Source organism: Sphaeramia orbicularis, chromosome 6, assembly GCF_902148855.1.
Source record: "Sphaeramia orbicularis chromosome 6, fSphaOr1.1, whole genome shotgun sequence".
In the NCBI taxonomy this organism is placed as follows: Eukaryota; Metazoa; Chordata; class Actinopteri; order Kurtiformes; family Apogonidae; genus Sphaeramia; species Sphaeramia orbicularis.
The window spans coordinates 44,485,211-44,557,299 of NC_043962.1; the positions used below are offsets into that span (position 1 = coordinate 44,485,211).

The 72,089-nt window shown below is 35.6% G+C and overlaps 1 protein-coding gene across 1 annotated transcript; it reads left to right on the forward strand.

Moving 5' to 3' along the window:
- Positions 1–6,675: 6,675 nt before the first annotated feature.
- Positions 6,676–35,118, forward strand: LOC115421349 (uncharacterized oxidoreductase YjmC-like). Its single transcript, XM_030137200.1, has 11 exons — positions 6,676–6,797; positions 20,465–20,613; positions 21,563–21,751; positions 23,996–24,057; positions 24,176–24,229; positions 24,311–24,409; positions 25,384–25,519; positions 27,573–27,691; positions 30,912–31,007; positions 31,149–31,259; positions 34,552–35,118. Exons 1-11 carry the CDS (start codon positions 6,790–6,792, stop codon positions 34,615–34,617), a joined length of 1,089 nt encoding a protein of 362 aa, XP_029993060.1. The 5' UTR covers positions 6,676–6,789; the 3' UTR covers positions 34,618–35,118.
- Positions 35,119–72,089: the final 36,971 nt, after the last annotated feature.

A 72,089-nucleotide genomic window follows, 5' to 3' on the forward strand; every position in this document is an offset into this window, starting at 1 on the left:
CTTAAATTGACTGCTAATACAACAATTACATCGTAAATAAGTAAAGGTTAGTTCAAAGGCTGGCATATTATATCTAAACACAACCAATGAATTTACATAAACTTAGCATGAGCCTGCATAAAGAATTAGCAACCCATCTCTGACTGCTAGCATAAACGAATTAGCTTAAACATGTTAATAACACATTGTAATAAACACATCCAAAATAATGTCATAAACATGTTTCTAACGGCACGTTTGCATGTGAAATTATTTAGTAAACAACAGAATGATTGATACATACAGGTATTGCTTCTGCAGGAGTTAAACAAAGTTTGATTCAGCATTACTTGGAAAGTTCACTGGCTTTTCTCCTCTCAGCCAGCACGTGCACACAGCACGCGCTTGGTGCGTGTGGAGCGCCAAAATAAAAGCATGAGTTTCAAAATAAGAGTTCATATGTATAAATGAACTAAGACTTGCTTGACAGGCAGAATGGCATTAACGGGAGATTTTTAAAAAATTCGGCGTTATTTGATGAATGCGTTAATGCGGTAATAATGCATTAACTTGCCCAGCCCTAATAAAAATAATGTTTGGTGAGGCAAATAGTGTTTGTATGTGTAAGTGTCCACAGGCTCACATAATAATAATAATAATAATAATAATAATAATAATAATAATAATAATAATAATAATAATGATAATGATAATAATAAAAATTCATTGATTCATTTTCTGAACCTGCTTTATCCTCACTAGGGTCACGGGGGTCGCTTTGAGTCTATCCTAGCTGCTTATGGACGAAAGTGGGGTTCACCCTGGACATGTCACCAGTTCATCGCAGGACTGACATATAGAGACAAACAATTATTCTCACATTCACACCTAAGGGTGATTTAGATTAACCAATGAACCTATCAGTGCATGTCTTTGGATGGCGGGAGGAAGCCAGAGTACCCAGAAAGAACCCACGCAGACACGGGGAAAACGTGCAAACCCCACACAGAAAGGTCCCACCCCCATTGACTGGTGCTGGAATCGAACCCAGGACCTTCTTGCTGTGTGGCACGAGTGCTAACCACCTCAACTAATTTCATTTTGTCCCACTTTATCTATGAAATGTAAATATGTATGTCCTTGAACATTTTAGGAGCAGAATGATAAGCCTATGTCAATGTTCAGAAGCTAAAATAGTCAAAAAGAGTGCACTGCTTAGTACTTTCAGTTACGATGACAATTAACAACTGACATATGAAAATAAAATAAAAGATTGCTTTAATTTGCTGATAGAACATGTCAGTGTAACACAGAAAGAAAAAAACTGTTTATTCTACAGCAGTGTTTTGCACAAAGGAAAAATACTAAATTACAAATGCAAACATTGGTGACAGGCCTTAGGCAGAACAGAACATATGGGGATTAACAGTGAAGTCTGTGTACACATCCTGATATTCCAGTCTGTCTGGCCTCAGATTCACATCCACATCACAATACACACCTTTGCTCTGCAATGCAGCACAGAATTCTGCACAAAGAACTGTGGAATGGACGTCTTTGGGAAAATATACAGCACACTTTTATCAGCGTGGCATATGTAACAAAAACAGTCGATATTTTATATGTAATTATTTGTATGAATGAGCCAAAGAATTTTAGGTTGTCCAAACAAATAAAAATGTTTAGACACTTTTTTATGATATGCATTAAACATTCAATAAGCAGTAACACACATTATCACATTATCTAAAGCTGAATGGCTCTTTCTTATACAACAGGTGTGATAGACATTGGATTTTATTTGTTTTTAAAGCCCTCATTGGTCTTTTACCATCTTTTATTCATTTTTTGTATCTTTTAATGCAAGTCAATATCACACTTGCTCAAAGGACTGGCTCACACTTCAGGTTCCTTCAGTTTGTACTGAATTTGGAAAGTCCAGTTTTTCATACTGTGCACCTGAAACCTGGAACACTGTCCAGAACTGTCTGAAATTTACCACACTTTTATCATTAGGACAATTTAAATCCTTAATCACTTCCTATTTTATCTCCAGCTGCTCCTGTTTTTAAGTAGATGTTTGTTTTCAGTTAATCTTTGTCACTTTTACTTTTTGGTATTTCTGATATGTCAAATGTTTTGTTTTGTCTCAACTATATTGTAAATGAGGTTGTGGCCTTCAATATATCTCTGAGTTTAAATAAAGGTTATTATTATTATTATTATTATTATTATTATTATTATTATTAACAGTTACTGCTAATTAAAAAAAAAAAATTATGTGCATTTTGTTGTAAAACTCAATCACCTTTTGACTCACATCTCCTTACTGTAGTTTATGAGACAGTTTAGCGTCTCCTACAGGCTACAGAGTTCATTGCATCCAAATAAACATTTTGCTTAGACGTTTAGTGCCATTTTCATTTGGTAGTTTTCTTATGAAGCTGAAATTCTGGTGCAAGGTGAAATGCCAGAAGTGAATAAGTTCATCTTTAGGAAAGCATAAATGTGTGGAGTAAATATGACAATCTCCTGTAGAATATTTTAACACCTTTCCATAATGTCATACTTTTAATATTTGTTATCCATTTATTCTACTGTTCTACTGTTTTTCACTTGCCTTGTGGGATTCTCTCTTTTATTATTTTATTCCTTTATTATGTCTCTTATTTTAATTGAGTTATTTCCTTCATTTTTATTTTCTTCCTTTGCTTTTATTTGCTTTTAGTTTGTTCTGTAGTGTTGTCTTTTAATTGCTTTTACCATCCTCGTTCTTTTATTGTATTTTTTTTTGTGTATTTTTGATCTCGTATCATAGCGTTGTTGTTTATGTCACATGCTATGCATCTTTCATCAGTTTATCTACTTGTTTTTAACTTTATTGTCTGACTATTGTCTGACCATATGATTGCTATTGCCTTTGTTTGTGGTTAACTGTGTTCTATCAATAAAATTCTTCTTCTTCTCCTATCATTATTATTATTATTATTATTATTATTATTATTATTGTTATTATTATTATTATTATCCTCCTGAGACCCAGAAAAGTGAAAGTTTTGCCTTTTTTACATTGAACAATTGTCTTGATTGCACACTGCATAATGCAACAGTTTTTTCACATATATTTCAAATTTTTTTGTTTATTTATTTTATTAATTTTTTAATGGAATGTCCTTTGCAATGGACAGCATTTTTTAAGTAAAACTGTGAAACTTTTGTGTGCCCTTCAGAGGACAAAAATGCATCGCTGGGTCTCAGGAGGTTATTATCAAAAACAGACTACACTCACACCATTCCACACACGTAAACACAGACATGATTAACTCCATCAAACTCAACTTTAAACCTTTGATGAAACAGTGTAAACCTATTATCCCATATAATGCACGTTCATCCTTGTTTAATTAGATAACACACAAGCCTCTGGGGCAGAAATTGTGACAAATGCCCACATTTTCATGCCTCAACTCGACTCCATGACAAACTGAATAATCACGTCACATCTACAAATGACTATGAAGAAATTGGATCATTTAATCAGCACCAAAAAAGTAAAACAGAAGCCCTGATGGAACTGTTAAAACTGGCTTCCACACCCTGTTTTTTACTCTTTACTTTAAAAATGCAAATATCCGTGTTCTGCATGTCGTATGTTGCAAACTCAGCCTTCTACAAATTAAGATAATGAAAACAGGCCTAAAGCTCATGAGACTCGTGTTGCAACTGCCTCCTTTTCTTGTCTTTGCAGATTGTTAAGTATTTTATAATTTACCTGCTGGGTGTTTGGAGATTAAAGTACAAACCATCTTCAGAGGAGGCATTTTCAAATAATGTGGCTTTTGGGATCCACAATTCCAAACAAACCCCAGCCTTTGGTTCTCATAACAGTTAAACACTGAAATTTCAAAAACATATTCATGTGATTATATAATAAATGATTTTAAAATGTTATTAGACTGATTTATATTAGATTTCTATATATATAGCATTAAATAAACTATCTCTTAATGTTGTTAAAAAATCCAATTTCATCATATCCTCCTGAGACCCAGGAAAGTACAAGTTTTGGCTTTTTTACATTAAAGAACTGCCTCTCTTTGAAACAGCACGATGCAACAGTTTTTTCAGATGCATTTTTAACATTTTTATGGACTGTGCTTTGCCTTGGATAGTGTTTTTTTTTTTTTTTTTTTTTCTTTCAATAAAGCTGTTAAACTCTTGTCCCTACAGAGGACAAAAACGCATTGCTGGGTCTCAGGAGGATATTTACATTAAAAAACTAAAAAAAATATTGCAATTCTAACATCTATTTATCCATAAGAAATGACCCAATTACTCAGGTTTCATCAACAAGTTTCTCTGGAGTCTTGATTGATGAAAATTTGAGCTGGAAGAGCCACATTCACTTTGTAAGAAAATAGCGAAGTCTGTCAGCATCATTGGTAAAATTAGTAGATTCCTTCATCAGAAGTGCTTCCTAACTCTTTATTATAGCTTAATTTATCCATAACTCACATATTGCAAAACAATTTGGGAGCGACTTATCCTACCCACCTTCATCAACTTTATATGCTGCAAAACAAATTCTCCAGGATGGCTATATTTAGTGACTCGGCTGCTCAGTCAGCCCTGTTTTCAAACAGATCAATATCCTCTCAGTTTTTACTTTAAATAAATACCTTACCTGTATATTTCTTTATAAAATCTTGATTCAACTTACTACACAGCAAATCTGCCAATGTTGATTTTACAGTGTTACTTGTATTTAACACCATTCAGAGTTCATATAACGTTTGATCCATAAAAACTAACACTCGCAGAGTCCGCTTGTGTCTTTGATGGTGTCCTTTTTCAGGGTACATTTACCAGGTGTTGAGGAGCATGATTGAACACCATAATGGGTGCTGATTTCTGGACAGAGCAACAGAGAAGACCAGTGTGCTCATGGATGTCATATGAGGCATTGTTTTAAGTACCATTTTACTTCTGAAACAAGGCTATTTATTAGGCTGGAAGTAACTTTTCTGTCAAGCTCTGTCAGTACCATAATGTGTATATTTTTGTTCGGACCAACTTGCTAACCAGCTGCTAAAATTAGCATACATACATACATATGTATATATATATATATATATATATATATATATATATATATATATATATATATATATATATATATATATATATATATATATATGAAAGCATATATAAGCGGCTCCTCTGCTCCGGAGCAGATCTGCGTTAGGAGCCCTGTTAAAGAAAAATAAATATATTTTTTATTGCAGTACGTTTTGGAACTTTTTGGAAACTCTAATTATGTTAATCCCAGTGGACAATGTACACCTTATGAGTAGTATAGTAAACTCTAGTTAAATTTACATTTAACACCACAGAATGTTACTTGAATACTGGTGCAGTGTTGAATAGTTAACTCTGTTGGTGTCACTAATCAATGAACTTTGAATACTAATCTAATGTTATTTTCATCTATTGTGATGTTAATATTTTACACTTAAAGAGTTTGTCTGAACACTGTCATAGTGTTAATCATTTTAACACTTTCAAAAGTGTTGATTTAACATTTAACTGGTGGTTCCCATATAAACCCTGGCTCGGTGTTAATTTCAACTCTGAGGGTGTTAAATTTGCATTTTCAAATTTGCAGTGCACATACTCTTTTTCTTTTATTCTCTGTTCATACTTTTGTTGTACTTTGTATATTATTGTTTTATTCCGACTGTCTTTCTTTAAGATAATGCTGTAATGAGGTGAGATTAATTTTATAAGCCCCATGGGGTTTTCTGATCTCACCTGCACAGTTTGTTTCTTTGTTTGTCCTAATGTGTGATTTGTTGTTGTGCTAAATAAATAAATAAATAAATAAATAAACTGAGTTATTTTATAGATATTTACTTCTAACTGTTTAATAATCACATTTTTCTTGTTTTTTTTTTTTTTTTTTTTTTTTTCTGTTGTTGGCCTATGTGACCTGATATAACCCTCAAGTACCAGCACTGCACACAGAAAAGAATAGCTGAGTAACATGACAAGTAAATAAGGAGACTGTAAGACAAACAGTAAACATATGGATGACATTACATTCTAACTGCCTCCTTTCACATTCATCATCTGACCACTAAGTCCCAGAATGCTTTCAAACAATAACAGACCTCAGCCAGCAGAGGGAGCCACTGGCTGTGACTTCAAGCTTCGTTTTTTTTTTTTTTTTTTTTTCATCCATCCTCTTCTCATCCTTCTTATGCAAGTGACTGCACCTTACTCACACGGTTGTCTAGTTTTCCCATTCACAAATCTGACACCATGCTGTTGCGTTTTCAATATAAAGGCTCGAAGAAGATGCAGTTATTCAATTTGACCTGGATGGATTATTATAAAAATATTTACATGTGTCTCTAAGGAAGGGTGTTCTGGATGAATGTCTTCTCAGGGGACCCATGTGATCCCATGGGACAAGCTGCAGAAGGCGGCTTTAGCGAGTGCAGTACCTCTAACCCCATATGATTTCCCACGCCAGAACAGGCTCGTGTGCGTAATTGCGCACGGAGACTCCCTCCAAAAAAAAAAAAAAAAAAAAAAAAAAAGCCTGTCCTCCACGCCCACGGACGGAGGTAGAAAGGCAAGATACCTGACCTAACGATGGGCGTTTCCAAACACTGTTGAGCTTGAAGAGCGAGTCGGTGAGGTGACAGGTGACAGTGGTGTCATCCAGATCAACAGATCAACAGTCAGATCCAACACTGACCCACCGGGACTGACCCACCTGAAGGAGCACAGAGGAAGTCCACCAACATGAGCAGGTAAGGACCTCTAATGGTCACCTTCAGGAGGACAGGGATGGTCAAGTGGACCAGAAGGGTGAGAAGCAGGAGCAGGTTTATGAAACCAAAACCTGCTGGAGATGGTAGAGATGATAAGACACAAACATGGCCTCATTATGTTTCCTGAATGTTGTCTTTGTTAGTTTGAATGACATAAAGTACAGAATAAATAATCTGGTAAAATACAGTTAGTTTATTGTCTGAAGCCAAAAGTTTTCAAAATAATAGAAATGAAAAGACAACTGGTTTCAGTGTCATATTCTGCTTTTCTTGGTATATATTTGTATGGTATGTGTTTTTCACTTGTATAATAATAATAATAATAATAATAATAATAATAATAATAATAATAATAATAGATTAATTACTTTATTTATTTATTAGGGACAGTGCATATTAATGAACATCTACAACAATTGCAGCTGTAAATATACCAGATTGTAACAGCAGTGCTAATTTCCATCTGTAGTAGGCAGGTGACAAGAAAGACAGTTGACAAGAAGGCAAAACATCATAAAAACACACAGAACAACTCAGTGAGGACAATGTACTGATGGTCACAGGCTTGGTTTTCCTTCATCCAATGCTGAAGTTATGATTTGAAGGAGGCATATGATTGTGAGTCTCTTTTGTTGAATAGTAAACTGTTCCAATATTCAGTTTGACACAAACATGGCCTCATTATGTTTCCTGAATGTTGTCTTTGTTAGTTTGAATGACATAAAGTGCAGAATAAATAATCTGGTAAAATACTGTTAGTTTATTGAATGAAGCTAAAAGTTTTCATAATAATAGAAATGAAAAGACAACTGGTTCCAGTGTCATGTTGTACTTTGCTTGGTATATATTTGTATGGTATGTGTTTTGCACATGTATAATAATAATAAAAATAAAAATAAAAATAATATTTTTTTAATTAAGGACAGTGCATATTAATCAGGGGTTTCAAACATGCGGCCCGGGGGCCAAATGTGGCCCGCCAAAGGTTCCAGTCCGGCCCGTAGGATGAATGTGCAAATTGCAAAAATTCCACAGTCAAGGCTGTCAAACTCATTTTAGTTCAGGTTCCACATACAGACAAATATGATCTCAAGTAAAATAACAGCATAATAACCTACAAAAAAATAATGTCTCCATATTTTCTTCTGGGTTTGATGTGAAAATAATATTACACTATGCCTAGAAATAATGACCGCTTCACATTTTTGTCTTTGTTTTAGTGCAAAAAATAATATTAAATTATGAAAATATTCACATTTACAAACTATCCTGTAACAATAAAATGGGAGTAACCTGAACAAATATGAACAACCTGAAATGTCTAAAGAAAATAAGCACAATTTTAACAATTTTCTGGCTGTTACTGTTGTCTTTGTAGATCCGATCCATAATGCTTGTTACAACTGCACTTAGTTTTCTTAAGAAATTTCTTTTTTTTTCAGGTTATCCACATCTTTTTTGTTTGGATAATTTAGAAAAGTTAGTATTTTCATAATTTAATGTTTTGTTTTGTTTTTTTACACTAAAACACTTTGTAGTTTTCATATTTATAGGTTATTATGCTATTGTTTTACTGGTTCAACCTACTTGAGATCAAATCGGGCTGAATGTGGCCCCTGAAAGAAAATGAGTTTGAGACCCCTGGGTTAAAGGGTTAAGTATAACACCGTTCCTCCAAAGTACTGAAATGAAAGATATGTTTTGGTCATTATAAGGCAAATTACTGGTATAGGCAATATAATGTAAAAAAAAAGAAAAAAGATGTAATTATGTTAAATATCTGACCCCTGTGGGGGTTTTTTGCACTAAATTTAGTGCTTTAAAGCAAAGACAAAAAAATTGGACTTGTCATTATTTATAAGTTATCATGCTATTATTTTACTGGTGAGGTGCATTCATGGCCCCTCGAAAACACGGGTGCAGAAGAGATAAACTATAATAATTGATGTAACCATGGGTTTTACTGATGCAGACATGCTAAGAAAGACACATTGTGCATTTAGCTGGCAGTTGTATCCGATGCACACTGAAGCTACCGGTGCAGTCGCATCGCAAACATCTGTCTCGGACCACTGACTGAAATTGGTGAATCTCTCCATTCCTACTTTAGATGTTTAACACTTATCTGACAACCTTAAAGACCTCATTTCTGACACTGTAACACTCTTTTTGTTGATATCGTCCAATCACTCATCAAATTGGCCTTTGGTTTCTATTTTTGGTGTCTTATAAGCCCATGTAATTCATTCATTCATTCATTCATATCATCTTCTACCCTGCTTCAAACTATTATTATTACCTCAGCCCTCAAAAATCCACTATTGGCCAACCTCTAATATAAGTTACATTATGACCATCTAAGACAGAAAATGTTTTAACCTAATTTTGAAATGCTGTGACATTGTGTTTGGAGCACCGTCAAACATCCAAACCAGGGGTCTGAAACATGTGGCCCGGGGGCCAAATGCAGCCCGCCAAAGGTTCCAGTCCGGCCCATGGGATGAATTTGCAAAATTCAAAAATTTCACAGTTAAGGCTGTGGAACTCATTTTAGTTCAGGTTCCACATACAGACTAATATGATCTACAGTCAAATTATAGCATAATAACCTACAAAAATAATGACTCCATATTTTCTTCTTGCTTTGATGTGAGAAAAATAATATTACATTATGTAATACAAATAATACAAACTTAAATTGTTTGTCTTTGTTTTAGTGCAAAAAATAACATTGAATTATGTAAATATTTACGTTTACAAACTATCCTGTAACAATAAAATGTGAATAGCCTGAGCAAATATGAACAACCTGAAATTTCTAAAGAAAATTAAACACAATTTGAACAATTTTCTGCCTGTTACTAAGTGTTTAGTGTCTTTGTAGATCTGATCCATAACGCACATGTATAAATGATAAGTTGAGGCATAATATTGTCAAAATTGCACTAAATTTTCTTAATTTTTTTAAATTTAAATTTCATTTTTTTCTTCTCTTTTTTTTTTGATAGTTTATAGAAGTAAGTAAAACAAAAACAAAAATTTGGAATTGTCATAATTTATAGGTTATCATATTATTATTTGAGTGGTCCGGCCCACTTGAGATTAAATCGGGCTGAATGTGGCCCCTGAAAGAAAATGAGTTTGAGACCCCTGATCCAAACAAACAACTCAACTGATTTAGGACTCCCTTTAACCCAGTAACCTACTGATAGTGTCCTTCAAAATGTAACTTACTGCTAACCAGCTAGAAAGGCCCACACTTCCATTCCATGTCTTGGGGCTTCTTTCTCTAAAGCAGGAGTCTCAAACTCATTTTCTTTCAGGGGCCACATTCAGCCCAATTTGATCTCAAGTGGGCCGGACCAGTAAAATAATAGCATACTAACCTATAAATAATGACAACTCCAAATTTTTGTCTGTGTTTTAGTGCAAAAAACCCCATTAAATTATGGAAAAACTTCCTTTTATAAACTATCTGAACAAAAAAAGATGCGAATAGCCTGAAATAAGTGAAATTTCTTGAGAAAAATAAGTGCAATTTTAACAATATTATGCCTCATACTTAACATTTATACATGTGCATTATGGATTGCATCTACAAAGACACTAAACACTTAGTAAAAAGCAGAATGTTTTCTTCAGACACTTCAGGTTGTTCATATTTGTTCAGGTTATTCACATTTAATTGTTACAGGATAGTTTGTAAATGTAGATATCTTCATAATTTAATGTTATTTTTTGCACTAAAACAAAGACAAAAATTTGAGGTTGTCATTATTTATAGGCATAGTGTAATATTATTTTTCTCACATCAAACTGAGAAGAAAATATGGAGTCATTATTTTTTTAGGTTATTATGTTATTATTTTACTGTAGGTCATATTGGTCTGTATGTGGAACCTGAACTAAAATGAATTCCACAGCCTTGACTGTGGAATTTTTGTGCTTTGCAAATTCATCCCACGGGCCAGATTGGAACCTTTGGCGGGCTGCATTTGGCCCCCAGGCTAAAGTATAAGGTTTTACACAGCGTCCACTTCATTCTTAGATTTCAAAAACATCCTCCTTGTACTGACACTAAATGGGCTTCACTGTAGATTTGCTCATATTCTCCCTGCTAACGTTGATGCTCTTAACTCTACCTGTACAGGAAAGAGGGACAATATTTGACTTTGTGTATGTCCACATGGACCTGATCTGCAGACGGATAAAGGTCGAGGTCATACGCCCCATTTAATGTGGTTATAGAGTGGAGGGAAACAAACATGACCCTGAAAACAGACAAAACTTTTCACCCACTAAATAACATCACAGACTCTTCAAACATGCACGCTGAGAGATTTAATGACGTGAATAACGATCAATAATAGTTTATCTACTATCAACAGTAACTTAATGAAGTAATCGCATTGTGCCAGTATCAACATTTCCTGAAAATTTCAAGGCTGATCTGCCTTGGCGGAGGTCTACGCTCTCTCAGTGCTTTTCTAGTTTTAGAACATGCTCTAAAACACCTGCTATTCAGCTCAAGGATTCAAATACGCAGCTCTCATTATCTTATAGATTTTCAGTGAGTGTCAGTGAGACAGATCCTCTAGCTATAAATTTGATTTATTAGAAAAATTAATTAAAACAGTAAGTTAAACCATGTATGTTATGAGGGGTTGGCATGGCTTATGCAGAGATGCAAAAGATGTAAAAGATGCAGAAAAGCAGCTTTGTAGAGTTTTTAGTTGAGCTGTTTGTACAGAACACACACAGAGGTAAGTTCATTTGTGAACACAGTATAGGAAACATCCATCCTGCCTGCAGCTCAGATCTGGATACAATTACGCCACATTCCGAAAATTGCATTTGTCCTTCCCTCTAACCATCACTTGCCACAAAGTGTAATGAAGAAAAACAAGCAACAACAAGGAAAGCGTGTCGGAGAACTTATGTACTTATGTTAGACACAAATCACTTACAGAGCTGACGAGACGAGACGTTTCAGTTCTGTCAGAGTTAATAAATAAACAAATTGTTTATCAGACAGGAGGTTAATTTTCCAAACAAGCAACCAGTTTTGGAGTCAGACTTAAGATTATCAGTATCAAAACAACTAAATATTTAGTTAAAATATTTAACTAATATTTAGTTACCATCAACACCTAAATTTTATTTATTTATTTATTTATTTAAAATATTTAGTTAGAATATTTAACTAAATGTTTTAATAAAAACATTAATCCCATTTGTTAATTTCCTTTGTAACTTTTGCCTTTGCTTTAAACAGATCTACTATGATAACTACTGTTCTCAGGCATTGTTGTTTAATATACAAGATTTTGTCCTACATTTTACACATATTTATTTTATACATTTATTCTGCATCAGTGGTGGTGTAATATTTGTTCTGGTAGTGACTGAGAAACTATGGAAGCGTATTGCATTCACACAAAAAATAAAATTCGGCTCTGTTTTTCCAAATTAACGAGATAATTATGTAATTACGAGATAATTATCTCGTAATTACAAGAAAAAATAAGCCAAAAAAAATTTGGCTCTGTTTTTCTGAATTTCTGAATTAACGAGATACTATTTTCTGAAAAAAATTAAATTTGGCTCTGTTTTTCTGAGTTAACGAGATACTGTTTTCTGGGGGGAAAAAAAATAAAAAATTCGGCTTTGTTTTTTCGAGATATTTATCTTGGTAATTCAGAAAAACAAAGCCGAATTTAAATTTTTTCAGAAAACAGTATCTCGTTACTTCAGAAAAACAAAGCCGAATTTTTTTAAACTTATTTTTTCTTGTAATTACGAGGTAATTATCTTGTTATTTCAGAAAAACAGAGCCAAATTTTATTTTTTGTGTGAATGCAATATGCTTCCGTAAAGCCAGAAACCAAATTATTTAATAAGTATCAGTCATATTATAGTATATAGCACAGGTGTCAAACATGTGGCCAGGGGGCCAAATCTGGCCCGCCAAAGGATCCAATCTGGCCCTTGGGATGAATTTGTGAAATGCAAAAATTACACTAAGATATTAACAGTTCTTTCAGTTCAGTTTCCACATTCAGACCAATTCAATCTCAAGTGGGCAGGATTCAGTAAAAGGCTATCATTATAACATATAAATAATGACAACTCCAAATTTTTCTCTTTGTTTTTGTGTAAATACATGAAAATATTTACATTTACAAAGTATAACTTTGCAAAAAATGTGAATAAGCTGAACAAATATGAACAACCTGAAATGTCTTTAGAGAAGTAAGTACAATTTTAACAATATTCTGCTTGCTACTAAATGTTTTGTGTATTTGAAGATCCACTGTGATCTGTAAGTTATAATGTACATGTGTAAATGATAAACTGAGGCAGAATATTGTTGAAATTACATTTATTTTTTCAGTTTGTTCATGTTATTCACATCTTTTAAAAGGATAGTTTGTAGATGTAAACCTTATCATGATGTAAAGTTACTCGTTTCACTTTAAAACATAGGAAAAAGTTTGGAGTTGACATTATTTCTATATTATTATGTTATTATTTTACTGGTTCGGCCCACTTCAGAGCTTATTTAGCTGAATGTGGAACTGAACTAAAATGAGTGTGACACCCCTGGTATATAGTATAGATATGCTTAGACTAGGAAGGTTATTATAGTTATAATTATATAAGGAGAAGGGGTGGGAGTTTATAAGTTATACTTCTTCTCACTTCTTTTCGAATATGTATTATATGTCTTATGTCTTATGTATAAGTGTTTTGTTTATTTATTTTCTTCTGTTTTGACATTCATATTTGAAATAAATACATCCATCAATCAGTAAATCAAATTTGAGAAAAAGATGCTCGAGTAAATCCATAATTTATGGCAGTCATTCTTTTGTGCGAAGGAACACTTTCATCTTTTGCTCAATTTGCCAAAACAGTGATTATTGTACCGTTACCCATCTCACCTTTTTGTTAGTTTTATCTTAACCCTGTCATGCATAGTGGTCACTCCATTGGACAGCTATTCTACAGCTGTTCTCTTATATATTCATGGGTTTTGTTGTTTTAGTTTCATATCAGCCAACACATTGGACACTTATGCATCATCCCATACACTACAACTGATAACATTACTGTAACTTTGCTGCTCTCGATAAACTTGATCTAACATATTTGAGCGTAAAATCAATTCCTTGTTATTGTTATTAGACTGTCATTATCAACAAAAATTTTTTTTTTTTTGCATGTTATCTCAATGAAGTGAGTAATGACTAGTATTAGAGTATGTTAAAATGTGAGAAAACATCAGATTAGCAGCATTAAAATGTTTTTATTTCATAGTTTTCACAGTAAATACGTGTTTTTTTGCTTCAAAAATTAAACGCATGGGGTCCAGCTGAGTGGACATTTTTGCAACTCCATGAAAAATAGCTAAATAAAAAAAAAAAAAAGGTATCGCATTGTTTTTTTTAAATGCCTAAAGAGGAATAAAATCACTCAAGAAAAAAAAAAAAAAATTGATTAAGGTTCTTGTAATTCATGCATGAAAGGATCAAATGCATTGTGTCGTTCACACAGGCTGGCAGTCTGTCTACATTTTTTCAATGTGTTTTCATTCACGTCATTTCCTTCCACCACAGTTTATAGTGTGACACTGGGAAAAACTTTTTTCCCCACAGATCCTCTGGTACTCAGTGTCCTGCCAGCTGTTCATTCACTACATTCACTTGTAGAGTCAACAAAAAGGCTAAGGTTGTATTTGACGAGGGCATCTGGTTCTGTTTATTCTCAACAATTTTGTGTAATACCAGCTTCACCTTTGTGAACTACATCTATATGAGATTTCCCAATATTTGTTGCGAAGGTTTATGGACTTAGGACCTGACCGCAGAAAAGGGACTAAAAAAAGGTTAATCACCAACAGTTGACGTTTTTGCTTTTAACCTTTGCTTTGGCCACCAGTCAAAGTCTGTGTTATGTTGGCATGAGAGACAGAATTACAAGCCAAAGCCTTTGACCTAATTGCTCTTAAAAAAAATCAGAGGAATGGAACAGATTTTATTGGACACTTTTGGCTTGTAAACATAAACAGATGTATGTACCTACAGTGTAACCAACACTGTATGTAAATAGCATTCACAACAACTCAGGGGTTGGAAACTGTCATAAACTATGGCTAACTGTCTAGTACTTTTGGCGACTGTGCACTTTATCTTCTCCTTGTTCTGTGTAAGATGCAACCTATAATTTCCCATCCTGGGATTAATAAAGTGAAAGATTACTGAGACTGATTAGTCTGATGTAAGTGACCGACCATGTTACGGTCTTTGTATTTCTTGTGGTCTAATTGCTCCTTGTACCAAGAAGAAGATGTTCCTGCCTTAACACGTCATCTTTATCAAAATGTCACCCTGTACGTTAGCCCTAAGGCAGGGGTGTCAAACTCATTTTAGTTCAGGGGCCACATTCAGCCCGATATGATCTCAAGTGGGCAGGACCAGTAAAATAATAACAGTGAAAAAAGTAAAATTAAATTCTGATAATGATAACATCTACAAAAATCTGAATAACATGAACAACTGGAAACGTCTTAAGAAAAACAAGTGCAATTTTAACAATATTATGCCACAGATTATCATTTTATCATTTACACATGTGCATTATAACTTACATTACAATTACAAATGCACAAAACATTTAATAACAGGCAGAATATTGGTAAAACTGCATTTGTTTATCTTAAGGCATTTCAGGTTTTTCACATTTTTTGTAAAATAACAGTTTTTTAATATAAACATTTTCATGTAATTTTACTTTTTTTACACTAAAACAAAGAGAAAATTGGCTGTTTTCATTATTTATAGGTTTAATATGATTGTATTTTACTGGTTCTGACCCACTTGAGATCTAATTGGTCTGTATGTGGAACCTGAATTAAAATGATTTTGACATCCTCGATTGTTAATATCTTCAGTGTAATTTTTGGATTTCACAAATCCATCCTACGGGCTAGATTGGATCCTTTGGCGGGCCGGATTTGGCCCCCGGGCCGCATGTTTGACACCTGTGCCCTAAGGGGTCCACGGTCACGGTCCCGTGACTGAATCACATGACATTTTCAACACGTCATAAGTGTCAGAAGTCGGTTACGTAGATCACTGGGGACAGTTGCATTTGAAAACTTTAAACACTCTCCCACTTTTTATTTGATGTTGATAGAGTAAATACAACCAGAGATATGATAGTTTGAAACCAGAGCAAATGAATGTGAATAAAAGTATGAAAAGAAGGTGGGGGGGTGTTATATTTCTGACCATATCTTCGTCAATTTTTGTCCTTTGTCAAAACGGAAAAAACTGGCTGAATCTGCAGATTCTAATCCACAGACTGCATTAGCATTACAGGTATGGGTGCAAAAGACCCCCACCTGAACTGGACATGGAAACCAAGGGGGGGGGGGGGGGGGGTTGGGAAAACTGGAGAAAACGCGTATGTAAAGATCTGCTTTTATGTCAAATATTTGATTATAGTGTTAATTTAATTCAATTTTGATTTTATATACCTAATAATTGGAACCAATATTCCCTTTTAAAGCCTTTGAAAAGGTTTGTTAAGCATCTTTGTGTTATTTATGCCATAAATTATGTACATTTTGCGAATCAGTTTTTATATTTTTTGTGAGTTTTTTGTCCTTATGTGTTGATATAGTAGGTTAAAGTGAAAAAATAACAGACAGATGAGATAGATGAAGTTGTACTGAAAAAAAACATACCAAACATGGGTATAGTAAACATTTCTTTATATAGTATATAAAGGCAAAACCTAAAGTTACGGTTACTATGAACATACTAACGAATTGTTTATGAAATCCCATATTGTGAAATTTAATGATTTGGTTTACTATAAAATAATGCAAATAATGTATAAAGCAAAATTAAAGTTACTCCCCGTCTGTGTACAAAGGTTTTTCTCAACACGAGTCTAAATATGATTTGTGAGATGTTTGTAAATTTGTCGTACAAAAAGCTAGAAAAGAGACTAAAATCTATATCTGTTATTGGAGTTAAACTATGGAATGAGGCCAGCATGGATTTAAGAATGTGTAGGCCATTTTTGATATTTAAAAAAATGGTACCTAGGGCAATTTTTGAAGGATACAATTGTTAAGATCTAACTAATAATAAGTAAATAATTTATTTTCGGCTCTACATTAAATTACCATTAATTTGGTTGGTTAAGTTTTCTATTTTTCTGGTTTAGTTTCACGTTTTTATGTTTTTGCTTGTTTGTTTGGTTGTATATATTGTTTTTTCTTTTTCCTTTATTGGATGCTGGGTAGCTGAATTTGTTATGTAGGACAGGCATTATCATAAGCATTCTGCTTCTACCTGTGCCTTTTCAGTCACTAACCTGTTGGTAATGTTTGTAGTGTTGACACTGGTTGTATTATGTGATGACTGAATAAAGAATTTCATCATCATCATCAAAAATACCCCAAAACGTCCAAAATAGGCTCAGACCCCTAAGGGTTAAATGTAATCCTGTGTGTAAACTGTTATCACTGTCATGTGTCTAATACATGCAGTAAGCACCTGCAATTTTATACCAATTTTTTGGGTTTAAAGGTGTCTTTCTTTCTGTTGGTTGACAGAGATCTCTCCTCACACCCCAACTGTCTTTGGCTGCTGTGTGAGCTCTTACCTATGCAAAAATAAGGCCTTCAAATAATCAGAGCAGTTCTTCTTGTGTGGTAAATTACAGTCTTAACCCATAAAGACCCAGTACTACATTTATGGCAGTTCCCACATGATTTTTCCCTCTATATTTAACATTTCCTAAGTGATTTAACACCATTTATTATAAAATAATCCTCTGCATTTTGCTTTTTTCCAGTGAAAATCACTAATTTCCAGTGTATAATGTACCAATTAGGGATGCACCGATGCCGATACCAGTATCAGGTATTGGTCTGATACTTCTACTTGAACTTGTAAAAGTGCAGCAGGTACGTGGTGGAGGAGTAACGTCAGCAGTGTGAAGATTTTTCAAAATAAATGACAATGACAAAAGTAACGGTAACTGAAAGTTACGTTAAAGACACAGACGGATACGGATGGAGCGTTCTGTCCGTCCTCTGCATACATTATGTACATAATTTTGTCCATTTTCCGGGTGCTCGTGGATATGTACCCAGATGGAGAATTCGGAGCAGTACCACCAGGAACGGATGCAGATCTTTTTACGACTGTGTGAGCTTGTGAAAAACTACTGACATATTTATGACAACTACCCTCATCAATATCAACATTAGTATCCACATTAGTATTACCTCCTCTGTCGTTACCATGTTTGTTATTATTGACTTTCTTCTTCGGCTCAAAAAACGTTACTCTTCTTTGTGATATTTGGCAACTATGTTAATTAAGAGTGGTGCCCTCTGGTGGATTAATTAAAAAATGCTCATTCCAATGCTTTAAATGTCAGTAGCATCACTTTGCTACAGTCGGACTAATGACAACGACAATAAAGCACAATTTCAAGAGTAACTAAAAACTGTAATGGTATTATTAAGTACTCATATTGGTATTCGGTATCAGCAAGTACTCAAATATAAGTACTTGTACATATACTCAGTCTGGAAAAAAGTGGTATTGGTGCATCCCTAGTACCAATCATACAGATGTCCATAAAAACTCAGATTGAAGTTGATGGCGATTATATCAAAAACAGAGAACACTGAAAAAAAGCGACTTTTTCAGTAAAATATACCATTAACTGAACATAAAACAAGGGTCTCCATCCATTGTCATTTATCAAACTCCATGGGTTTTACTGGTGAATCAATATCTTAGAAAATGACAGTGTTTCCATGGTAACAACAGAACCTCTGAATGTCTAAATGGGTCATATATAATGACCACAAAAAGAAGAAAAACTGCATTTAACACCAGCTATTTAGATATATTGATAGGATTAGTGGATCTACAGGTATTAAACATGTTAGATCAGTAGTGCTTTTGGTCAGTGGTAGATGTTTTAGGTCTTTATGGGTTGAAATCCCTCATAAAGTATTCCTGATTCTTTATATTTTTTTTCTGAAAATGCTGTAGAGGATACTTTCTGACCTTGAATAACAACTGTAAAAGATAAAACACAGATACATGAAATAATAAACTTTATTGCAGACACAAGTCCATATAACACAAGCACACAACATACAGAATAAATAGAATAAAAAGGAGATACAGAAATTGTGCACACTGTAAAATATACAAACTATTGCACCAATGCCGTCTCAGTTTAGAAGTGAAATGATAGCAGCTTTTCAGGGGGCTGACTAGGGCTTCTATTATGTGGTTCTCTGATTTATCCAGGTGACACAAAACTGAACATCAACTGTCTTAATAGTGCCTCACTAGTTGGCACTCCTGTGGTCACAAACAGTTGACTGGCACTATGCCACCGAGGGACACGAAGCAACAACCTCACTGCATCGTATTAGGCTACCTTGAACCTCTGCAAACTCATTTTCTTATAGTTTGTCCACAATTGAACAGTATATAACAATGTGATGTAGGTTCTGAATAGAGAACACTTCACCAAATCAGAGCACATAGAAAACTTCCTTATCAGCATGTTAGCTTGAGAATAAATTTTACAGCGCTGTCGATGGATGTCTTTGTCGTCCACCCAGTCACTGGATATGACATGACCGAGGTAATTAATTTCTTCACATACATCAAAAGGAGTGTCAAACAAATGAAAGATAGGAAAAGTTGATTTCCTGTCCTCTGTGTTTCTAACTATCATTATTTGGCTTTTCTTAGCATTATACTTTATGTCATGGTCTATGCCACAGGTGTCAAACATGTGACCCAGGGTCTGCCAAAGGGTCCAGTCCGGGCCCTTTGGATGAATGTGTGAAAGGCAAAAATTACACTAGGATATTAACATTTTATCATTTTATTTCAGTGTCCACATTCAGACCAATATGATCTAAAGTGGGCCGGATTACTAAAATACTACGGTAATAACCTATAAATACTCACAGCTCCAAATTTTTCTCTTTGCAAATGTAAACATCTTCATGTATTTGCACCATCCTGTAACAATAAAATGTGAAAAACCTGAACAAATATGAACCACCTGAAATGTCTTAAGAGAAGTAAGTGCAATTTTAACAATATTACGTCTGTAAATAATAAACTGAAGCATAATATTGTTAAAATGACACTTATTTATTCAGTTTGTTCATGTTATTCACGTGGTTTTGAAGGATAGTTTGTAGATGTAAACATTTTCATAATGTAATCATACTTTTTTCACACTAAAACATAGAGACAAGTTTGGAGTTGACATTATTTATATATTATTATATTGTTATTTTACTGGTTTGGCCCACTGCAGATCAAATTTAGCTGAATGTGGCCCCTGAACTAAAATGAGTTTGACACCCCTGGTCTATGCCATACTGAGAGCACACCTTCAACGTCTGCTGCCGCTCAGCACTATATGGACTGAGCAGGACCAGATCGTCCACATACATCAGATGGTCGACAATTGTGTTTCCCACAAGACATCCAGTGTTTGCCCTGTTTAACTAAAGACTAACAGACAAAAGACGAACTGAATCTTGTTATGTCCTGATTATAAATCTTCCCCTGTAGGTGTCTAATTAGCAGGATGGAGGTGCAGAGCTTCATTGAGAGGTGTATGGTGGCTGTGGGCACCCAGCCGCATCACGCTCACAGTCTGGCCGAGGTGTTGGTAGAGGGAGACCACAGGGGCCACTACAGCCACGGACTCAACAGGATGGGTCAGTAGGTTATGCAAGCTTATGATGTATAATTAGAGTTGTTAATTTAAAGCAGGGGTCTCAAACATGTGGCCAGGGGCCAAATGCGGCCCATGGGATGAATTTGTAAAGTGCAAAAATTCTACAGTCAAGGCTGTGAAACTCATTTTACTTCAGGTTCCACATACAGACCAATATGATATACAATAACAGCAGAATAATCTACAAAAAATAATGACTCCATATTTTCTTCTATGTTTGATGTGAAAAAAATATTACGCTATGCCTATAAATAATGACATCATCAAATTTTTTGTCTGTGTTTTAGTGCAAAAAATAACATTAAATTATGAAAATATTTATATTTACAAACTATCCTGTAACAATTAAATGTGAATAACCTGAACAAATATGAACAACCTGAAATGTCTAAAGAAAATTAAGCACAATTTTAACCATTTTCTGCCTGTTACTAAGTGTTTAGTGTCTTTGTAGATCCGATCCATAATGCACATGTAGAAATGACGAATGATGTTGTGGCATAATATTGTTAAAACTGCACTTAATTTTTTAAAGAAATTTCAGTGCATTCATTCATTCATTCATTTTCTGAACCTGCTTTATCCTCACTAGGGTTATGGTTCAGTTTTTTCAGGTTATTTATATTTTTTTGTTTGGAAAATTTATAAAAGTAAGTAGTTTCATAATTTAATGGGGGTTTTTTGCACTAAAACAAAGACAAAAATTTTGAGTTGTCATTATTTATAGGTTATTATGTTATTATTTTACTGGTCTGGCCCACTGCAGATCAACTTGGGCTGAATGTGGCCCCTGAAAGAAAATGAGTTTGAGACCCCTGATCTAAAGCAAATATAAAGCAGACCAATTCAGTTTTCTTCTTAAATTCCCTGATTGGGATGTTTTAAATATAACATAAAATTGTCCATTCTGTGTTGAACCTTCCCAACAGACATGTACGTAAAAGATGTCCAAACAGGAATCTGTGCCAAAGACGGTGAACCTGTGGTGGAGAAGGACAGTCCTGCCACGGCCCTGGTGGATGGGAAGAACCTCCTTGGACCTGTAGTGGGGAACTTCTGCATGAACCTAGCCATAAAGAAGGCTAAGGAAGTGGGTGTCGGCTGGGTGGTCGCTCATGGTAGGTGCAGAATTACCTAAAAACTCCAGACACTCCAGAACAGGTCTACGGTGTCACTGTGAATGTGGTTTGATACTTTGATGCATATTTCATTCATGCACAGTTTTGACAGTGGACTTTTTAGTCTTAAAATTTTTGGTTGTACCTGTAATTTGATGAGGATCAGTTTGTGGAAATATATGTAAAAGATGAAAAGCTTTGAAAATACTTTGAAAATAAATGAAAATATTAACAGCAAACAAACATAACAGGGTTTAACTAAAAACTGTGACATCAAAATTAGATACTTACTTCAGCAATCTAATGGGAGATTCCAGAAAGTGTGGAGTCCCTTCCTAAAAACATTCCAGACCCTGTAAATGCTTGATGTTTAGGTGCAGTTTAACAATGCTGCTTACTCTGTACTTAGTCCTAGTGCAGGTTTCTGTCGTGATAGTGATCCTTTATTATGTCTAGTGTACTGGCAATGACTGAGGAGGGATTATTTTATGTACAGTTTGTTGTTTGCTCTGTTTTGCTTTTTTTTTCTCTCTCTCTCTCTCTATGGTGCTAGCTGCGATTGATTTATACCCATGCTGAAGATTTCTGCATGGACCATTCAGCACTGCACTTGTATTATATTGAGAAAACTTCAATAAAAAGATCTTGATAAAAAAAACAAAACAAAACAAAAAAAAAACCCCTGTGACATCACAGATGCCATTGCAATAAATATATGCAGTATATAACTGGAAAGGCTACAATGTAAAGGTTCAGACTCAGGAGGATTTAGGATGATCAAACTGGAGAAAATGGGAAAAAATTAACACAAATTCCATTGTGTGATGATATTTTGGTTTTGGTTACACTGAGGTTTTTTTTTTTTTTAGGTTTTTTTTTTTTTATTTGATATGTAAAAAATACACATTTCAGAATGAATGATCCATGCATTTTCCTTATTCCATATTAAAATCAAAATTTTGCTCATGATGGCATCCTAAATCAAATCATCCTAAATCCTACAAACACTTGTGTAAAGTTTTAATGTGTGTAGGACACTTACAGATTTACCCGCAGACTTGAACATGTTGAATAAATCCTTTAGTGGTCTGAGTCTATTTTGGCTGTCTTTGAATACTTCGGAGTTTACCTTTACAATATATACCACATAAAAAATGTTAACCATACCCTTGTTTTGGTATCCTTTTTTACAGCACAAATTCACCTATATGATCTGATAATTATTTTTACACTTCACCCTACTTTATTAACATATTGGGCCCAAAAATACACACACACACCATTAAATCTACTGGACTGTTCTGAACTTGAAAAAGTAAACATAGGTTGCAAATAGGAACATATCAAGGTTGAATTAAATAGTTTTACATCATCGTCATATATCATATTTCTGCTTTTATACAGTCTATGAATGTCAGCATCTATACTTCTGAGTGAGGTTGCAGTAGTGCTTCTGTGTGTGATCATCACTGACAAACATTTCTCCGAGTACACAATAATTGTTTGTCAGCAGCAGTGGTTGTAGTCCATACTGAAAATATGTCCAAACTTCGAGCCGATTACCGAAAATGTTCAGTTGTTGGTTGAACGGGACAGAGCAGCACAGCCAACAACCAGGAGGGGGTGGGGCATGAAGTGGCTCATTTGCATTTAAAGGGCCAGCGCTCAAAACAACCTTTCTGGTGTCATTACTCAGAAATAGGGTTAAAGACAGACCTGTGGGGTTGAATTAATGAAGAATTCAGACCCAAGTATAGCATTTACAGTTTATGCAGACCACCGGGACATGTTTTAAAACTATCAAAATATCACTCCTTAATATATATGCAGTTATCTGTAAATCCATCCATTTTCTGAACCATTAATTTCTTGTTAGGCTCACAGGCTGTCGCCCATAATATTGGAATACAACATTTTTACCTTTTCTCATGAAGTGATTGTGACAGTGTTTTATTCTTGACAGATGAAGTTTAACTGATCTAAGGTGACTACTGATTTCATAAATAGGAACAAAAAGAGGAATGTCTCTGAAAACTAAATTATTCCAACTTTATGGGCAACAGTGTACTTTGGAAAGGTAATAGGAATGAAGGTATTTCAGTGCATTTCCTACTGAATCTATCAAATGGTAACTTTACTCAGTCATCTGTAACATATTTTGTAACAATAGATTTTGACAAACCAGTGAAATAATTTATCCCACATTTTATTAAACAATTCACCTTTAATGGTCCTTTCTTCTAGGATCCAATCATTACGGTATTGCTGGATATTATGCAATGCAAGCTCTCAAGGAAAACATGATTGTGAGTGATTTTTAAAAAAATGTTTTCTGGTGATTTCACTAATTCTATAATTTAGTTATTTCATAAAATACATTTCTAGTGGGTATAGATGTATATCTAATAATGATCTGCTCTCCAGGGAATGTCTTTTACCAACACGTCTCCACTGGTCGTCCCTACTCGTGGTAAAGAGGTATACATTTTCTATTTATATAAAATACACAGCATGCACTGTACGGTTTCCCTTTTAATAGTCTGATTCCTTTGTTTTTAGTGCACCTTGGGCACCAACCCCCTTAGCGTGGCCGCTCCTGCAAACAATGGAGACAGCTTCATCCTGGACATGGCCACATCAGCTGTAGCACTGGGAAAGGTATGATCAGGTTTATAGTGGAAAGTCATAATGAAAACATGGTCAAGGATAAGGCCATTCTGATTTAAAAGATAAGATAAGATAAGATAAATCTGTATTGTCACTGCACAGGCGTACTAAGTACACGTTACAATGAAATTGAATCACTTCTCCCCATGGTGCAAAAAAAGGCACGCAACAATAAAAACAGAACAAGATATGTACACAGGTTAAAAAAACACTATGTGTGCTAAAGTATGCATATGCACATGTACTAAAATACTTAAAAACAAGAGGTGCCAGGCACAACAAACCCCGCCCCTTGCACGTATTGTAGCTTATTTTGCAATCGATCCAGCTGATGTCATCATGTCTGTGCATAATGGATGTTTTTATAGACATTTGAAATTTTGCCATTATACTGTATGTATATTGGAGAAAAAAAGGTCTAAAAAAAAAAAAAAATTCACTTTGACCTACTTTTCCCAAAATGTAGTCAGATCTATTCTGGGTCACTGGCAATCTGTAAACCCAGTTTGGTATAAATTAAACCAAATAGTTTTACTGCTGGAGTGTTAACAAACAAAGAAAGAAACAAAGAAACTGAACCAAAAACAATACTCCTTGCCTCTCCTTTGGCAGGCGGGGTAAAAATTAAATACAGTGTGTAAAAGTGTAAAAAACAAAAGTATTACTGATGGTGCATAGTTAAAAGAAAAGCAGCTAGTCATGTCCAAACATTTGTTCACTGATTAGGGCTATTGTCCTGTTGTAAAACTGTTCCTGGGTCTGTTTGTCTGTGAACGCACCACCCTGAACCTCCTGCCAGAGGGCAGCAGCTCAAACACCCGGTGTCCTGGGTGTGTACAGTCCCTTTGGATGCTGCGTGCCCACTTGACACAAATATATAACATAGACATAAAGGTGGAGCTGAAATGCCGCTAACTGTGATTGAAATGTGAACTCTATGAGGTGAACTTAGTTTCTTTGTGCAGGTGGAGCTTCATGAGCGGCGTGGAGACAGCATCCCTGAGGGCTGGGGCAGTGACGCCCAGGGAAAGATGGCCACAGACCCAAAGAGAGTCCTGTCTGGAGGAGGACTGGTGCCCATTGGTGGGAGTGAAGCCACAGGTCAGAAAGCAGCTGTTCATATTCAGCTCAGGCAGGGAAACATGTCTGCAGTTAACAGTTATTCCCATTGTGGTTTAACTTCTGAATTAACCCATAAAGCTCCAGTGCTACTTTTGTGACAGCTCCCAAATACATTTTTCTCCGTATTTAACCTTTGTTAAGTGATTAATCACCATTTATTCTAATTTTATCCCCTCTATTTAACATTTTTTTTCAGTGAAAATCATGTATTTTTCTATATTTAATTTTCTAATTATGTAGATGTTCGTTAAAGCTCAGATTAAAGTTGAGGGTTATTATATCAGAAACCAAAAAAAAAAAAAAAAACTGTGGAAAAAGTGACTTTTTCAGTAAAATCTATCATTAACTGAACATAAACCATGTGTCTCCATCCACTGTCATTGATCCAACTCCATGGGTTTTACTGGTGAATCAATGTTGTAGAAGATGATGGTGTTTCCATGGTAACTACAGAGCCTCTGAACATCCAAATGGGTCATATCTGATGACCATGAAAAGATGACAAACTGCATTTTACAACACTTATTTACAGGTATTGATAGGATTAGTGGATCAACAGGTATTTAACATTTACATCAATGGATGGTTTTGGTCGATGGTGGATGTTTGGGTCTTTGTGGGTCAACTGATTCATTTTTTGGGTTAAAAAATGATAATTAATTCTGGTCAGTGTTTCCCAAATCCCATGATGTCATCCTTAAATGTCTTGTTTGGTCCAAAACCACAAAGATATTCATCTTACTGTCTCAGGATTGTAAAGTGACCAGAAAATATCCATGTTTAAAGACGTGAAATCCCTATTTAGTTTTTTTCATCCTTAAAAGATAGTTTAAACCAGTGGTTCCCAACCTTTTTTGTCTCATGACCCCATTTTAATATCACAAATTTCTGGCGACCCCAGACATTCAAAACAGATTTTTTTTTTTGCTAAAATTGATTTGTTTTTGATCATGCAATAGTTTGCTGTACTATGTTGCAAATAAACGTTAATTTTAGATGACATTTAGTGTATATAACGTATATTATTATGGATGGAGGCAGAAAAGCCAGGTGTAGATTACTGCACAAAGGGAGACTTTTATTTTCCTTGGTCAGCATATGTACAGTCAGTCCAGCTTGGATTTACAAGGCTGACAATTAATACTGAACAAACAAGAACTCAAACTATGAATTATGAAAGAGCTGCAGCATCTGAAACTGACCACAATGAACATTTGAAAGATAAACAAATCACAGTGCTTCAGTTTCAGCTTCACAGTTTGTCATGTCTTTTATGTATTGTGATTGTCTCTCTCAACTCACCATATATTTTTTATTAGTAAATTGTTGGTTTTTGTTTTTGTTTTTTTTTTTTTACATTTTTATCAATTACTAGACATTTCAGGCAACCCCATTTGAATTCCAGGTGACCCCACGTGGGGTCCCGAACCCAAGGTTGACAAACACTGGTTTAAACTATTTATCAGTTATAAAAAATAATGTTTTAATCAGTCAACAACTGATCAATTAAGCTCTGTTTTAGTCAGAAGCATCCATCCAGTCCTCATGCCCTTCTAACTGTACCCAATCCCTGCAACCTTTGTGCAAATTTGACCAAACATTGTAGTTTTAGCATCATCAATCACAGCATTCCGGCACAAAATATTGAGTCATATATCACCAGATTCACTTTGTTTCTATTTGTGAAGACACCAAAATGTAGATGTACACATATATAAATAAATATAAAATATAAATATATTTTATTTTATCATAGGTAAGGTCATTTTTATTACCATTTTGTTCTCGCTGCTTTGACATTCATGTTCACTTCTTACAAATAAAGCATATTTTGTTAGAATATTTGCAATCCTTTTCCTTTTTGGTACAACACTCAGAACATTACATATCTATTCTCACTGGAAATGCATTATAAACTCACTATTTTTGCACATTCCACTTAATTCTCCAGTTTCAGGAGCATGTTACATTACAAATGACTGAACATTAACATCTGCCCTGCCTGTGTGCCATGTGCTTTTGTTTCCTCTAGGAGGGTACAAAGGTTACGGTCTGGGAATGATGGTAGAGATGTTTTGTGGCATCTTGGCCGGAGCCCAGTACAGCAAATACATCCGCACGTGGAAAGTAACTGACAAAGTGGCAAACCTGGTACGTTTGTGTTGCATCCACTTTAATGTTCAAAACAACATATTTTTTTTTAGATGTCAGACCAAATTAGAATTAATAGAAGGGGTTAAATCAGGGGTGTCAAACTCATTTTAGGTCAGGGGCCACATTCAGCCCAATATGATCTGAAATGGCCAGGACCACTAAAATAATAGCATTAAAATATATAAATAATGTCAACTCCAAACTTTTTAAGTCTGACTTCTATGTTTGAAAATAAAAAAAAAAGTACAATTACATTATGGAAATGTTTATATCTACAAACTATTCTAAAAAATGTGAATAACATGAACAACCATGAACCGACTAAAATGTATTAAGAAAAATAAGTGCAATTTTAACTCTATTCTGCCTCAGTTTATCATTTACACATGTGCATTACAAATTACAGATCACAGTGGATCTACAAATCAAGGTTATAATAGTTTGGGATTTTTCATTATAGTTTAGTTTTATTTAGTTTTGACTTTTTTGTCTCCTCTAACTCAATTAGTTTTAATTAGTTTTTAGAGCAGGTTTGCTAGTTTTTATTAGTTTTTCTTTTTTCTAAATGCTTAGTTTTAGTTTAGTTTTAGTTTTTTCATATGTTTTATCTTTCTCACCGTCATATTCAAATACATCCCATACAGGACTCTGCTGCTTTCTCCCAACTTTAGTTTCCATGTTTCCAGGTTGAGTTTGGATGAGAAGACGACTCTAAATGACAAGTGACGAGAAGTGTCAGACAGTGAAGTGCCATATGGTGCCACTAGCTAAAACTGCTTGAGCGAAATAAATTGATTTCATAACAATCCGACATTGACAAAGACAAAAACTAAGGGAATTTTATCCATAACTTTTATACGTTTTAGTTAATTTTGTAAGCACAAAATACAGTTTCAGTTAGTTATTGTTTTTTCTTTTAATTATAGTTTTTATTTATTTCAGTTAACGAAAATGTTTTTTCAATTCTAGTTTTCATCATTTTGTTAGTTTTCGTTAACGATAATAACCTTGCTACAAATACACAAAACATTTAGTAACAGGCAGAATGTTGTTAAAAGTCTCTTTGTACATTTCTGGTTATTCACATTTTTTATGAAAGAATAGTTTGTAAATGTAAACATTTTCATGGAATTTAACTTTTTTTACACAAGACAAACATTCACAGTTGTCTTTATTTATATTCTTTATGACAGTATTTTACTGATCTGAGTCACCAGTGGTGGAATGTAACAAAGTAAAAGTACTTCATTACTATACTTAAGTAATTTTTTTATGTATCTGTACTTTACTAAAGCACATTTATGGAGGGGTGCTTTTCTACTTTTACTTCATTACATTTTAGAGCGGGATCTGTACTTTTTACTCCACTACTTTTCCAATTGTGTTTGTGTTAGACACTACTTTTGTTTTCTTCTTGTTTTGTAAATTGATTGTTCTAGCATGTGCACAAAGCGCTGGGCAACTGTATGCATCACAGTAATCCAGCTGTAGAGGTTCAGCTGGATCGATCTTCTCTCCCAAAAGAGTAGGATTCAATTCAAAAAACTTTGAAAATCAACTCTTTTTGAAGTTAAATCATAAATACTGGTAATATTCAGATTTAGAAATGTCTGGCCCGTTGGGTTGATTACTGTGCCAGAACATTGTGTTTATAGTGGGTCCTGTTTACAGTTTGAGACCAGAGCTTGTTATGCTTCTGTTTACAGTCCTCTGTACTAAATAAACTGAACAGTCAGTTTTAATGCTGGTTCTTTTCTTTTGTATATTTACCAAACATCCAGTTCCATCACTTTTAATCAATATTTACTTTATTAAGTATAACAGTTGAATCTGGATCAAATACTTTTACTTTTTACTTTTTAAGTACATTTTAAAAAGAGCACTTTTGTACTTTTACTTAGTTAGATTTTTCCCTGGATACTTTTACTTAAGTAGATTTTTTACCCCTGTATCTGTACTTTTACTCAAGTAAAAAAAGTGAGTACTTCATCCACCACTGTGAGTCACTTGAGATTGAACTGGGCTGCATTTGGCTCCTGATCTAATATGACTGTTAATATCTTCATTGTAATTTTTGCATTTCACAAATTCATCCCACGGGCCACTTTGGACCCTATCATGGGCCCGCGGGCTGTTTCTTTTAGACCTGTGGGTTAAATGGTTAAATTAATTTTCAACATCCTCATAAGTTGCAGGTTAAGACTGGCAGTTAATTTAAGCCAAAAAAAAAAAAATATTGTACTGTCTATGTAGAGCACAGGTGTCAAACTGTGGCCCAGGGCCCAAATTTGGCCCGCCAAAGGATCCAATCTGGCCCGCGGGATGAATTTGTGATGCGCAAAAATTACACTAAGATATTAACAATTCTTTTACTTCAGGTTCCACATTCAGAACAATTCAATCTTGAGTGGGCAGGACCAGTAAAATACTTTCATAATAACATAAATAATGACAATTCCAAATTTTTCTCTTTGTAAATGTAAATATTTTCAGGTATTTACACTAAAAAAAAGTATAATTTTGCAAAAAATGTAAATAACCTGAACAAATATGAACAACCTGAAATGCCTTAAGAGTTTGTTTTTGTTTTTTTTTTTTCAATTTTAACAATATTCTGTCTGTTACTAAATGTTCTGTGTATTTGTAGATCCACTGTGATCTGTAAGTTATAATGTACATGTGTAAATGATAAACTGAGGAAGAATATTGTTAAAATTACACTTATTTTTTCAGTTTGTTCATGTTATTCAAATCTTTTGAAAGGATAGTTTGTAGATGTAAATCTTTTCATAATGTAAATTTACTTTTTTCACTCTAAAACAGAGAAAAGTTTGGAGTTGACATTATTTATATATTATTATGTTATTGTTTTACTGGTCCGGCCCACTTCAGATCAAATTTAGCTGAATGTGGCCCCTGAACTAAAACGAGTTTGACACCCCTGATGTAGAGGATTATCTGTACGTACACAACTGATGAAACCGGGCTGAAGCAAAATGATGCATGTCTTCATTAGTTCTGTTCAGTCGTCAAAGTCATCACTTACAGCTGAATTCTGTCGTCATTCTCTGAAGAAATACTCATTTTTATCTAAAAGATAAGGACAGTGAGTGTGTTTACCGTAGAGCACATTACTTCCATAGGACACTACGTCACCTGATGGACTTGGACTGTTTGTTCTGGGTCACATAACACTGTTATCACCTTTTGTCTTTAGGGTCAGTGTTTTGTCGCCATCAACCCAGAGAACTTTGCTCCCGGGTTCAATGACAGGATGTCAGACCTGTTGTCTGTCCACAGAGGGATGGAACCTGTGAGTACATGCCACTTACTCAATGCTAATAATATACGGATAATCATCTAAATAGATCTAATTGTGGTTATAAATCAGTGTCATGACTTCAAAGGAGTCCAAGTTGAATTGTCATGTTGTTGTTTCTGGTTTTCTGTGCAGGCTGACCCTGATGCCCCTGTTTTGGCCGCTGGAGATCCAGAGAGGATGCACATGAAGAAGTGTGAGGAACTGGGTGGAATATCCTACCACTTGAACGTTGTTAATTATATGGTAAGAAATGTTGGAAAGTGAAGTGAGTCACTAGTTGCTTTTCCGCTTGGACATCTGTGCAAAAATTCACCGATATTTACCAAATGTCGAAAAAATAGAAGTGTCTAAAGTCGTTTTTTCCATTAAATCACAAATGCGATGATTTGTTTATTTATTATCGCGAGATGACACGACAAGTCATTCCATAGACATGGCAATGAACGTAAATATGGTGTTGATTTACAGATATATTCATTATTATTATACATTACCCCTCTATCCCGTACTAAATTAAAAAATGATTGGGTTTCCTGGTGTGTCCACACATACCGCGTCAGTGTTTCTTTTAAAACTCTCCTTCTTTGGTTGTTGTAACTTCCGTCAACATCCGTTCTTTTTAATTCATGTGACTCTAGATGCCGAAAAAGGTCTTTCCATTGCAGTTTTGCGTGATATACCAATGGGCTCTATGCACAGCCCCACTACTTCCTGAACTTTAGGTGGGTCCTTTATTTCCTGTCTTTCATTATTGAACACACTGATTAATCCAGGTGTGTCTGCTACTTCTCGTTGTGACTATTAATTAATTAGACACACCTGGATTAATCAGTGTGTCCAATAATGAAAGACAGGAAATAAAGGACCCACCTGAAGTTCAGGAAGTAGTGGGGCTGTGCATAGAGTCCATTGCACTACGGCTAAAAAAAACACCTCTTGCTAGCGCAAAAACTTAAAAAAAAATATATATGCGCAAGTTATTTTTGTGCAATTTGAGGGTCAATGGAAAAGCGACTGTTGAACACTGGTTCATCTTTTTTCAACCTTTTTGACTGCAAGGTAGATAGATAGATAGATAGATAGATAGATAGATAGATAGATAGATAGATAGATAGATAGATAGATAGATAGATAGATAGATAGATAGATAGATAGATAGATAGATAGATAGATCGATCTGTGAAATCAAATGCATACATTGAAATGTATACGAATAATCACTATGCAGAGTAAAAGTACCTATAACAAAAAAAGAACACCTTTTTACATTCTTGTCTGTTTTTGTACTGAGAGTGTGTGGAGTGTTAAAAATGTTTCTGATTTATCTCGCAAAAGAGATTTTAAGATTTTTTTATACACTTTTATAGCTAATTTTTTGTGTGTGCTTTTTTTTACCGCATTATCATTATGCCTCATAAAAACACTGCAAAGACAGAGATAAATAAAACTACAAGCCACAGTTAGAAAAAAAAAAAGTTCCCAAACTTGAACTCCGCTCTTAAATGTGAACGACAAAACAATGTTTTAGTTTAACAACAGGATTTTCCTGAGCATGTTTTATAATTTGATGTTAGAAAGTGAAATAAAGATGATAGATAGATAGATAGATAGATAGATAGATAGATAGATAGATAGATAGATAGATAGATAAATAGATAGATAGATAGATAGATAGATAGATAGATAGATAGATAGATAGATAGATAGATAGATAGATAGATAGATAGATAGATAGATAGATAGATAGATAGATAGATAGATAGATAGATAGATAGATAGATAAATAGATGGACAGACAGACAATTAATTCAATCACAATCAATTATATAGTTGCAAAAGGCTGTATTTTAATTGCATACATTTGCACATATAAAGGGGACATCTCTGTATATGTGATAAATTTCTACATCTACTATAAAAACTGACCAATTACTCTCAGTTTCCACAGCGAAACAGCAGAACATCAATATCTTGTCCTGTAGAGCAAGATCTTGTATCAGTGTCTGTGATATATTTTAATATTTTGATATTTTATTGTTTAAACACTTTGTTTTTATTCCTCTAGAGCAGGGGTATTCAAATCCGGTCCTCAATGGCCGGTATTCTGCATGTTTTCAAATGTCTTTTTGTTTTAGCTATTTCCTTCTTCCATCACACCTGGAAGCCATTACATCATTATCAGGCTTCAGCAGAGCTTCATGATGAGCTGATCATTAATTGAACCAGTTGTGCTGGAAGAGGGAAATATCCAAAACATGCAGGATCCCGGCCCTCGAGGACCAAATTTGAATACCCCAGCTCTAGATGTTCCTTTTATGTATGTAAAGCACACTGAACTTTCTTTGTGTATGAAATGTGGTATATAAAATGTCCCAGCCTCACCTGGACAAAGCAGGATTTCAGGGTTGATGAGGATATTCATTATCATTGAAGGATGACGAACTCTCCATGTTACCCTACAAATCTTGCTTTGGAGCAAGTTGGGTTTCACATATACTGTAGGTCAAAATGTATAAAAGCACCTTTTACAGAATTCTACAGATCAATCAAGACTTCTTAGAAAATGCCAAATGGACATTAATGTAAAGAAAAGACCAAGATAAAGTAAAGTACAAAGTTGTTATGTGATGTTTTTATCTATTTTTTAATCAGACTAAACTGTGACAGTTTGACCTTGTTTGGATGATTCCAGACAGACCTTTAGGTCAACTATCGACAACACAAACCGTACAGAAAACCAGGGTGATTTGTGGTTTTACTGTGGATTTCTGTCTAAAATAGAGCTAAGCTAACACAGCTATAGTGTAAACTATCAGCTGATGAAGCACATGAAGATTCTAAAACACACCGTTAGTTGAATGACTGTCAAAATAACCAGCTACGAGTTTTAGTTTGAAGAAGAAAACTTGATGATACCATAACACAGATTTGAGTAAACTATGAACTTTATATTTTAGTCAGTGAGTGGTACAGTCCGTGGATATATAGGGTTGATTCGTTGGTGGTTTTGGTAGTCATAAGTGGGTTTGGGCATAACTTCTCCCTAGTGTTGAATGTTGGTCATTTCAACACTACATAGAATGACTTTAATAGCACAAGGAATGAACTGGAGAACTAAAAATCCATGAATCCTCAAATCTTTGCCACATGAATAATAGAACCTGTACATTTATCTAACAGAATAAACTGCAGTTGTAGTCTGATGTACTCATAACTTAAAGGTGTGACATTAATAATAACCACACACATACTACATGATACCTTATAGTCTAACTGTGAATGTTTGGTTTTGTTGAGCTGTGAAATAGAAACTGATCCTGGGTCTGTTGAACTGTTTTGATTATGCAGGTGAAACAGCGGTAAAAAAAAGATAAACATGTCTTCTGTTGTGTGGTGATATTTAGATTGAGTGACAATGACCTCAGTAATCAAGTGGATACCTTTTGTTTATCACAACCACAAATCAGAAATCGCACAGCCTTACAGATATTGTCTGACATTAAATTGTTGTGACCTTTCACTTTGTTTTCCTCAGAACCAGTGTGCTGAGAAAATTAGCGTCAGCCCGTTGTTGCCAAGTGACAGAATCATCTCCGACTAATTATCCTGTTCAAGATCTTCAGCCTCAGACTAATGCACAGAATTAAACACGCACATGCAATCAGAATTATGCATATATCATGTCTCATTTTCCTCTTGTAACACACGTAGTCAATATATTAATCTATTTTTTTTTTACTTTAGGCATTAAGTTTAAGCACTTTAGTGCCAAGAAAATTGACACATAAGTCAAAAAAATATATTTTTCTTAATTGTTCCATGAAATTTCTTTATTGATATATCTGTGTTTGAAATGTTTGTAAAATATTTTAAAGACACTGTATCTGACAAACCCAAAGTTGTTCGTCATACCGTTTCAGACTGAAGGTGATGTTGAATGACTGGTTAAACTTGACAATCAGGTCAGAAGGATACGAGGTTGAGGAGCCTCTTTAATCTACTCTGGCCCAAGTGCAGTGAAATTATATAAACCCAAAAAATGTGTTAGCACTTATGTTGTAAGGTTACAACTATTCATATGTGCCTTATTCAATAAAAAGTATTTTATGAACCCAAGTGAGTATGTGTATATTTATTTATTAATACATTCATTCATTCATTCTAATACAATACATCAGGGGTCGCCAAGCAGGTCCTTGAGAGCTACTATCCTGCATGTTTTAGAGCACAGGTGTCAAACATGCGGCCCACCAAAGTTTCTAATCCGGCCCGCAGGATGAATTTGCAAAGTGCAAGTTAGGGCATCGAACTCAAAAATAATATCATAATAACCTATAAATAATGACAACACCATTTATTTCTCTTTGATTTAGTGCAAAAAACATTAAATTATGAAAATATTTACATTAACAGAGTATCCTTTAACAATAAAATGTGAATAACCTGAACAATTTTTAACAACCTGAAATGTCTAAAGAAAATTAAGGGCAAGTTTAACAATATTCTGCCTGTTACTAAATGTTTTCTGCCTTTGTAGATCTCATCTGTATTGCATATGTATAAATGATAAGTCGAGGCATAATATTGATAAAATTGTAATCACATTTCTTAACAAATTTCAATTTTTTTCAGGTTATTCACATCCTTTTGTTTGGATAGTTTGTAAATGTAAATATTGTCATAATTGAATGTTATTTTTTGCACCAAAACAATTTGGAGTTGTCATTATTTATTGGCTATCATGCTATTATTTTACTGGTCCGGCCCACTTCAGATAAAATTGGGCTGAATGTGGCCCCCGGAAGACAATGAGTTTGACACCCCTGTTTTCGAGGTTTCCCTCTTTTTGCACACCTGACAGTCATTATCAGGCTTATGCAGAGCTTGATGATAGGCTTATCATTTGCATCAGGTGTGTTGGAAGAGGGATCCATCTAAAACAGGCAGGACAGTAGATCCCAAGGACCAGGGTTGGTGACCCCTACAATACATTTTGCAACAGTAGTTCAACCACCAGTTGGGAGGTGGCGATGCAAGATCAAGTTAATGTTGTCATACTTGTTTGACGCTGCAAAAACTTGTTCACCTTTTGATGGCTGGCCCTTCATTAACTGTAAATACAAAAGGGTTATCATAGTTCCAGTTTATTTAATAGCCACAACTGATTTTGAGTTGACGATTGTAATGGACTGTTGTGCACCACAAAGCATAACGTAAATACGACACATAGGACACAAAGCACTATTAGGGGGATAAATAAACATTTGATTAAATGTTACACAACACATCCTACTAAATTAAAGCTATACCGTATGATGTGGCATTTTTACACTTTTCTTTTGTCATCTTAAAATGCTCCTAATAAGTGTGTATCAAACTAAAATGTAAAAGAAATCCACCAGGTACTGAAACTCAAAAATGTTTAATTCTCATATATTTCTGATAAAAGTCTGACCAATCATTTTAGTCGGTCCGAATAAAATAATTGGCCGAACCTGGCTGAGCCTCCTGTCAATCATACATCCGATCCATTATCGCCATCTCCACATCCAATATGTGTTCCTCTGAATCTGACACTTCACTGGCGCTGCTCCTCCTGTCACTGACCACAGTCTACTGTCTAGGATGTGTTTGGATAGAACTGACATGCACATGTGGAAGGGAAAAAAAACGGATTTATGAACAGAAACAACAACTGAGGGGCACAAACGGGAGTCTGATGAATAAAGGATGGAGATAAAAGTCCGGAAGTCAGCTGTACTGGACTGAACAGGTCTGCATAAAGCTCAGCTTTTATGACGGTGGGACTCATACAGGTACATGTACATGGTGTCACACATGTAAGATGATGTAGGATGATAATTGTATGGACTATGAAACTTCAAATGTCCACGGAAAATTCGCGGAGACAACGCGTTCACAGTGCGCGCGCCCATCCTCTGGGCACTGCAGTGACGACACTGACCCAGTACTGCACAGACCAGGTCTACTGATGGAACAGGAGCCGCGGGCCCGCGGCAGGTGGATGATGCATCTGATTACTGAGGGAGGGGTCCGTGGACACGCCAAAACGGACCGGACCTCCACCTCTGCTTTATTCTCTGTTTCCATCGCGCATCAGATGAGAGGAGGAGAGAGGAGGAGGAGCCTCAGAGCTGAGGCAGAGGGAAGGGGGCGGGGCTTTGGAAGGAGGCGGGTTGTTCATGTTCAAACTTTTACTAAGTGCTGTGAGAAATGCCACATCGGTAGGTATAGCTTTAACAGTATGCCAGTGTAGAAAAGCCGTGAAACAATAATAATGATTGATGCAAGGACACATCTTTCTTCTTCCTACGTTTCTTTATGACTGAAATTATGTCACAATTACATTTTACAACATGAACATGAATTTAATTTGAGTTTAACAAATAAATGACAACGCATGACACCACACGGTCAGGCCTAACACATATGACCGTACAACTCCTATTTAACACATTAACACGAAATAATGAAATAAATTAATTCATTATCACAAGATAACGAACTTTGTTACCTCAAGATAAAGATTTAATTAATTTGTTATCACAAGATAACAACCATAAAATATGTTAAACCATGGCCGTTCTTGGCTTCCGTAGCTCTGCACATATCACAATCAAAATGCATTATATCCATTTTCATGTTTAACATTACTCATTTCAGATTTGTCCCTTTATTTAGGAGATTACATTTTGTTTGGTCAGAGTTAATGTGCCACTTTCTGAGCAACATTTGACTCGTTATGACAAAAAATACATCATTGTAATTACTTTGTTGTGGATGCTTTCCGTGTAAGTGAATCTGATGCAGGGCTGTGGAAGAGAACCGATCAATCATTAATATCAATAAGATAACCTGTAATGATAAACTAAAATGTCTGCTGTGAAAAGTGTATTTCATTTAAAGGATTGCTGACCTGTCTGTGTATTAAAATATCACCAAACCCTGAAAAATCACGTTATCGTCGGCAATACTTTTTTTTGCCACTAGATGGAGACAAAGATCGTGCAAACCCAGGAGTGTGTTCTTCTTGGCAGGTGTCTGGACAGATGAGCTGTACAGATGTCACCTACACTATGTAAACACAGCTGCAGTGTAGCGTTTTGTCTGTTTATAAGGTCAAAAGACCCACATTCTTCCTTAACTTTTATTTTCCAAAGTATCATGTTAAGAATGAAAACTGGTAAATAAAGAGGGAATTAAAACTTTGTGAGTTTTCTAGTCTGACCTGGCTTTAAGAGGAGAATCACAACTCAACAAAACTGTTAGGTTTTGGTATTTTCTGTTTGTACACAGCATTGGGTGACAAAAAAAACAACAACAAAACACTGCAAACCTATATTCAAGAGAAAAAAAATTAGTAATACAGTTAAACGTATGAGCAAACACTGCAGCCTGTAACAGTAATAGATTTTAATAATGTAACTGTATTCTGATCATGTACTGTAGTACATGAGAGTAGTACTGCAACACTATGGACGTTTGAAAGTCTTTGTGTCCTCTGTCATGAAAATAAGAGGAATCTGGATTTTATTTAAGGACCACATGTTCAGGTGGATCACCACATTACCTGTGCATTGTCTGATTTAATTTGCTTCATCACTGTGATTTGGAAAAAGAAAAAGACAGAAAAAAGCACAGGAAAATGGACAGAAAATACACTCATACCCTTAGACATTAATTATAAAGATGACTTAATGATGAGTTAAATGGTTTGGTCCAGTTATATCATAGTCTGTCTAAGACTTGAAAAAATGTTTCCCATAATGCACTTGCTGCCTATTTAGTCTGTTCATGGTTTTGTCTCAGTCTTGACACAGTCTTTTTTTCCATCATGACTGGATATTAATTTAGGTTATTTATGACAACGCTTCCTATTTGAACTTTAAATACATTCACTCATTTAGTATTTTATTTAACTGTATTCTAGTTATTTTTATTTATTTATTTATTTTAATTTTTACACCACAGCCCCTCCCTTAACCCTTTCATACATGAATTATGAGAATCTTTGTCGAGATTTTTTTCCTTAGTGTTTTTATTCTTCTTTAGGCATGAAAAAACAATGCGATTGAAATTGTTTTATGATCCTATTTTTCCTGGAATTACAAAAATGTCCACTCAGCTGGACACCACGCATTTAATTTTTGAAGCAAAGAAACACGTATTTAAAACCCATCATCAGAAAGTGATATACTGTGTGAAAACTATGAAAACATTTTTTTTATTTAGCTAATCTGATGTTTTCTCACATTTTAACATACTCTAATACTAGTTATTACTTACTTCATAGCGATATAATATGCAAAAAAAAAAACTTTGATTAAGAAAACCGTTAATTATGGTCTGATAACAATTAGCAATTGATTTAAAACATATTACTGCAGATCAGGTTTATCAAGAACAGCAAAATTACAGTAATGGTATGAATTACAGTGTATGGGATAATGCATAAGTGTCCACTGAGCAACAAAACCCATGAATATACAAGAGAATAGCTGTGGAATAGCTGTCCACTGGAGTGACCAGTATGCATGAAAAGGTTAAACACAAACCCATGAGCACATCCCCGCACCTACACACACACAGACTCCATCAGCCCCCCCCGACACACACACACACACAAACACACACATACACACACCCTGCTCCCCCCCCCATATTTAGTATTTTAGATACACTGATATATCTCTTTCCCTGAATATGTTTAATATACTTAAAGTCAAAATATCAATCCAAGTGCGGCGTAAACCACACAATTACAAACATTTATTATTAAGTCACCATTCTTGTTAAGCTTAAGCTGCACTTTTTAATGACTTTAGGAAAGGCCTCTTCTAGAGCTGTCAAAAAGGGGAACTGGGCAGTGACAGATGCCCAGATCAGGACCTTAATCTCCCATGCCAAAAGTCCTGGCACTAGGCCCTGGACTCTGGATGTCCTGTTAACACTCGGCCAGCCACAGACAAAAGAAGAGAAATCAACAAATCAATGGGCTTTAGATACACAGAGGGAGGGGAAAAGAGGTGGATGGAGGGGGGCAAACGATGGCTGGGCTGGGCCTGTGGGTATGAAGGGGATGCATGGAGATTAGGTTTGGGCTGAGATGAAGGGAGCCTATGCGCCGGGTGGAGGGCTCCATCGAGTCCAAGGATTAAGGGGCCGATTCAAACACTCGTTACAGGGGGCAGACACAGAGGTGTGTGTGCATGGATGGTTAGATGGCTTGTTGGGGCCTAATCTGCCCCGGCCTTGGCCTGGTGCCCTTGTGCAGATTAGATGGGGCCCCCAGAAAGCCCCTGAGAGCAGGGCCGCTGGCGAGGATTAAGCAGATTCTAACAGGTGTTTTCTTTTGTGGCGCTGAGGGGGGATCTGTCCATCACTCACTGAACGAGCAAATCATGAAGTGATCGAATATTACCGACGCAGCGAGTGACGCAAAAAAGGCCACGACGTCTGTTTGTGTGGGTCAGTGTTTGTGTTCGGACCTGAGGTAGCGGACATTAATACTGCCAAGTCAGAAGCGTGTGAGGGTTTGATTTGCATATGCACGGTCATATCTGAAGGAAGTCACTCAGATGGGTGGGAGGGAATAAAAGGGTGGGTTTTCTCAGATCCTCAGATCAGGAAGAAGACAACAGCAGAAAAACACACCTGCAGAAGCTGACATCAGGATGCAACAGATCAGTTATTATGGTTTTGAACCAAGGATATTATCATTAACGAAAACTAACGAAATGACGAAAACTAGAATTGTAAAAACATTTTTGTTAACTGAAATACATAAAAACTATAATTAAAAGAAAAAAAACGATAACTAACTGAAACTGTATTGTGTGCTTACAAAACTCACTAAAATAAATAAAAATTATGGATAAAATTCCCTTAGTTTTCATCTTTGTCAATTTCGGATTGATATGAAATCAATAAAGAGACTAAAGTTGGGAGAAAGCAGCAGAGTCCTGTCTGGGATTTATTTGAATACGACAGCGAAGAAGATAAAAGATACAACAAAACAAAAATTAATACTAAAACTAAAATAAAACTAAGCATTTAGAAAAAAACAAAAACTAATAAAAACTAGAAAAACCTGCTCTAAAAATGAATTAAAACTAACTGAATTAGAGAAAAAAAAGTCAAAACTAAATAAAAATAAACTATAATGAAAAATCCAAAACTATTATAACCTTGATGGGTGGGAGTGGAGAAAAGGGTGGGTTTTCGCAGATCCTCAGATCAGGAAGAAGACAACTCTAGAAAAACACACCTGCAGAAGCTGACATCATGATGCAACAGATCAGTTATTATGGCTTTGAACCAACTTGTCTGCTGGGTTCCAGTGTGGAAGAGATTAGCGTAGTTGCTGTTAGAGATCAGCACTTTCACACTGTAGAAGGATCAGATCAGAGCAGCTTAGTAGAGCTAAGAATCCAAATACAAACATATACAGACAGTCTGATTTTAGGCTCTTTGACACCACTACACCAAATATTCACATCTTTTTCTTGAGTAAAAGTTGATAAAAAAGTTACATTTGCAGAAAAAGGTCAGTGTTAATCTTTTACAATGATGATTTTACTTTCATTTTGCTCATATGTTCAACTTTATGTGCTGTTTTGTGGTTTAATAACCCACATCATGACATGTTTGTGAAGTCACAGGGCTGCTAAGTCAACTTTACATAAGCTCGGAAAAGTAGTTTTCCGTGAATCCAAGAAGGTTTCTGAAGTTTATTTAAGTTTATTTAGACTGAACAGAATTTTGTCGAGACACTCAAAGGAACACCTCATCTGACACATTTGGAGGTATGGATGGATGGATGGATGGATGGATGGATGGATGGATGGATGGATGGATGGATGGATAGATAGATAGATAGATAGATAGATAGATAGATAGATAGATAGATAGATAGATAGATAGATAGATAGATAGATAGATAGATAGATAGATAGATAGATAGATAGATAGATAGATAGATAGATAGATAATATGTGGTGTGAAATTGCCAAAAATGTACAAAAAAATTTGCAAAAACACTGCTATAAATCAGATTTTTTTTTTTGCTTAAATTCCTTCAACTACTTCCCTCTGATGCCAGTTTGAATACGTTATGGGTGCTGGTGATTAGAGTCTTGGAAATATCGATAAGTAGCAATAACACTGATTTCACTGCAATAATATTTTATATGTAGTGTCAAATTGACCTTTTTGGGAACCTCAAGCCAAAAATGTACATGTACTAAAACACTGCAGTAAAATAATCCTTATTTTTCTGCTTAAATCTCTTGAATGACTTCCATTCTGCTCAAAACTATCAAACAACTACAAAAAGTTCAATAAGATAGATAGATAGATAGATAGATAGATAGATAGATAGATAGATAGATAGATAGATAGATAGATAGATAGATAGATAGATAGATAGATAGATAGATAGATAGATAGAGCAGCACAAAATAGAATATAAGAATAAAAATAGAAGAGCAAATACATTATACATAATGAAATAGAAATATAAAAAACAGAACTGGTGGAAATTTCAGGCAATCAAACAGAAAGGTGCAACAATAAATCGCAATGTGCAAAGGAAAAATTAATGTTTCAGTAATAGGAACAGTAAAGTGTATAATGGAAATATGTTTATGACCAGGTTTAAACGTCAGACACATGTGAGTTTATTATACAGTGAAATGGCATGTGGCAGAAAAGCATTAAGATAAATACTTAACTCTAAAATGTGTAGACGTGTGCTGTACAAAACTGAAATATTCACACAAAGTACATCAAATGTGTTATTATTATTTTGCAGTAGGGAGGAGTGTGTGAGTACATGAGAGGACAGACTGGAGGGAGGACTGGAGCGATGGAGAGAGTGGGAGGAGCAGTAGAAAAAGCTCTGCTGCTCTCCTGCTCTCCTGCTGTGACTTTAATGAAGTGGAGCGACTTCCTGGTTTGTTCTTCCCAGCTGTTGTCACTACAAAGCCAAGATATTTGGCCTTGGCTCTTTGTCCTGCTCTGGGTACCATACCTCTAAATGACCAAACGAACACGTAAAAACGAAAGCAAAGCATCTGCTGCCTCGTTCTCTCCAACTGCTGGGGAATGTGAACGTGTCTCCATCTGCTGCCTCGGTCTCAGCAGATGTTTTGGAACTGGAACCTTTAATGAATATGTGATATGAGATTGTGGATTAGTTACATTTGCATTTTGCTGTGACACAGTCAGTGTCCCTGAACTACAATCATATTCATGTTTTATGGTGAATTAACCCATAAAGACCCAGGACTACTTTTGAGGCAGTTCTCAAATGTTTTTGTCTCTAGTTAACCTTTCTCAAGTAATTTATCACTATTTGTTATATATTGTACTCTGTAGTTTGCATTTTTCAGTGTAAATCATGTATTTTTCCCTGTATCGTCCTGAGACCCAGCAATGCATTTTTGGCCTCTGCAGCAAGGTTCTAATAGTTTTGGATTTTTTATTAGGGACCGAGCCGAAAGGTAAGGCCCTCTCACACAGTGAGAGGCCTTGCCTGCAAGCAAGGCCCTATTGTTTTTCGTTCGTTATGGTATTATTATTATTCACACACCACTTTGACCTGGATTTTTACCCCCTAAACATGCTCGAAAACTTACCAAATTTGGCACACATTTCAGGTCTGGCGAAAAATTTGATAAAGTGTAAAAATTAACCCCATAGGTGCCAAAATGAGCTCTCTAGCGCCCCCTAGATACACAAAAATGGCTCTAGCAGCCAGTAGGAATGTCCTAGAAACATGAAACAAACGCCAAAATTTTCGTCTCATTGAGTCCAACAAATCACGTGCTGACACTCATCACCTAACTCCAACAGGAAGTTCAGAATTTGCCTTTCAAAGTAAAATGCTCAAATTGCAAACTTCCAGTAGGAATGTCGTAGACACACGAAACCAACGCCATAACCTTCATTTAATCGAGCCCAACAAATCACGTGCTGACACCTATGAGCTATCTCCAACAGGAAGTTCGCAATATGCCTTTCAAAATAAAATTTTTAAAACTAACTCCGATTACACCGTTTTTCGTATTGACTTCTAAATAGCACCAAAAGATAGAGTGAACCCTCCTCAAAAAAGTGATCTCGTAACTTAGTCTTAACTGTCTTAGTTTTTTTTTTTAGAAGCCCGAAAAGTTGTGATGTTTGGAACTCATTTTTCACTTTGGAGTTTTTCCCCACATGTGACATCTACACGTTCAGGGGACTCAGCACAACGCTCAGATGCAAAAATTTTTGAGATAGGATGTACAGTTATTGATTAATAGCAATTTGTTTATTTTCATACTTTTTCCACTTTAGACTGCCATTTGACCCCCTTAACATGCTCCAAAACTCACCAAATTTGCCATGTATGTCATGGCTGCTGAACACGTTGAGTCAATATCAAAATTAACCCCTTGGGTGCCAAAATGGACTCTGTAGCGCCACCTTTGTACTAAAAAACACACAAAATCTGCCATAGCGGCCAGTAGGAATGTCACAGAAACATGAAACAAATGCCAAAATGTTGGTCTGATTGAGCCGACAAATCATACACTGACACTCATGAGCTAACTCCAACAGGAAGTTGGCAATCTGCCTTTGAAAATTACTCTACGTTTCTGCAATTACTGCTTATTCATTTCAGGCTTTTGATAAAAAAGTTATACCTCATTAAATTCCCACAAGTCTGCAGAATCCAAACGTGAAAGAATTTTTCAGACATGACCTACGGTTATGGAATAATGGTGATTTTTTGAAGACTATGTTTAGTTTCAGTTTTCACAATGACAAAATCCCTATATAAGGCTTACCAGTGTAAACAGGTACATGTTTGATAATAGACCGGTGGATACAGCACTGGTCTATTGAGCAGGAGGCTTGACTTCAAAACCCCGGCAGGGCACTGATTTTTTTTTTTTTTCCTCCCCCCCACCTCTCACATTTTAAAACACATTTTGCTGCATTGTATTGTGGATATTGGACATTTTGCACAAATTACAAAGTACACAGAGTAAATTTTTTCAAAATAAAACCCCTATTGAAAATAATACATAATATCAATTACATAACTTCTTTTCATTTTTATGACCAAACGCTCAACTGTTTGTACAATGTTTCTTCATTCAAAAGTACTCTTTCTCACAGACACACATCCTCACACAATAGGGTTTTTCCAAAATAAAAGCCTTAAATGTGATAAATCATCACTTTTACGCTCAATTATTCATACAATTTCAATTCATTTTTCAAACTGATTCTTTCTCTCACATACAAAACAAATGCACATACACACAGTAGGGTTTCCAAAATAAAAGTCTCATTTAAAGGTGATGGTGGTTTCAGCAGAGGGTTCCTGGTGTTCTGTACAGATGTAAGGAGGACAGACACTAAAGGGTGGGAACTGGTATGGGGACGGAGAGGTGTGAGTGGAGCTGAGGTGTTGACCGTCACGGGAGGCGGATCGCGGGGTAGGTGGAACGCCCGGTGCGAGGTCCCGCCCAATGCTGCTTGCAGCTTTAATTGTAGTTAAGTTTTATTTAGTTTTGACTTTTTTTTCTCTAATTCAGTTAGTTTCACTTTGTTTTTAGAGCAGGTTTGCTAGTTTTTATTAGTTTTGTTATTTTCTAAATGCTTCGTTTTAGTTTAGTTTTAATTTTTTCAAATCTTTTATCTTCTTCGCCGTCATATTCAAATAAATCCCAGACAGGACTCTGCTGCTTTCTCCCAACTTTACTCTCCATGTTTCCAGGTAGAGTGGGGACCAGAAGACAACTCTAAACCACAAGTGACAAGAAGTGACGGACCGTTAAATATCATATGGTGCCAGCAGCTAAAATTGCTGGAGGGAAATAAATCGCTTTCGTATCAATCCAACATTGACAAAGACAAAAACTAAGGGAATTTTATCCATAATTTCTATACGTTTTAGTTAGTTTTGTAAACACACAGTACAGTTTCAGTTAGTTACCATTTTTTTCTTTTAATTATAGTTTTTATTTATTTCAGTTAACTAAAATGTTTTCGTAAGTTTTCGTTAACAATAATAACCTTGCTCTACAGGGGACAAAAGTTTCACAGTTCTACTAAAAAAATGCTGCCCATTGCAAAGGACATTCCATTAAAAAAATAAAAACAATTTTAAAAATGTGTCTGAAAAAATTGTTGCATTATGCGGTTTCCAATCGAGACAGTTGTTTAATGTAAAAAAGCTAAAACATTCATTTTTCTGGGTCTCAGGAGGATATTAAATTAGCTGTTCATGTAGATGTTCATGAAAACAGAGAAAACTGAAAAAAAGTGAATTTTTCAGCACATGGATCAATAACTGAACTTTACAAGTGTCTCCATCCACTGTCATTGATCCAGCTCCATGGGTTTTACTGGTGAATCAATGCAGTAGAAGATGATGGTGTTTCCACGGTAACAATGGAGTCTCAGAACGTCCAAATGGGTCATATCTGATGACCATGAGAAGATGACAAACTGTATTTTACACCAATTATTTACATGTATTGATCAGATTAGTGGATCAACAAGTACTGAATATTTTAGATCAGTAGATGGTTTTGGTTGACGATGGATGTTTGGGTCTTTATGGGTTAAAATAAGAAAAGCCTGTCTTTCTTTTCCCAGATAAATGTACTTCATCAGCTTTTTCAGAGTATGTAGTTGACCCCAACATCTGATTTTACAGCCTCCATCTCTTTAATGACAAAGTTTGCTGCCATCTTGAACCATCGCTCTTGTGAGATTTATATGTGAGAGACACTTTTCTCTGAACTCAATGTAACCATGTGTTTCATGTGTCAAAATGAAATAAAGCAACAACAAATCCCCTAATACCCTGTTTTCTTCACTTCTGCTTGGATCAGTCTGGGATGATGAGAGGATTCACTGCCCTGTGTGTGGTTTGCACACCTCTGGATTTCATACCAACCTCTGGATCTGACACCCACATGTCAACAGGCAGCTGAAACGTTGGGTGGCCTTTGTCTGGGTGTGAGGTCCAAATGACACTTGAACAGTTGTCTCCTTGCTTTGTACTGACATTAATTCCATCAATTTGTCGTTAGTGAACCACCATTGTTCTATCATTGCTGGGGTTTTTTTATATTTGAAGAGAGAATTTTAACAGGATACATTAAATATCTATCTTCATGGTAATTCTTTCCGGTTTAACTGGACAGGTTTAGCTCTTTTGAAAATGTTTCGTCTCTCATCCAAGAGACTTCTTCAGTTCTGAACTATTCAAGAGTTCAAAATCCACCTTAGATCAGTTATTATTATGGTTTAATGTCATATTTTTTTTCTGTGGTTTTTTATTAACCCTCCCCCCGAAGAGGAGGCAAGGGGTATGTTTTTGGTTCGGTTTGTTTCTTTGTTTGTTTCATTGTTAACACTCTAGCAGCAAAACTATTGGTTGAATTCATATTAAATTTGGTTTATAGGTTACCAGTGACCCAGAATAGATCTGATTATATTTTGGGAACAGCAGGTCAAAGTTCCAGTTTTTTATTATGAATTTTTTAAATCTTTTTTTTCCCCAGTAACTTATAATGGGCGAAATTTCAAATGTATGTAGCAGCAAAACTATTGCCAAATCCAATTTTTTTAAAAATTTTTTAAATGTTTTTTTTTTTTTTTTTTTTCATTTACTTATAATGGGCGAAATTTCCAATGTCTATAAAGACATCAATTTTGTTTCAATTTACTTCGAACTTGGCACATATATAGAGGCAATTGATATGCTGACATCAGCACACACATAGACATGATGACATCAGCGGAATTGATGCCAAAATAAGCTACAACACATGCAAGGAGTGGAGTTTGTTGTGCCTGGCACCACTTGTTCTTCCTGTATTACTTCTATTTTGGTCAGTGTAACACACTGTCAGTCAGGACCTGAAAAGGGCTGAACCGACACTTCCTGTAAACTGTCAGCTTCTGTGGATTTTGTCACTTCCAGGTGCCACAGCCAGCTGCAGCCCCATCCCAAAGCCTTGGGTGGTGTCATCTGAAACACACGCTCCACTGAGCAGCACGGCGCTGTGACTTCACACCACGCACCATCATGTCCTTAAAGGCAGTCGACAGGACCCTGCCGTGTGCAGGTGACAGGTACGACAGGGCCAACAAATAGTCATAATCTAAGGTCATTCACTGCAATTATTACCTAACAGATGTCTCACCACCGGCACTAACAGCCCCGAGAAAGAAAAAAAAAAAAGGTGATGGTGGTGGTGGTGTGTGTGGGGGGTGATAACAGCTGCTGAATGTTCCTGAAGTGACTTAGTATTTAATCAATTACATCAATATTATGTCTTTGGATTGAATCAATCACCTCGAAAACCTGGTTAGGGAAAAATAAGAACCCATCAAGATGCTAATCCAAAGTAATCTATAATATATAAAGAAGAATAAGAGATTAAATGATTTGGTAAGATAGGCTTAAGCTGTTTAGATGAGTTTGTTGCTTGTTAATTTTGATGCCACCAACTGGCAGAATCTAAATCATCATGTAGACTGAAAACAACAAATGCATAGTACAACTGTATTTACATGTGACATAGTCCATAGATAAATTCATTTTATTGCATTGGCTTTTGCTCAAAATTAAAATAGTCTTTGTTCTCAAAGTTCACTGTTGTAAGGCAAGACTCGTGCTATACACTATATATATATATATATATATATATATATATATATATATATATATATATATATATATATAAATTATTATTATTATTATTATTATTTTGAGTGACATATACAACTGTGTACTGTGGTTTACACAGTGTACCGGTGACTTCAAATGCACTTAAATGCTAATTATCATAAGCATTCATTTACAAAAACTATTTATATTACATTACATTTAAGAAAGAGAATGCAGCCTATTTCATTTAAAAAGCCAGCCAGAATGCAATGTGTGGTTATTATTACAATATGCTTAGTATCTGGTTAGGAACTTTATATATAAAGTTAGAACTATAATATAATAACTAAGAACTATCATATATAAGCCTAAAGTGGTTCTTTGGAGCAAGGTTTGTGCTGGGAAACAAAACAGGTTAGGTTTTTGTACATACCTAAATAAAATAAAATAAAATTAAATTAAATTAAATAAAATTAAATAAAATTAAATAAAATTAAATAAATTCTGCATACACACAAAAAAACAACTTTCCTCAGAAATTAAGGAATTCTAGTGGGTTTTTAATTATTGAATTAATAATGTGTTTCCACTGTGTTTGTTCTTTTACTTGGAAATGCACTATGTCATGTGTTGTTATTGCTTTTTTCTTGTATATGATTATTTCCCAGAATACTGTGCTTACTGATTGGATGTAAAAAATAAACTAAACCTCAAGGTGCCAAACTGGAAAAACACTGGAAGGCTAATTTCACAGAGAATCACTGTGTATGTATTGTAAACCTAACTTTAACTTAAACATTATTATAGCATAAACATTATATTATCTCATGCTTAATTTGTCCTGATACTTCAGAACTGTAATAAATTTATAGTCATGTTATATAAACTTGAATTTAAATAACTGCTGGAAAATCTGATGCAAAAGCCACCACTTTCTGTTTTTATTTCCTTTTCTCTCATCTCTGTGCTATGTATAGCAGTCTGTCAATTCTGTTTCCTATATAATAGTGTAGAATTCAGCTTTTACCGTTTGTATGGTTTTCATTTCTCATGTGATTTTTGTACACATTGTTTGTGAACAATGATCATTTTCAAAGAAACTACTTATGTATAATGTTATTTACATCCAAGGCATTACGGAAGTGGATCAATGGGTTCACTTCAAAGCACGGAGGCCTTTTGATCACCCACAAAACAAAGAGTCATATTGCCACACCTTCCTACTAAATGAAGGCCATTTTCCTTTTTTTTCTTTGAGGTCTGTTAACCTCTTTTCTCCTCAGATAAAGCCACTGCACATACTCTGTGTGATCTGCTTTATTTTCTCCCTCAGGGGCAAAAGAAGCCTTCATCTACTGTAGAGGGGATTAAGAGTTAGATCCAGGCGAGAACGTAACCCTAAACTCAGTCCACAGAGGCGACCCCCAACACATAGGGGTCTCTCTGGTCCACTGGGGCCAGCTGCAGCCCGGTTTACTGTGTGCGTCCATAGTCAGAGAGCTGCTGATGTGTGACGACAGCAACAGGTGAGCAGTGATGGAGGGAGGGACGGGGACGGCGGCTCACCTTTCTCTGTGACTCCCCCAGAGTGGGTCTGGGGGCTCCTAAGGCCAGTGCCCGGGGCCCCTGTGATGGATGGGTACAGCTGAGACAGTCCCGGTTGGGGGAAATTCATCCGATGACGGCACAAGCTGACCCTGAGGACACCTAGACCACCAACTGGCTTTTCTAACGTGCCCATTTATTGTACTCAGCCACAGTAAAGCAGGACTAGAGCGCTGGTGGTGCACAGTTTAAGAGGTTTTCACCAGTTATCGGATATCAGTCAGTAAACTTCGCCACTTCTTATCCTTTCCCCAAGAAACAATACAACAAAACCAGTGTAATTAAACTACTCAAAATTATCTTAAAGCAGCAAAATGATAACATATGCGTAGACACATTACAGTTTTTCTCAGTTGCTTTGGTACATTTCTCAGATCAGAATTGAAATTCGCAAAGTACTTGTTCAATCAAAGCACTTTCTCATTCCTTTGAACAAGTTGAAAATGCTTTGGTCCATCCATGTGTGGTGTCAGAAACCAGTATTTAATCAAAAGTATCCAGTTTGTATTTAAAAGTACACTCACAGTCAATGAAAACTTTGATACGATATTTTTCTACATAATTTTTATTTTGAAATCCTAAACTGGAATTTTTTCATATGAATTATTTGTTTAGGACAGTGGTTCTCAAATGGGGGTACGTGTACCCCTAGGGGGTATGCAAGATTTTAAAATATATTTAAAAAGTAGCATCCATGCAAAAATCCTTTAAAAATAATTATTAAATTAATTAAATATGTCAGGAAAATATATAAGTTCATAAAATGAATTTTATATTCAGTAGGCTATTCTATTTCATCATCCTAAAAACCCAGAGTGTCCCCCATACCAGAATGGTTCGACCCAACCTCTCATATGCCACCTAGTATCACCTGTCAATCACTTGAAAACTCAAACAATGGAGTCGTCGTTGAAGCGTAATTCTTTTGAAAACACGGAGGGACAAGTGGCAAAGAAGGCCAAACCAGAGCCGGCAAAATTCCGTCTGTATGTTGAAGATTATGTTTTATTTGGATTTACGTCCACAAGTTGCAATCCACCCAAGGCACTGTGTTTTTTCTGCGGGGAGAAACTAACTAACAGTAGCATGAAGCTAGCACATCTGCAGCGTCATCTTAAGACAAAACATGGATGTCACGTTGGTAAGCCACTTGAGTTTTTTAAGAGGAAACTGTCTGAATTCAGAACAACTCAAGACACGATGCAGAAGGCCTCCACATCAGCCAAAGCCTTGGAGGCCTCTTATGCAGTGTCTTTGCTCGCAGCTAAAGCCAAGAAGCCATTCACACACAATTATTTTTACGTGCACAAATCTTTATTTATACTTAAGTTAATTACTTCTTTCTTTTTTTAGTTATATCTTTTTATTTCCAAATAGTTCAAGAGAGACCACTACAAATGTAGTTCCAAAGTTTACACTGATGGCACAGCACTCTGTTTTAAGCCATTTTTTTCAACCAGAAATGCTCTGTGCTGGTTAGGGGGTACTTGGCTTAAAAAATATTTCACAGGGTTACATCACTGAAAAAAGGTTGAGAACCACTGGTTTAGGATATTGACATACAGAAACAAAAATCTAAAGTTTCAAGAATAATTTCAAAACAAAAAACTTAAAAGAAAATGGCACCTGCCAAACACAAAGTCACAACAGTAGCGGTCCTGGTTCAACCAGGTTTCTGATTGGGGGTTGGGAACAGCCCATACATAGGCCTGGCTATATCACTGTAGCTCAAACCAGCCTCCACCATACCCAGTGCCCGGAGACGTTCACATGATAGACGTGGCATGATGCCGTTCACTGGACTAACAATGGTGGCCTTTTTTGGGCCTTTATATAGGCCTTCAAAACCAATCCTCAAATTGTGCAGATACCCACTGAGTACTGCTCAATGTGTATTTGGTCCACTTTTGCAAAGAGACCAACCCTTGTGCAATGAACCATGACAACATGACAACTCATCATTATTTTAACTACCCCAGCACTAAGTCATCAATAAATCCACAATGAATAATTACAACCCCCCTACAAGTAGAAATATGCATACATTTTTACCTCAAAGTTTCTATTGACTGTCAGTATATTTAACCTGTGTTCATTTGCATGCCAGGAGTTATTCTTAGTGTAATGTGAAGATTGTGCCAGAGTAGCTGACTTGTTTTCCTGGGACAACTGATACAAAAAGACACGTGTGGCCATGGAAAGTTTTCAAAACGTGGTGGACAAAAGTACACGAGTGGAAAATTTTGGACATTCTGGGAAATAATTTACATATTCTAGGAAAAAGTTACATATTTATTTATGATCAATTAATACTGGGAAATAGTTGCATATGGGTCAAAACACATTAATGTCCAGTCAGAGAGCGAACTTTAATTGACTGCCATTCCAACATTTATTTCAACATAAAGTAGCTCCTTGTGTTTGGATAATCCCTTATTGTTCAACTAAAGCAAAAACAAATTTAAAAGTAAAAATGGGGGTCGTTTTGCAACACTAATTTGTCAGATTGTCTCTAAAATGTCCTGCGTTTTAACCCATATGTATATATGCTGTCCAGTCTAGATAGAGACCAGTAAAAATTTACCCTGTCATGGACAAAGCCAAAAAGGCTCTGACATCACTAGAATAATGTTCTAAATATGGTAAAAAGGGTGTGGTCTACAGCTAAAACCCAACCTATTTTTGGGCAAATAAAAATGGTCTTCCAGAGCGAAAAAGTTAGTTGCCTCTGCAGATGTCAGCTCAGTGTTTATTTTGTGTATGAATAAACACTTTATGCAGCTCAAATTCTGCCCGATCTCTGACTTTGACTCGACTCTGTGTGCATTTACATGACGAAGCTCCACTACATAGATTACACTTTGTAAGATGCTATGTTTTTAAAATGTTGCTCTCTAAATTAACAAGGGATGCACCGATACCAATATCAGTATCGGTAATCGAGTCCGATACTCAGCGTGTGTACTTGTACTCGTAAAAGTACTCCGATTACACCGCACCGATACCACTCACGGCAGTGTGACATTCACAGTTAAGTGCAGCAGGTATGCAGCAGTGGAATAATGTCAGCAGTGTGGAGATTTTTCAAAATAAATGACGGTGACTAAAGTAACGCTGACTGCAAGTAACACTAGAAGCACTCGGAGAGCACAGACCTCCGCCAAGGCTGATCAGTGCCCCCCCCCCGTGGGCCCCCCACGCCAAGGAGGTTATGTTTTTGCCAGGGTTTGTTTGTCTGTCTGTCTGTCTGTCTGTCTGTTTGTCTGTCTGTTAGTGTGCAACATAACTAAAAAAGTTATGGACAGATTTTGATGAAATTTTCTGGTCTGCGCCCCCCCACCCCCCCCGTGGGCCCCCCCACCCCCGATCACCACCAAAATTTAATCATTTCTTCCTTATCCCATTTCCAACAAACCCTGAAAATTTCATCCAAATCTGTCCATAACTTTTTGAGTTATGTTGCACACTAACGGACAGACAAACAGACAGACAGACAGACAAACCCTGGCAAAAACATAACCTCCTTGGCGGAGGTAATTAAAAACACAACAGTTACAGACACAGTGATCTGTCCATCCTCTATGTACATTCCATCCGTTTTCCAGGTGCTCGCAGATGCATACCCTGACGGAGGATACCACTGTGGAGGTAGCGGATCTTTTCAAAGAGCAAATGTGTGAGTTAGTGAAAAACTACTGACATATTTATGATAACTACCCTTATCAATATCAATATCAACATTAGTATCCACATTAGTGTTACCTCTGTTTTCTCCATGTTTGTTATTACTGACTGTCTTCCCAAAAAACTTTACTCTTCTTCATGGCATTTGTCCAGTATGGTTAATTAAGAGTGGCGCCCTCTGGTGGATTAATTGAGAAACGCTCATTCCAACACATTAAATGTCAGTAGCAGCACTTTGTTATAGTCAGACTAATGACAACGACAATAAAGCACATTTTCAAGAGTAACTAAGAACTGTAATGGTATTATTAAGTACTCATATCGGTACTCAGTATCGGCAAATACTCAAATGTAAGTACTTGTACTTGAAAAAGTGGTATCGGTGCATCCCTAAAATTAACTTACAGCTACAATAACTAATGTAATTTGGTAGGCTGAGCCAGTTATAATGTGTAGAGTTTTAGCCTTTCGTTGCAACTTCCAAATTATTTTTTCTCTGTTATTTAACCTTTCTTAAGTGATTTATCAGCATTTATTTTATTATTCTCTGTATTTTGCATTTTTCAGTAAAAATCATGCATTTTCATATATTTATCTACTGACTATGAAAATGTTCATACAAGCTCAGAGTAAATTCAAAGAAAAAAGAAGAAAATGAAACATTTCCAGGAAAACTGAACATAGAAATTGGACTTTGGTGTTTACAACTATTATCATTTGTCAAACTCCATGGATTTTACTGGTGAATCAATGTTGCAGAAGATGATGGAGTTTCCACGTTCACTATGGAGCCTCTGAACGTCCAAATGGGTCACATCTGATCACGCAGAAAAAACACATTTTACCTGAATTATTTTCATGTTTTGATAGAATTAGTGGATTAAAAAGTTAGTTAACATTTTAGATCAGTAGATACTTTTGGTCATGAGTGGGTGTTTAGGTCTATGAAGGTAAATAGATGCATAAAGTAGAGTACATCAAATCTGTACATAAATAAATGTCTGTTGTGTTTTATTAAATTACAAAACCATGGAGCAGTTTTTGTTTAATTTTAATGGAGTGCTACTTTAATTGAGGTTTAATTTAATTCCATCTGATTAAGGGCTTTTATAATGTCAGATGACACAGATTGTTGAACATCTGATGCAGTTTTCATGAACAGTTTCATTACTGAACAAAAGATGCAGGTTCATTACATGTCATTTCATCCAGTGTCAGCTGGAAGGATGGTCGTCTATATCCCGGACTCACTGCCTCCCACCAGTGGCATGTATCTGTGTCCCTGCCAGGTCTGGGACCATGAAGACACTTCCCATCCATTATCCATCTGGGACCCCCACCTCCCTCCATCCTCACACACACGAATGGTGTGTTTGGTCAGCCGATAAATCCACCCCCCTCCCTCCCCCCTTCCTCAATAAACATCGGCACATGGGGGAACGTTAGGAACCATCTATTACATCATCTAGTATTTAGATTTAGTGTCATCTGATGTTTCTATTGTCCTTCAGAAAAATACTAATAAACACTGTAAAAGGTATAAGTAGGAGTGCATACTGTGAAAATAATTTAGGATAAGTAAAAATACTAATACACACTATGGAAATACTTCACTACAAAAGAACTAATGAAAATATGAACTATGAAAATATATCAGAACAAGTACAAATATTAATATACAGCTTGAAAATACTCCAGGAGCAGTAATCGAACTAGTACACGCTGTGAAAATACACCAGCACAAGTACAATGCAATTTACAGCAGTTCAATTCATTCAATTCAATTCAACTGACACGGACAAGACACAAGACATCTAAAATAAACATATAAACATATTCATACTGCCTTGTGTAAATTAGCCATGCAAAAATTGAATTGTAGAGACAAATAAAGTGCTTAAATCTGATCTTTCTTTTTGGCTGATGTACCCTTGAGCAAGGCACTTAACCCTCCATTTGCTCCCTGGGTGCCTGACATGACAGCCCACCACTCCCTCTCTGTAGTGAACAGTGCTCCTGCACATTTCAGCTAGTGATGGGATCAATGCAGAGGGTGGATTTCAGATGGTGATGCATGTCTGCATGTAAAATAAACAGACGAATAAAGAACCTTTATTCTAATTTTAATAAAGTGCTGTGTGCAGTTCAGTCCTAAAAGTATAATACCCACTCTGAAAATACTCCACTACAAGTAAGAGAACTAAAACATACAAGTAAAAGCGCAAACACATGCTGTGAAAATATTGTAGAAATAAAAGTACACGCTGTAAAAATCCTGGACTACAAGTAATGAAATGATTGTAACAATGTGATTTATTCTTTTATAGATAAAGTGTAATTGGGACTCAGTATGTAATCATCAGACCTGGTCAAAGGTGATTACTGATGTGTATAAATAGGAATAAAAAGAAGAATGTGCATGAAAACAAAAGTATTCCGACTTTATGGGCAACAGTTTATACGCAGTGGAAACACTCCACTACAGGTGAAGTACAAATACACACTGCGAAAATACTACACTCTAAACAAAACTAATGCAGACTTTGAAAATATTTCCATACAAGTAAAAGTACAAATACACAATGTAAAAATTCTCCATTAGAGGTAAAAGTACTAATTCATACTGTGAAAATACTTCACTATAAATAAGATGTCATTGTTTTACATCATGTACTGTGTAAAGTATTAATATTCCTGCTGCATTCATGTATATGTTGTGTTTTCTGCTGTTCCACATGTATCTGAGTGACTTGCTCTAGTGCAGGATGAGGAGAGTCTCACTGTAGAGTGATGTAAAGGTCATGTGGACTCTGATCAGGCTGAGAGCACACTGAAAAGATCAGACCTGTACATGATTTCAGACTTTATACTTTAGAATAGAATAGAATAGAATAGAATCTTTATTTTGTCAGTAGAAGTTTGTCACACACGTAAACATGCACCACACACCGAAATTTGTCTTGTGCCTTTAACCAATTGCTAGATCATGCATCACACATACTGCATGCTAGGAGCAGTGGGCTCGCCATGTCAGGTGCCCGAGGAGCAAATGTGGGGGTTAGGTGCCTTGCTCAAGGGCACATCAGCCAACAACTCTCCGCCAGTCCAGGGAATCGAATCGGCGACCCTTAGTTCACAAGCCAACTCTCCAGACATTTAGGCCACGGCTGCCCCTGATTATACAAGATTCCATGTGATTTGTGCTGTTTGTATTATCACTGGAACAGCTGATTTTACCTGCTGCTTGAATATTAACCTATTAAGCTAACTTTCAGCTGGTTTTCATTGTTTTATCATCACAGCCAGGTGAGGATGTAAACCTCTGCCAATGCTACAAGGCGAAAGAGTAACATCATTGTGGTCAAACCTACCAAAAGGAAAAAGAGTATACAGTAAGACAGACACACAACAGGTCTGTGTATCCAGCTGTGCACATGGACTCATGTTTAACTGAAAGTGGTGAGTTCAGGATCAAGAATATGTAGATATATTCAGCTTGGTAGAACTACTATGGACTGTTTTGTTTTTTTCTTAATACACCATAACAAATACAATAAAACTCTGTAAAATAAAGCCTTTTTTCCACTATTATTTAATATTATGCTCAGTAACATTTTAGAAAAGTTTGGGATTATCTGTTTTCTGTCATTTCGGTGGTCTTCAGGACATTAACAGTAGAGCTAATGTGTGCCTGACACTAACCTCAATACCAGACAATAACAGGCTGAACAAATATACTTATCTACCTACACATGGTACTTCAGGTGGGGACGCCCAGTGTTCTATATGTAAGAGGCCATGTCTTATTAGATTTATCAAATGAGAGTTCAAAACATTGTATTTCAAGTCTAAAGTCTAAACCTAAAGACTAAGAACTTGTCCCTGGTTAAAAGCCTAGATACAAGGTCTGCTAACAGTACCTTTATATATTACTACTACTACTACTACTACTAGGACTCCTGCGATGGGGCAGGTGTCCCATCCCAGTGCGTTGAGCCGACCAGGTGAACCAGTATATATATTAAGGACTGTTAAAAATAAAATAAAATAAAATAAAATAAAATAAAATAAAATAAAATAAAATAAAATAAAATAAAATAAAATAAGTTATGGAGTTGTTGTCAGCCCTGTGATGAACTGGCGACATGTCCAAGGTGGACCCCGCCTTTGCCCATAAGTTGCTGGGATAGGTTCCAAGTGTCCCCCGTGACCCTAGTGAGGATAAAGCAGGTTCAGAAAATGAATAAAATAAAATAAAATACACTTCTATGTTCTTATCTTTCTATTATGAGTAGACTTACTTAAATATTGATATTATTGTCTGTATTCTGTAACCTAACACTGTCACTGCTTATTATTGTGTAATATACGACTAGGGGAGGATTTCAGAATTAGATGAAATAAGAATTACAGTTGTGATGATGTACAGATTTCACATTTCCAGAGTTTCTTCTTCTTTATCTTCTTTAAAACTTGTTACAATCCCATGAATATGTTCAAAGACAGATTACTGACAAATGTGAACAACTGGTCATTGAAACTTCAGAAGCCACTAAATTATTAACAAGAGACCTAATCTCATTAGGAATCTTTTTTAATTGTTATTGGTTAAACAACAGGCTTCATAATCTAGTACTACTCCTTTATACTGAACCTTCCACATTAATGTATCTGCATCCATTAGTTTTGGCTGTTGTTAACGCTCAAATGCATTATTTTGGGGCTCAGTATCTCATGTATTTATTCTGTTTCTATAATTTTGCTTCATTTGGCAGGAGGTGTGAACCTGAAGTTTCATTTGGCACATTTTATATTTTCTGTGACTGACAGTGGAATGTTTTATTGAAAACAAACAAACAAACAAACAAATAATAATAATAATAATAATAATAATAATAATAATAATAATAATAATAATAATAATAATAATAATAATAATAATATTATATGTCTTTATATTTAAAGTTTTTACACTGACCTCTGACAGAACATTTATTCATGTATTTATTTATTTATTTAAAGGGTCATTTTTTTTTACTCTTTAAATAAATAACTTTTTTTTGGCAACATAAGCAACTTAAAATCTTGTATTCTTATAATATTGGTTATATTTTAAGGTATTTATTTGTATTCATTTACTGACCATGCACAGTTGCCTAATAATAGTTATATTATCAATTGAACACATACAAACAGTCACATAAATCTTCTTTTTTTTTTTGTAATAAATTATACAGACTCACAATAGGGCTTCCGGAGATCCAAATAAAATGAAGAGCAAATGAACTCTACTTAAACTGAATTTACAAAGCACAGTGATATAATTAGAAGTATAGCGGTTATTTTATAATAATAGTATTAGTATTAGTAAAAATGTATTAGATCTGGAGGTCATAGCTGCCTGGTCAGAAAATGACTGATGTGCACTTAAACAAGATTGTTTTCTTAATAAATAGAAATAAATGGTAATGAGGTAAACTTTTCTGTAATTATAATAGTCTGTTGTGTATTTCAGTAATGCCAGTGTAAACACCTACATGTGGTTTTCAGACTTTTTAGACTTTTCAGCTTTATTGTCTGGTGTTCGTAGCATGAAAAAATATCAAAATAAATAAAATATGTAAAAAATGTAAAAATCTACCATGAAATACACTAAAATAATAAAATAAATCTCTGAATATGTACTATATTGTACGATATGCATCAACAGTAACAGTTAAAGGTGGGGGTTCTGCCTGTTTTTCAGTGCTGGTGCTCAGAGGTCAAAGGGGAGACATTGTCCATTTTCAGTCATGTTTTGTCTGGATGGTTTTGGTCTGGGATGTGATAACCAGAGTGTCCAGGCGGTGTCAGCTGGTCCATGCAACGAGACGTCCACTCCGTCCTCGGCCCACCACCACAGAGAGGAAGTCCCTGGTCTGTTTAGTGCGATCATCAGGACAGCTGGTGTCTAGGCAGCTGCACGGCTGCGGGGTGGCTGGGAAAAGAACCCTGCCCTGGCCAACCCAGGAGGGGCTTCTGCATCTGCTCAGCTGTCGACCCACCCACCCCCACCCTTCTTCCTCCTCACCCCCCCAGCCATATACTCCCCCTTCGCCGTCAGCTGAGAGCAGCAGGAGAGACAGCTGGCCGGTGCTACTAAAGAGAGCAGAGGGTGGAGGTTGTGAGTGGGGTGGGGGTCACGAGAAGCAATGACATCACTGCAAAAGTGATGCATTTAAACACATGCGCACAAAGACACACTGTTATGAAATCTGATCACCTTTGGGTGTTAAATATAAGAGCTCTATTATAACTTAAAGGACAGGGTTGGTGCTGTGCGTTAGTTTTACGAACAATGAAACAAAGAACTGAGATTTTCCTGTCATTAATAGAACTGACAAGTGTCCTTTTTATTATGTAAAAAAATGCTAAAACATCAATGAGCTACATAGTTTTAGATGATTATGTTTGTTCTGTGTGTAGACCCTCACCAGTCTAATTTTTCTCCGTCCAACCACAACCTTATTTCATCATCATGTGCTTAATAAAACAATAATAGTAAAATTATACATAAAAAAACAAAAACACACAAGAAACCCAAAACTCTTGATAGCACTATATATGTGTATAACTTTGGCTGTTATCTATATATTTAACCCTTTCATGGATATTGGTCACTACAGTGGACAGCTATTCTACAGCTGTTCTATTGTTTATTCATGGGTTTTGTTGTTTTAGTTCCATATCAGGACTATTATGCATCATCCAAAAAACTGCAATTCATACAATTACTGTAACTTTGCTGCTCTTGATAAACCTGATCTGCAGTAACATGTTTTAGTGTAAATCAATTGCTAATTGTTTTTAGACTGTAATGAACAAACACTTTTTTTTTTTTTTGCATATCCTAGCAATGCATTTTGTCCTCTTTAGGGGACAAAAGTTTGACAGTTTTGCTTTAAAAATGCTGTGCATTGCAAAGGACATTCCATTAAAAAAAAATCAATCAATAAATAAAAATAATTTTAAAAATGTATCTGAAAAAACTGTTGCATTATGCAGTTTCCAATCAAGACAATTTTTTAATGTGAAAAAGCTAAAACTGTCAATTTCCTGGGTCTGAGGAGGATTTTATCTCCATGCAATGAGTAATAACTAATATTAGAGTATGATAAAATGTGAGAAAACAGTAGCAATTTAGCAATTAGCAGCATTAAAAATGTTTTTATTTCATAGTTTTCACATAGTATATCACTTTCTGATGATGAGTTTTAAATAAAAGTTTCTTTGCTTCAAAACTTTAATGCGTGGTGTCCAGCTGAGTGGACATTTTTGTAACTCCACGAAAAATAGATTCATAAAAAAAAATAAAAAAAAAATCAATTGCATTGTTTTTTTCATGCCTAAAGAGGAATAAAAAAACTCAAGAAAAAAATATTGACTAAGGTTCTCATAATTCATGCATGAAAGGGTTAATATCACATGTTAGAGCCACTATGGGTATTAATATTTTGAGCTTCTTTTTTTTTTGTCCTTAAATCATACATTTATGGGGGGAAAAAACGGTTTAGTCACTGAAAAGTAACATAACTAGACCAAACTTTTGTCCCACATCGCTGTACATACAATCCACTAAGCAAAGTCAGTCTTACAGATACAACGATTTCTTTTTCTTGTAAATTTATCACTTTTTTGTCTGAGAATATCCACCATTTTTCTCATAAATTATGACTTTTATCTTTAAAAAGTTGAGAATTAGGTTGAAATCCTCCTGCCCATTTATTATTAGCTTTCTAGATGAAACACTAACATGTGAAAATGAATAATTAAATTAAATTAAGACAAAATGTTTATGTGAAAATCTAAACTGCTGGATAATGCAGCTCCTCTATAAACCCTGGAAGTCATCATTTTAACCCCACAGCTCAGGATGTTACTTGTAAAAGCTCAGTGGAAAATACGAATTAGCTCCATTTTTCGGATCATCATTTGGATCAGTGTTTCAGACACCAGTGTTTTGGCATCCGCTCTGTTCTCCTTCATGTCAGTCAGAGACACGGCTGAACACTAGTACTCCGATGTCAGACCTGGAAAGCTGGGGGTGGGGTAGGAATGGAGGCTGGTTCTGTTGTTTCTGTTTCGTGTTGGTGTGGTGGGGGGATGGGGGAGTCTGGGGAGTTTAAATGAGCAGAAGTTGAGGTAAGGGAGGAGTGGGAGTGGGGTGGTGGTGGTGGTGGTGGGGTGGGGTGGGGTGGGGTAGGGGGAGTAGAAAGCAAAGTTCCTTTGTCCTCAGAAAGTCTGGCCTTACCGGGGTCAGGGACGAGCCATAGTTCAAGACAGAGGAAAAGAAAGGATGAGAGGGTTATGTCAGCCAGTTCAAAAACACCATCAGCATCAAAATAACACGAAGTAGAGTTTGGAGTTTAACCAAATGGGATGATTAGTTAATGCAGACGGTCACGCTGTTGAGAACAATGACCTCAATTTTCAATGATTTCAGAATTAGAATCAGTATATTTTATTAATCCCAGGAGGGAATTATTGGGTGTTACAGTTGTTCCATTCAAGTAAAATAAAAAGTAGCTGGAAAGAAATTATCTATGCAATAAAAAAGGGGGAAAAAATGCAAATTACATCATCAGTGAAGAGGTTTATAAGACAAATAATGCTATTTCAGTCAGTGAAAAACAGATACATCCTTCTTTTCACTGTTTCCACATCTACTATTACCAAACTTGCCACTTTTAGCCATTGTATATTGAATTTATGTCAAGTATATTATTATTGTAATTTACATTATATTGGTTTCTGTGTAATACTGTGTAAACAATAACAATGACGTCCTTACATAATGTTACCTCTTCTTAAACCTATTGTTACTGTTGTACCAATGGCATGAGAAAACATACTTGGCAATAAATTCTGCTTCTGATTAATTCATTTCTCTTGTTTTTAAAGATAAATAGTAGCCCTAGATTTAGATTTTACAGAGACGGTATTAAAGTTCTGTTGTTATCAAGGTTATAATAGTTTTGGATTTTTCATTATAGTTTAGTTTTATTTAGTTTTGACTTTTTTTCTCTAATTCAGTTAGTTTTAATTCATTTCTAGAGCAGGTTTGCTAGTTTTTATTAGTTTTTTTTTTTTTTTTTTTTTTTTCTAAATGCTTAGTTTTAGTTTTTTCATATCTTTTCTCTTCTTCGCCATCGTATTCAAATAAATCCCAGACAGGACTCTGCTGCTTTATCCCAACTTTAGTTTCCATGTTTCCAGGTAGAGCGGGGACGAGAAAATGACTCTAAACAACAAGTGATGACAAGTGACGGACCATTAAATATCATATGGTGCCAGCAGCTAAAATTTCTTGAGGGAAATAAATCGATTTCATATCAATCCGACATTGACAAAGACAAAAAACTAAGGGAATTTTATCCATAATTTTTATCTGTTTTAGTTACTTTTGTAAACACACAATACAGTTTCAGTTAGCTATGATTTTTTTCTTCTAATTATAGTTTGTATTTATTTCAGTTAACAAAAATGTTTTTGCAATTCTAGTTTTCGTCATTTCGTTAGTTTTCATTAACAATAATAACCTTGGCTGTTATTATTCCTTTGTGCCTGTTCTTTTTTCAATATAACTGTGTGTTTTATTACATTTGACATGTTTCTTTTGTATATGTGGCCAAATGCACTTGAATACTGTTAATGTTTTCTTAAATTAAGTGCAAAAGGTGGTGAGTCCAGAGAAAACACTCTGAAGCTTAATTTCACTGTAACCTCAGGGTGAAAAAATTAAATCTTTGCTTCAGGGGAGATTTGAAGATGAGAGGGGAGGAGGAGGAGGAAGAGGTGGAGGATGGGGGCTATACATATCCATCTGTCCAGTAAATCAAGCTAAGTGTTTGAGCTTGTTTCAGCTAAGTGGCCAAAGCCCATCTGCCAGGAGCCGGAAAAAGGTCTCTGGTAACCATTGATCCCTTATTGATTCCATGAATTGTTTAATGACCACCAAGGTCAATTAATTAACCATTTGGCGCATGTTTTAATTGCCCTGGGCTAATTTAAGCCTCCTGATTAATTCTGGGTCCCCGATGATGGAAATGGACCTCACTGTCAATGGTGGGATTAAAAGAACAACAATGGATGACAGATGACTGACAGTGCACTGAGTGGCTTTGGAAAGCTGTGCTGATGTTTGTATTCTAATTACAGACTTTAATGAGCATATTGTGCTAATGGAGCCCAGAGATGAGTGTATTCCAGTCTGCCACAGGAACATATTGTACAATCTCTTGTTAGTTTTGTGAGGTCAACCTTGTCAAAGACAGCGTGAATGACACGACACTGAAGTTAGATTTTATGACTGAAACGTGACACTAATACTAATACGAACAATGTAAAAAAAGAGACTGAGGTACTCTGATCATAATGATTATTTATTATCTGATGGACAAAACAGCATCATCGTCATCGTCGTCATCGTCAGTGTTATTGTCATCGTCATCATCATCATTGTTGTCATCATCGTCATTATCAGTTTCATCGTCATTGTTGTCATCATCATCATCATGTGTATTTTGTTTGACTGCCATTAGTACACTTGAAGATGAAGAAGAAGAAGAAGAAAAAGAAGGAGAAGAAGAAAAGAGACCATGATGGGGAGGATGATGGTGTAGAGAAAGAATGTGAAGATGAAGATGTTTCCACATGATGATGATGATGATGATGATGGTGGTGGTGGTGACATTTCACACATTAATACAAACAATGTGAAAACTGTGTTTTTGTCAATATTTTCAAGATTGAGACTGTTTATTCTCATATTTTGTGCAGATACAGACCAATCAGATCAAGTGTTTACACAGATAACCAGAAAAGCACTCGGAGAGCGCAGACCTCCACCAAGGCAGATCAGTGCCCAAATCCGTCCATAACTTTTTGAGTTATCTTGCATATGGACAGACAGACAGACAAACCAACACTGGCAAAAACATACCCTCCTTGGCGGAGGTAATAATTTCCCACTAAACCGATGATCAAAGGTTTACACCCATCACTCTGATTGATACTTCCTTCAGATCAGGTCTGCTCAGATTGAGACATGTTTATTCTTATTTTTGTGCAACATTATGGTCCAGGTTGTTTGAGTCCTTATTATAAACTGTAATGACCTCTTACAGAAACTGAATTTTCCTTCAGTTTATTTCTTCCCTACTTGCTCTGTTAATGACACTTTTCTATTCCACCCTCGTCACTGTTTCCTCATGTCAGGTGTGGGTTCTTTCCTGTCGATCGTGGTTTAATCTTGGTGTTTGGTGATGCTGGTGTCACTTTGTGTGTTTGTTGTTAAATACAGGCCTCTGCAGTGTGTAGGGCTGCGAGAAACTCCCACAGTCCATGTGTGAAGATGTGGACGACGCTGCAGAAGCTTGGATGTGATAAAATCAGCAAGACGGGTGACTTCACATATCTGAAAGAACAGATAACGCCTTATCTGTGTTTCCTGTGTGTGACTGAAGACAGATTCTGTCTGGATTTGTTTGTCTAAATCTTACTTTAAATAGAAAGCAAAGCTTTTGCAGTGTATCTCATGAATGGATTTGTGTTCAGATTTCAATAAAAATAAAAAATAATCTGAATTTAGAACTAAATATTGCCTCAGTAGAAGTTTTATTTTGTTTTATTTTATTTTTAACACTATGTTTATTAAGTTTTTGCATAAATATTTTAAAATACAAATACATCTCCAGGCACTGTAAATGTACATTTAAAAGAAAAACTAAAATATACAAAAAGAGACAACATGAAAAACTGTTGTATGAATTATTTAAACATACATAAAGACCGTGCTGAAGAAAGAAAGACAGAAAGAAAGAAAGAAAGAAAGAAAGAAAGAAAGAAAGAAAGAAAGAAAGAAAGAAAGAAAGAAAGAAAGAAAGAAAGAAAGAAAGAAAGAAAGAAAGAAAGAAAGACCATCTTTGTCCCTCTGATGGTTTCTAAACAGACATGTCCAAACACATGGACTGAATGTTCTGTTTCCTTCAACTGTTACTTATGTCTGGGATGTTGGGGTTAAATTTATTGCATTTCTCAGGTGTAAGAGAAACCCTCACCAACCACTGCAGAGGTTTTAATGGTGTGTTAGTGTCAGTCATTGGTCAGATCCCGAGTTCTTTTCCATCTTTCAGCAGGTCTTTTCACCTGTAAATCCTAAATTCATGCTTTTCAGTTAGTTTCAGGAGAGTCAGGAGGTCAGGTCATCAACAAATTATAAACCTTGGATATGATTCCTGTTCCAAAGGGGTTTGTTATTAAAACTTTTTTAATCAGTTAAAATAATAGTTATAGCTACATATGGTTTATTTGGTTTAACCCTTTAAGTGCCACAGTTGCAACATTGTGACAAAAATAACTGAATGAAATAGACAGCTTTTTGAAACCTTAATATCAAAATAACAAAAAAAAAAAAAACCCAAAAAAACAAACTGACATCTAAAGGGTTACTTATTTGTCACAATAAACAACTTCCTGCTCTGTGATGAGTTGATGTCATGTCTGTGCCTTCACCTGTTGGTAGCTGGAATAGGCTCCGCCCCCCCATGACTCTCCAAAGTAGATGAATGAATGAATGAATGAACAACTTCCTTTAAAGAAAAGATGTGATTCGTGTTAATATAATTAATGATCGGTAGCATCTCTGACTATTTTTTTGTTAAAAAATGTGTCATGTGCACGTGACTTTGTGGTGCATACTTCAGATCTGTCATACAAAGAAACAACAGCAAATAGAATTAGTATCATAAACATATGGTTTCACTTTCAGTTACTTATGTTTTCTTTTTCAAGGACATTCATCTAATTTCATCCCTTTTTTTTGTAGTATGCAATTATTCACTATCCTAACATTAAAGGGAATACTTGCCTCAAATGTCTCTGCAATATACACACTGGTTCTAAATCTTCTAAAAATCACAAAATAAGTCAGATCAAATTTTTAATGTGGTCTTTTCATATATATTTACATAGTCTGTCTGTGCAGTATCTTTTCTTATTTTTTTTTCTTATTTATTTATTTTTGTCTTGTGGATTCCACTTACATATATTGACAGTTCCGTGACACTATATGAACTGTCCATCAAAATGAGAAACAGGATGTCTGTGGACACCAGAGTAAATAATAAAAAGTGAATAATAACCGACTCCTACTGCTGCTACAGATGCACAGTAAGGATGCTGAAACCTGCACTTGATCACAACAGACATACAATCAGTGTTGTGTATTGAATTTTCACACCAGCAGGAGGCGATGTTAACTTTCAGGAGATCTGCAGTCAAAATGGTTGAAAAAAGATGAACCAGTGTTCAACAGTTGCTCTTCCATTGACCCTCAAATTGCATGAAAATAACTTGCACATAATTTTTACCTCCGCCAAGGAGGCTATGTTTTTGCCAGGGTTTGTTTGTCTGTCTGTTTGTTTGTCTGTCCGTTAGTGTGCAACATAACTCAAAAAGTTATGGACAGATTTTGATGAAATTTTCAGGGTTTGTTGGAAATGGGATAAGGAAGAAATGATTAACTTTTGGGGGTGATTGGGGGTGGGGGGGCCCATGGGGGGGCCCACTGATCAGCCTTGGCGGAGGTCTGCGCTCTCCGAGTGCTTCTAGTTTTTTTAAGTTTTTGCGCTGGCAAGAGGTGTTTTTTTTGGCCATAGCGCAATTGGTATATCACGTAAAACTGCAACGGAAAGACCTTTTTTGGCAACTAGAGTCACATGAATAAAAAAAAACAGATGTTGACAGACGTTACAACAAGCGAAGAAGAAGAATTTAAAAGAAACATTGGCGCGGTATGTGTGGACACACCAGGAAACCCAATCATTTTTTAATTTAGCACGGGATAGAGGGGTAATGTATAATCATAATGAATATATCTGTAAACTAGAAGCACTCGGAGAGCGCAGACCTCCACCAAGGCTGATCAGTGGCCCCCCCCGTGGGCCCCCCCCACGCCAAGGAGGTTATGTTTTTGCCAGGGTTTGTTTGTTTGTTTGTCTGTCTGTCTGTCTGTTTGTCTGTCCGTTAGTGTGCAACATAACTCAAAAGGTTATGGACAGATTTTGATGAAATTTTGTGGTCTGCGCCCCCCCCGTGCCCCCCCCGATCACCACCAAAATTTAATCATTTCTTCCTTATCCCATTTCCAACAAACCCTGAAAATTTCCTCCAAATCTGTCCATAAGTTTTTGAGTTATGTTGCACACTAACGGACAGACAAACAGACGGACAAACAAACAAACAAACCCTGGCAAAAACATAACCTCCTTGGCGGAGGTAATCAACACCATATTTATGTTCGTTGCCATATTTATGGAATGACTTCTCGTGTCATCTCGCAATAATAAATAAACAAATCATCGTATTTGTGATTTAATGGAGAAACCGACTTTATGCAACTTCCATTTTTTCGACATTTGGTAAATATCGGTAAATTTTTGCACAGCTGTCCAATGGAAAAGTGACTATTGACTCACTTCAGTTTCCAGCATTTCTTACCATATCTATCTATCTATCTATCTATCTATCTATCTATCTATCTATCTATCTATCTATCTATCTATCTATCTATCTATCTATCTATCTATCTATCTATCTATCTATCTATCTATCTATCTATCTATCTATCTATCTATCTGTCACATCTGTTCACATTATGTACAATTTCTTCGAACTTTGACATGTGACATTAACCAGCCAAAACTCCACCACAGTGTTAGATGATATTACAGTCTCTTTTCAAAGTCTAAATAATTTAACCACATCTCCGGGTCTGTCTAAACACGTGTGTGCAGGATATACACACATCCACAGCGACACAGGCCCACCTTAGTCTGGCAGCCCACCTCTGCTCAGCCACACCCTTGCTGGAGAGAACTGCCTCTTTGTTTGGGGTTTACGTGTGTGTTGATATGTTCATGTGTAGATTGTGTGCAAAGTGTATCGCTGAAAGGCCGCTCTGTGTAAAGTGGTGACTGTGCTGTTTTGGTAGCACTTTTCCTACTCGGAGTGAAGGTAATGGGGTTCATTTCCTGGAGTGTGTTTAGGTGTAGGTTCAGACGTCCCTCTGTGTGTGATGTGTGATTATAAGGAGCACATTAAGGGGTCTACAGTTTTACAAAGGCCTGTTTAGTTTGACTGATGATTCAGCATTAAGTTAAAGAAAAATATATTTTTTTCTGTAATTAGACCTTGATCTTAATTCCTACAGTGCCTTAGCCCTTTATAGTTCACTCATAGAAATACTCTGAAATTCTAAATTTCAACCTTTGTGTGTTATTGGAGGACATAACAAGACTTTATTACCTCTGCCAAGGAGGTTATGTTTTTGCCAGGGTTTGTTTGTTTGTTTGTTTGTTTGTTTGTCTGTCTGTCCGTTAGTGTGCAACATAACTCAAAAAGTTATGGACAGATTTGGATGAAATTTTCAGGGTTTGTTGGAAATGGGATAAGGAAGAAATGATTAAATTTTGGTGGTGATCGGGGGTGGGGGGGCCCACAGGGGGGGCCACTGATCAGCCTTGGCGGAGGTCTGCACTCTCCGAGTGCTTCTAGTTTTGTCTTTGTTTTTTGTTTTTTTCACAGTTATTTTTTATTGAGTTTTTTACAGCAGTAGTACAAAAAAACATCTTAACAATAGAAATTGTTCTTTTCATACAGAACAGAACATATACAAAACAAAACAAAACAAAAAAAAACATCATAAAGCAAGCCACCTTTCGGCCTGAACAAATGTAACAGAGTTTGTGAGATGCAAACTTACATTTAGACATAGGTACAAAATATCATCGAGAGAGGAGAAAGAAAAATAACGAAAAACCTACTCAAATTAACACCGAGCAAAGTGTCACAGTGTTCAGAGAGGCTTGCGTGCTAGAACCTATATTAATAATTTGTAATATAGGTACAACACTTTATTTTGTGAAATTTAAATTTTTTTTTTATTGTAGTTACCATATTTGGTTCCTCACCCGTATGTGGCAAAAAAAGAAATCCAAGAAGTATACACTACCAGTCAAAAGTTTGGACTCACCTTCTTATTTAAATGGACCGCAGATGGCCAACAAGTGTTCAGCATCACTGGAAACTCCTTCAAGACTATTGGAAAACATTTCAGGTGACTACCTCATGAAGCTAATTGAGAGAATGCCAAAAATTTGCAAAACCGTAATCAAAGCAAAGTGTGGCTTTTTGAAGAATCTAAAATATAAAACATGCTTTGAGTTATGTCACACTTTTTTAACTACATAATTCCATAAGTGTTCATTATAGTTTTGATGCCTTCATTAGTCACTTTTCCATTGGACATCTGCACAAAACTTTACCGATATTTACTAAATGTTGAAAAAACAGAAGTGCATAATGTCGTTTTTTTTTTCCATTAAATCACAAATGCAACGATTTGTTTATTTATTATCGCGAGATGACATAAGAAGTCATTCCATAAACATGGTGGTGAACATAAATATAGTGTTGATTTACAGAAATATTCATTATTATTATTATTATTATTATTATTATTATTATTATTATTATTATTATTATTATTATTATTATTATTATATATTGCCCCTCTGTCATACTAAATTAAAAAATTATTGGGTTTCCTGGTGTGTCCACACATACCGCGACATGCTTCTTCTTTTTCTTCGCTTCTTGTAACGTGGGTCACCATCTGGTTTTGTTAATTCACCTGACTAGTTGCAAAAAAAGGTCTTCATACCATTTGCGCTACGTGAGAAAAACCACCTCTTGCCAGCACAAAAACTTTTAATCGAAAAATGAGACTTTGGCGAAATTGTCATTTTTCCATTAGGTAAATTTTTATGTGCAAGTTATATTTGCACAATTTGAGGGTCAATGGAAAAGCGACAAGTGAGAACCTACAATGTAAATAGTCACAATAGTACACCCTGGACTTGTCACTAATTCTCCCCAGGATTTTTTTCTTTTTTTAAAATTTTTTTTTATCATAACACTAACCCATAAAAACTCAAACACCCACTGTCGATCCAAAGCATCTATTGATCTAAACCGTTTCTTCACTGATCCTATCAATACATGTAAATAATTGTTGTAAAATGCAGTTTAGCATCTTTTCATGGTCGTCACATATGACCCATTTGGACGTTCAGAGGCTCAGTAGTGTGAACTTGGAAACACCGTCATGTTCTACAACATTGATTTACCAATAAAACCCATGGAACTGGATCAATGACAGTAGATGGACACACTGGGTTGATGTTCAGTTAATGATAGATTTAACTGAAAAATTCGCTATTTCTTCAGTTTTTGTCTGTTTTGATATAATAATCTTTGACTTTACTCTGAGCTTTTATGAACATCTACATGATCAGTCAATTAAACATAGGAAAATACACAATTTCCACTGAAAAAAAAAAAAACAAAATTCAGAGGATAATATTATAATAAATGTGATAAATCTCTTACGAAAGGTTAAATAGAAAGAAAAATTCATGTGGTAACTGGCACAAAAGTCACACTGGGTTTTATGGGTTAACTGATAATTTTTATTTGTCTGTATATGATACATACAGAGATGCAACATGCACTGAAATTGAACATTGAACCCATCACTTCTTGAACATGCTAGAACACACCACACACTGAAGGCTAGGAGCAGCAGGCTTCCATGGCAGGTGCCTGGGGAGTAAAGGGGTTGTTAATCAGCCAACACTTTCTCTGCTGGTCTGGGGAATTGAACCAGGGACCTTTTGACTACAAGCCTCTTCTCTGATCTTCTAAACCACAGCTGCAATATTTATATTATTAGATTTTTATATGAACATTTTGTATCCAGCCCACTGTCAGGAATAAAATACATGTTTGTCTGTATGAGAAGATCAAGGAACTGTCCAAGAAGTTATATATCCAGATCTGCAAACTACCAGAAGGGGGCAGTAGAGGTCCATTTCCTCAATGTCCTGGTCTCAAGAGCTGGTGGAGCAACACTTTAAAAAAAAAAAATAAAAAAATCTGAGGTTTTCTCTGTCACACACTGTGAAAGTACTGACAGTCCAGGG

Coding starts and splice junctions, on each gene's coding strand:
- LOC115421349 (XM_030137200.1), top strand. Junction 24,230..24,310: donor TCCCTACTCGTGGTAAAGAG/GTATACATTTTC, acceptor CTTTGTTTTTAG/TGCACCTTGGGCACCAACCC. Junction 27,692..30,911: donor CTGACAAAGTGGCAAACCTG/GTACGTTTGTGT, acceptor TTTTGTCTTTAG/GGTCAGTGTTTTGTCGCCAT.